The 60,948-nt window shown below is 31.3% G+C and overlaps 1 protein-coding gene across 1 annotated transcript; it reads left to right on the plus strand.

Moving 5' to 3' along the window:
• Positions 1-16,342: 16,342 nt before the first annotated feature.
• LOC136978326 (ionotropic receptor 21a-like) lies at positions 16,343-41,216 on the plus strand. Its single transcript, XM_067274034.1, has 7 exons — positions 16,343-16,467; positions 37,731-37,758; positions 37,828-37,974; positions 38,663-38,807; positions 39,173-39,417; positions 40,289-40,557; positions 40,973-41,216. The coding sequence occupies exons 1-7, from the start codon at positions 16,343-16,345 to the stop codon at positions 41,214-41,216; spliced, it is 1,203 nt and encodes a 400-aa protein (XP_067130135.1).
• Positions 41,217-60,948: the final 19,732 nt, after the last annotated feature.

The raw sequence follows: 60,948 nt of genomic DNA on the forward strand, positions 1-60,948 counted from the left end.
TTCCTCTTTCTCCCGTGTCCCGAACTCCTCTCACTGTCCCTCTTCCTGCCTTTTTTCTCCCTTCTTTTTATGGTTCTTTGTCTATATTTATTATTCCTTTCTACAACTTTTTATTACCGCGTATAAGTGCATTGCACTCTTTTCGACAAAACCACAAGTGAGGAAGGACGATCAGGTCTGATATTCACTACACATATTATGTGAAACCTTACTCAGTTTTAAATGTTTGTTACCGAGAAAATTAAGGAATATGCTGGTAAAGTTTTCAATTTTGCATTTTCGGGTTTTCTACTGATATAAAATACTTTTGAATTGAAAAAAATACGTTTTTATTTTATTTGAATATGATTTAATCTGATAACACAAATGAATAAACTAATGACATTAATTGCTGAAAAATATCTCAAGTAAGAAAGATTGACATTTCGCGTGTTTAAGTTTAGGAGAAACGGGTGTTGTTTGTTTAAAAGTTACGTAAATATGTAGAATAGTTCTTATTTCATTAATGTTTGACACAATATAATTAGTAGCAGATCACTCATTTTCAGACAGTGACAAAGATTACTAAACAATTTCATAATACAAATAATAAAAAATTAATATTATAAATGCAAAGTAATCTGACACATAGAACATATCAAAGTGCTTTTTGTTGACAGTTTAGTTTCAAAAAAATTTAAATATTGTGTAGCTTTTTATTGAAAACATTTCTACTTCAGCCAGATATAATCCGATTTAGAAAAATTTTTTACTTGTGTAATCCATCCAAAGCAATTTTTAGATATTAGTATTTTCAGAAAAATGTTTCTTACAAAGGAAGAGAAAGAACTATTAAACATTTAAAGTAAAATTTAAACTATAAACCTACATACAATAATATTTAAAATTAAATAACAATAATAAGTTGTTTTATAGGAATATATCTGGGACGAGAAGAAGGAAACATTTATTCGGAGATATTTTGACTTATTAGCAGATGGTCTTCATATCAAGTATGATTTTTTCATACAATATATGTAAATCATATTATTCTTGTTAAATATATCTTCCTTGTTTCATTATAGGTTTGATATCAACTGAGCGACACATTCATGGTAATAAATCTATACTCAGCAGTTATACTGTCTTAATATGTATTTCAATAATTTAATTTTATTCATTAGGCACCCATCGCCATCCTAGAAGAAAACAACTATCAGAAAAACTTACTTGTCTTATTCTCCTTCCATAAGTCATAATCCAACTACATTTGCAATACGAGCTGCAAGACCTGTAGATAAAGCAGTTTCTTTGGTAAAACCTTTCGATGTAATGGTAATGTTTCAAAAAATATTATTTTCTCTATATATTATAAAACATATTTTTTACTATACGAATCGAAATTTAAACGAAGATATAAATGTTTAATAAATACAAAACACCTTTTCTGTTGCCGAGAAACTCATTTAATTCAAAAAACAAGATCTTGAGAAATGAGAAGGATAGTATAAAGGGAGAGGAGAAAGCAGGGGTGTATAGAATTCCCTATGAAAACTTGCAATTGGATATTTAAAAAGACCATATCGGCGTCATTACCAGGAGTTTGGGACTAAGGTTCAAGAAACATAAATATAACATTAGAAAGAAGTCTAATGCAACGGTTTTGTCCCAAATGTCGCAGGCACGAGGCTTTGTAGTGAAGTGGGACGAGGCAGCCATTATCAAACCTTAGTCTTCCCCAATATTGTCGATGACCGCAAGGAAGATTGAAATATATAGGAGTAGGCTGGAAAAAGGCTGTTTGAATGCGAAGGATGCCGAAAGTCTACCCTCAGTGTGGAAGTTTATGGTTAAGAAATTTGCTAGGAACTCAAACCAGTGAAAAACTGTAATTTTAGTAAAGGTTTTATGTTATTTTTATCATTTTTTATTTTATCTTAATTTATCTATGTACATATTTGTATATGTTGTTCCGTTGGTTTTTTGTTCACTTTTAAAAATTTTTTGATTTAAATTTTTGTTTTCCATTCATGGAATGTATTCGTTCCAATTTCGTTTTCGACCTGAAGATTGCCTGTAAATTAGGCTGAAAACGTTTGCTTTTTGAATTAAATGTGTTTCTCGGCAACAGAGAAGGTGTTTTGTATCTGCTTATTAGTTTACTGAGTACTTTGTAATACTGAAATGTTAAATATTTGATAACGTATCAGATTCATTGATTTATAGTATAAATCAATGCAACACTTGAGCCATCTGCTAAGGGAAATATCCTTCCGGAAAAGATATTTATAATTAATTTAACATATAAATATGAAAATCTTTTCTATCACCGTGATAGATATCATAAGAAAAGTAGAAAAACCACGCGACCAGAACGTTGGCAAAGCACGAACTCAGATCGAACTATAACAGTACAGTGCCGTCATCCACTTTTTTCAATGCCTGGAACTTCATGTGAAATATATCAAAATAAAACGTATTTTTAATGTAATAAATAAACAAAAATTTCAAATTTTTAACCAGAGCAAAGTTGCCAACAATTTAGCTTTTTATAATTTTAAAACATTATAAAATAATATGCTCTAAAACCTCTTAACAACGGCCACTTAAAGGAACATGGAAATTTTATATAAAATGGTCTTTGTTCGGACGTTATTTTATATACAGGAGAACACTCTTGAAAACAGCTGCAATTTACAGATGATCGCTATTTCATGTTTCGCTGTATTATTAAAACATTAATATTTAAAAAAAACAAAATAATTATAAAAATTTTGTATTTCAGATTTGGATTTGTATTCCTTTTTCTTTATCTATTATTTTGTTAACTTCATATGGAATAATGAAAAAACAAAATGAGTACAGAAACAAAAAGGTGCTAACATTTTCCACCTTATTTTGGATTATATTGAGAATCTTTCTTCGACAAGGTGAGTATTATTATGCTGTTCATGACATCCGTTTCATAAACCAAGTATTTCACGAAAATAATGTGTACAAGTGAAGTAGTGAAATAATTTTTTGTCAGTAATGAATTATAATGTCATAATTTTTAGTATAAGTAATGATAACTAGTTTTTTTACGTATGCTTGCCTCTGTTTGTTTAACAGTTTTAGTTTAGTTTCGTAAATTTTTAGGAAAAATTTACAAAATCGTTGGCTTGGATTTACGAACAAAAAAATTATTTTAGTAAATTTGACATTTATAGAGTATTTCTCACGCAATTGCTTATATATTACAATTAAAAAGTATTGTATACTTATTTAATAAAAATTGATAATTTCTAAGACATTCGTAAGTACTTAACTATTATTTCCGTTTATTATTATTTTTATTTTCCAGACACAGAAATAAATCATTATATTTATATTACGTTTCGTATCATAATTGGCTGTTATATCCTGATTGCATTTGTCCTGACATCAGCATACTTAGGCACTCTGCCATCGTTCATGGTTAATCCTGGAACCGAAAGCATTCCTCAGACATTTGAGGAATTGGCTCAATCAGTAAAGGACGGACGATACAATATCACTTTCTTCAGGGGTAGTCAAGAAAACTTTTATTTTGATTACTTAGATTTCAAAGTACGTATCATTTTACGAAGTACGAAGTACTTATCATTTTATTAACAATAATTTGTTATAAATTTAAAATTCATATCTATTAAAAAAATTGTTTAATATGATATTGGGTGTGATTTTACTATTAAAATTCACGAAAAATAAATGATTGTATAATTACATAAATCACATAACTGTCAACTGTTAATATTGCACAACTTGGAAAATGACAACACTTTTTCTGAAGTTATGGGTAAACATTTGAAATGTTTGTTTTCTTTGGAATTTCGAATGTTTGTTTTCACATTACTATAAGAAAGATTAAAGAAAATGAGATTTATCTTGTTATTCTCTTGATATACAGACTTTATTCCTAGCTGTAAATAAAAAGAATGTGGTCGACTTAGGGCTGTTTCACACTATGACCGACTGGGCCGACCGGTCCGACTCCTAGTCGTATTGCCATGGCAACAGCAGTCGGTCGACCGACTGGTCGTTCCAGTCGGACAGATTTAAAAAGTTAAATATTTGTAGTCGCGTCGGAGCAGTCGGTGAGCTACAGCCAATGAGAGCTTCGAAGCTATAACCAATCAGAGTTTAGATTTATCCGAAGTTAGAAAATGGCGGAAGGTAAAGTTTTCTCGGAAGCTTTAATAAACGAAGTCAGAAAATATCCATGGCTTTATGATATTCGGCGAGCCGATTATAAAGGCGACATTGAAAAAAATAATTGGTTAGAGTAAAGCGAAAGGTATCCAGCTAAAAAATAGTCTTAAACTTCATATTAACGAATAGACGTAGACATATCTAAATGTAATTTGATACGCTGAATCGATTGGTATTAAAAAAATATTACTTACGATCAACCGTTTAAAAGTTACGAACGATTTTTTATTTCCGTCTATTTGCTTCGTTTAAGAACAACTTTATTAAGAAATACGCAGGCACTCATCGATATTAACAAAACGAATTACTTTAATTCACCATAATACATTTCATTTACAAGAGAAAGCAACATTAAAAATGCTAAAATGGTGTCGTTAGCCCGCGAACACGCGTACACACGACAACCTTTCAATGACGGCCATGTTTTCTGTTTAAAATTGAAAAACTTACCACGATTGGCTAGTGTTCTGACCTGTAAGACGCGTTCCGATTGGTCCTTACGAGTCGGCCACCGACATAATCGTATTCAGTGTGAATTCTTTTACTACTAGTCGGTCCGATTATAGGATCGGACCGGTCGGACCAGTCGGTGACAGTGTGAAACAGCCCTTAATCAAAATAATCTAGTTTATAGGCACGTGCCATTACAGTTTATAAAATCAAATGTCAATTAAAAATTTTACAAAAATTATTAATTGGCATTTGATTATAATAAACATTAAAAAAATTTAAGCGGTTAAATAAAGGAAAATTGATCGTGAGTGTTAGTCACATTCAATGTGTATTACTAATGGAACAAATAATTTAGATATTTCTCCATAAACTCATTAAACATCGTAGATAAATAGCCAGGCACATATAAAATTGTATCCCTTAACTCACATCTGAAATGATTATAATATCTTGAAAATAATTATTGTGGGTACCGGGAGGTAGAACGAAGTCGTACCTCTTTTTTATCGGCTACCATGTTGGTGAGACCTGCCTACTGTCTGAGATGGCAGTTTCCGGTCTGGAGTTTAATGGTCAGTCAGGTCAAGTGGAGAAGGAGAATAGGCTTGTCAATAAGACAGAGGCTATATTTGAATAAAAAGGCACCATGTAAATAACAAACAGCGTTTATTAACAAAAGGTTCCACAGTTACAGGTTCCTCATACTAGATCCATGTAGTAGCGCGTGTGTTCCTAAACCGAGAGAGAGTTTACAGAATAAGGGTTGTCATACCTGGAAATGGGTTGTCGATGGGTCCCTGGAAGGGTCGCAGACGTTGTAGTCGATGATAGGATAGCCGGCGGCAATGAGACATCGTTAGGACTCGTAGGCTTTCGAGTTCTGCGGGAGGCTGGAACACCTGTACGACCCCTCTGTTATCACGCCCCCTCTTTTTATTTCATTTTGTCACGTTACTTTTTTTGCCAATTGGAGAATTTTGTCTTTAGTTCCCCTCTGACTTAGATTCGAGTTTCGCAGGCAGAGGAAACAAATGGTTGAAAAAGAAATATAGTCATTTTCCAGTGGAAAAATTTTTGAAATATGTATAGAGAACAAAGAATATAATAAAATAATATGCCATAGTAATAATTTAAATTTATTTTTTTTTTGTCCATTAATTCGGACTTTCACATTATAATTAAATGTTTATGCATAAATTCTAAAGTATATTGAATTTGCTCTTGCAAGTTAAATGCTCTATAAAAATATTAATGTTATGTGTGTATATTAAATTAAATGAATTTCATCTATTCATAGGTATACAAAGGGAAAATACTTAAAAGTAATGTCATCAAAATCTTTCTTGAAAATACCAAAGAAGATAGAATAATTTCTTTCCATTATAAAGACCGGCATGAAAAACCAATTGAAAAAGTACTTAATGGAACTCATGTATTGCTAGCATCAAGACAGCAAATTCAGTTGAGCATGACCGAACGACAAAAAGAAAAGGTCTTCATTTCAGACGATATACTATTTACGCGATTCCACTACATACAAGTAAATTTAGTCAAAGTAAATTATGGTGTTGAAATTGCTAACATGTAAGTATGAAGAATGTGTTTCTAGCACTTACATCCTCATCCTAGTGGATAATGCCGCTGAACATTAGTAGTTATGGTCTTTCAGTGAAAATAATCGACTACAAATTAACGTTAGACGATACGTGATTTTAGCTAATCCAATTAGTATAATTGTTTATAACGTTAGCGCTTTACTTTAACGTAAAATTTATTTTATTTTTTCTTAACTGTTTTCTTAACTGTAAGTTGACAGGACAGTCAACTAGTAAGTTGACAATACAAATTTTCCGTTGCGTTAATTGTTTATAGAGTGCAATAACTGCAGATATTTATAAATTTAACAATAACTACAGCAAACTCCGTGATATTGCAAAATCAAAACGTAAAGCTACGATAACACTTTTTCAAAAAACAGTGACATGTCTAACAAATGAGAAAGAAACCACAAGAACCTTGCCACAACGAAGCGACTAATATCTGATATGCATTAATTAATATATACAAGTTGTATTTCTAATTCGTGTATAAATTATGAGATATTTATATCAATAATCTAAATGAACTGCTTCTGCCTGGGTATATGCCAGGGGTTGATACCAGAACGTTCCACATATGCTAAACTCCGCAGATATTCAAATCTCATATATAATGACGTACATAAAAATTTTATAATATATATATAAATTTATAAAATATTTGAAACAAAAAATTATAAAGTTTTACGTTTTTGAAATTTCAAGGTTTTTAATATAAAATTTATTTTTTAACTTTTAGCTTGCAGAAGTTTCGTTTACTGTCTATAACTTACCCTACAATGTCATATTTAAAAATAATTATTGATATTTTACATTGTATGTCTATGATCAAGAGAAAACACAATTTCTCATTTATTAGTTAACATCATAACGTCTTTTCGTATAAAATAATAAACTAAAAAGCAGTTTTTATTTTTATACTAAGATAAATTTATACTATGATAAATAAATATAATCATGAGATTATAATATGGTAATGAAACCAACAAAATTTGTAACTTATATTTGATTTCCCCACTTTTTATTAGCTATTGTTTAGGTGTCACAAACTACAATCAAGCATGGAAATATACATGTTTGATTGTAGGAGTTTACATGTAAGAATTCCAATGATTGAGTATGAAGGAGCGTTCAACTACTAGTGTTCAGTAGTTTTATATAACTGAAGTAATGTACGCTATATACATACAGCAGTGTAATACAGAAGTCTAGTACTGAAGAGTTATAGTTTTTATGTATATTTAACAGGGTAAATCGTATTCAAGAAAGTGGATTATCTGAAAAAATTGACAGAGACATTGTTGATGAGAAAAGAAGAAACGACTTCTACGATGATAAGACAACTACTACTGATAATAATGATAAACCTCTGAAAATGGATGATATTAAGAGTCTACTCTATTTATTACTTACAGGATATTTGATCGCTTCTGTAGTATTTCTTACAGAAATTCTTGTAACAAGATTAAAAAAAATAGAAGCAGAAAATGCACAGTGAGGCCATTCAATATTGTTTATTAATTTATAATAATATTTGTAAATTAATGTAATAATGCTATAGTCGTTTCTTGTTTTTATTAACTTTTTTATAATATTCTACTGTTGTGAACAACAATACTCAAAATGTGATAAAACAAAGTTTCAACGCAGTGGCATAGCTAACATAACTGGCGCCCGATGCACGACAGTTTATTGGGACTCCCTTCCAGAAACACATATAATTCGTCTTGGATACTATTTGGGAGCCTGTCTGCGAGTGGCTCTCGGTGCACGATACACCCACTTGCACCCCCCCTCGTTACGCCACTGTTCCAACGATTACAGTTAACTTTCTGATTTTTTTGCTTGTAAATTAATGATCAAAAGCCAAAAAAGTTACAGCTGGATGTGTAAGGTTAAACTGTAGATAAGCCTGTAGAAAAATATAGAAATGCACTAAAGTACGTTGTTTCATAGTGAAAATTGAAACACGATGGCAATTAACTTATGTTTTGTGACTGTTGTAATACAACATGTTCAGATTAACGTTGACAATACAGAGATAGACTTGATTACTTTTTTACCCAACAAACATCTGCTTGGAATTGAAATTACTACCATAATTTGAATAACATATTGAAGCTTTCCAAGGGTATGGTTTCTTCAATTCTCATTCGCAATTCGCGCATGTAACATGAAAGAAGCAGAATAAAATCTCTGTCGTTTATGTAATCACATCAGTTTAAATCAGGGATTTCGAGGGCCGCTTTATCAAACCATTTTTGTTGTACTGCTTGCATTTAATACCGAAAACAAATCTAGAATAAAAACCGAATGATTGAATTATATTATTGACGTCAGTTTAGCTAAAATAAGTAAAAAATGAAATATTTTATTATATATTACTGAAAAAACGAGAACGAAGACATGTACAATGCATTGTCTATAATTTGGCTGTTTCTTAAACAGATGAATAACATTTTTCTCAAAATGCTGGATAACTTAAAGTAAATATAGGTCATGTTTACCTAAAGATAATGAGTGACACAACCATTTTTTTATTATGCACGTGAGTTGACCAACTTAAGAAACACGTGTCTAAAGTGGCATGTCATAAGAAATCATATTGCTATTTTGTGATATCGGTTTAGGAACTGTTTTTCAATCCTTTTTATTTATCACCTTATTTTCTTTGGAAATGCTTTTTTTGTATTTACTCTAATACATTTTAATAATGGTTAATATGCAGTAGATGGACTAGGATAATCTTGTCTCGTTGGTAGAATGAGAAAGTTTTGCCAAAGTTCTAGATTTATTTTGGTGTCAAGAGAAAATGAAATAGTACATTGAAATAGAATCTTACATTTTCCATTATTTTTTATTGTAGTGTATAATGTGCAGGAATAAGTGATAACTTTTAAAATTTAATACAAGTTTGCTAATTCGGCATACACTCTATTGTAATGTGATCTATTATGCGTAATCGTTTTCATGAGAATGCTACTCATATCCCCTGGGTTCCCGTTTATTAGGATTTCGTATTTGTGTGTAAAATATACTACAGAAGTAATAATTTATAAGATGATATTCAGTATCTTTTTTGTTGCATTTCCTATGCGTGTAAGATGGTTGTGAATGTGAAAATGTAAAGCCTGTATTGCATCGTTATCAGATTGATTGAAACGCCGTTGAAAACGTACGTTAATTGAACATTTTAATCTGTAGATTTCATAGTAACTTATAATGCATTATTTCAGAAATATTCTTTAACAGATATTAGAATAATTATTAGAATTTTTTTATAAGCACAAATTTTTATTAACAAATGTGTCAAGCTTATGCATTTGTAAGTGTTTTCACTCCAAACAAAAATGTATGTTTCATTTCTTACTTATTAATGGCCACTGACGGCAAAGTACGACATGGCCGACTAGCGGCTCAGCAGTTGTGTTCCTGAACACTAAGGGTACGTCCTACCTGGCAGCGTCCAGCGACCACGAGCGGAAAGAATCTTTTTACACGCGTTCAACTCGCAAGCGACTTCTGTCCAGAGTGGGTGCGTGTTGTTTAAAAATGGCGGCGAGACGACATGGTCGAATGCTTGCTACGGAAAATATGACAAGCATTAAAACGGTAAATTCAACAATTAATTGTTATCGCTAACTAGATACACAACAAATATAAAGAATTTTCAGCGAATAATAAGTTAGAAGAAGTTTTATTTTTAAAACAATACATTTACGAAATCAGAAAGTATTAAATTACGTAAAAGATTATTAATTAACGTTCATACAACGTATATACACAATTTATTTATCATTCTGTTTTCATTCGTTCACAAAATCAGCCATCTTCTTCTTTGGAACCGCGAGCAGTAGAATCTGCGATAAAACTTGCTTGGTAGCTGCTTCCGGCACGCGAGTATAGAATGGTGATCTCGTGGTTGCTACACACTGACTGCGGTTACTCCGGACAGGCACATTTGTTTGAACTAGTTTTTTCGCTACGCTTGGATGCGCGTTCACACTCGCGGTCGCTGGATGCTGCCACATAGAACGTACCCTAAGAGTTCAGTCGTGGGTTCGCTCCTTGTCAGGGGCCGGCTGGCCACGTGGAGTTTTCCGGGTTTTCTCCACGTCTCTAACGCCTGAATAGGGGCCAGTTACTTTTAGAAGTCCTCCCGGAAGGCACCATTTTCTAAGTATAAACAAATTTTTATCGTTATTATGTCACATCGCAAATGCACGTAACAACTTACCAAGAGGTACCATAAACTAGAAGGTTTTGCCCAACATAAAAGGCAAGAAGACGTGCAACGCTGCTGTTCATTAGAGTTAACTCCTTACTTCCAGATTAATTGTTTGCGTTTTTCTTAAAGAAAAGTTTAATGGCTGAAAATCAGAAATGTCCATTATGTAACAGTTCGATTGTATATGTTTTTAACATCGATATTAAAAATATATGTGTTATATTCTTCATATGTAATCTACTCATTAAGCCAATAAAATAATTATATTACTGTTACCTATCTGAAGTCTTAACACTTTCAACTGAAAATATAAAAAATCTAGCAAAGACTTGCTTACTTCTTTCGTTATCATTTGAAACTGATTGTGTAGTGCTATCTGTTTCCATATATTACAGTAGAGGCTCGTTAATCGGAACCCGGGTAATCGGAATCGCCGGTAATTGGAACGATATTCAGTCGGACTGTGTCGTGCTGAATCGAACGTTTTTGATACTAAATTTACTTTTAAAGTATAATTTTCATGTTTTTATATTTTTCAATATATTTATTTTGTTTGTACAAAATGCAGAAATAATTTTTTAACGATACGATAGTCTCGATTATTATTATAAAAATTTTCGTTAGGCTTAAAATCGACGAACATTAAACACGAAGCGACACACAACAGAGAAAAATTCAACACAAAGCAACACGCAACGGAGAAAAATATAAACATCGAACAGGTTAATGTATTTTTTCGTACATAATCGGTAATCAGAACAAATTACTAATCTGAACAACCCCAGTCTCCAATTGATTCCGATTTTCGGTTCTCTACCGTATTTACAAACTTTTTCGATTTTTAACTGCTATAAAATGATAAAACGCTTAATTTTGAGGATGGTGATAAGGTTTATGAAATATTGTAAATGCGAATAAAGCAAAAAACGTTATTAAATCAAACTATATTCCAGATTCAATATACAATTTTTTTTCATTCTCCCACCCAATAAACGTTCAATTTCAAAAATTTAACACTATTAATCTTTCGAATAACCAAACCTTTAACTCTAATTTCAAAAATTTTTGACAAAAAACATAGAAATTATTAAGCCCCAAACAAGGTGAAAAAATTCTTTCCTTGACAGATAGACACTACTATCTATAGAAATAGAAAAAACTTCGATTTTTATTTCTTTGCATTTCCCATAGTTTTAAGATGTTCGGAGTACAAAAGTGTACAAGCCTTTATATAATACTTTATTTTATTGCAGTTCTTATTACGGTAAAGATGCCGTTATTGATTTTTTATTTGATATCGAAAACCAATAAGTTTATAAAATGAAGTTGGAGTAGAGAATTTTTGATATTTATAATTAGAAAATAGTTTTATTTGTTCTTTCAAAGTACATTTATAAGTCACTGAGGCATCATTTACAAATTTTCGTATCCCAGATTCTTCTGACATTAGCCGGTTAATGTTTTTTGTTAATAAATAATGTGAATATATAGTTGTAGGTGCCGGGAGGCAGACGGAGTCTCCTTCCTCCTTTTCTCGGCTAACAGGTCCGTTAGCTCTGCCCACGTCAAGATGGCGGTTCGGATGGGTTTACGCGTTACGCGTTACGCGAGTGGAAGAAGTGGATGGGTTCGACGGTAGAGCAACGGTGATATTCGCATAAAAGACATTACAACGGAGAATAACAACAACAACGATTTATTAAGGCTACCGTTACAATTACAAAAGAGGCGAGCGACTGTCGCCTTAGTTCGGATCTGCGGAGGGAGAGTTTACATGAAAAGGGGTCATACCTCGTGATCCGGGTCGGTCCGTTAAAGGTCAAAGTAGTCTTTCGGTCGGGTTCTCTTCGGACTTCGGCGCACACACACACTGTCTCTCTGACACTGCGTAACTCGCCCCCCCCCTTTCCTCTCTCGTCGCCCTTTTATCGTCCGGTTACGTTTCCAGTTTCACCAACCAGAATTTTTCGCCAGTTGTTCTTTCTGATTCATATTTTTTCCGGGGGAACCAAGCGATAAAATGATTTATTATTACCGGTTTAATTCTGGTGGGTTCGACTTTTCACACCACATTGGGCTTTCTAAAATCGAAGCTGTCCCTGAAGGGCAGGTTCGATTTTTTTTCGGGGGGATGGCTATTTGAAGTGCATCGTCTCTCTTTCCTGAGTGACTTACAGGGCGACGTTAATTTAACATGATTTTCCGGGCGACTTTAACAATTTAAATTTTTCCGTGACATTCAAAGATTATTCAGGCGGGCGTTACAAGAAGTTGTTATGTTAGACCACACACAGTGGGTTTGGTCAACAATAACAACTTTCCCGGAAGTAGAGTGGTTTCTTAGCCGACACGTGGTGCAGACGTAGCTTCTTTTCGTCGCTTGGGCCTGAGAGTAAAGTTCAAGGTCTTGAGTGTTCGATAAGTCCCTTTGTTGTGGTGAGTTCGTTGACTCATGCTACCTTTTTTGCTTGTCTGCTGAAGATAGAACTTGGACAGGAACTTGATGGCGGGAGGATTTCAGTAAGTGATGAATTTGCGTAGTTCAGTATAGGGTAGCAATGTCATCGTGCGTTGAACTTGGGGCGTGATTAACGTTGATTGTTCGTCATCGTCTTAGTCCATTGAGGTTAGGATGTCATCCTATCTGGTACTCACAAAAGTTAGTTATTAACAGTTATTTGCAATGAGAATTTTATTTGGTTCCGATCGAGGTATACATTTTACAAAAATATAATTGGGGTTACGCTCCCTCAGTTCGATAGGATGATAAAATCCTAACTTAAGTCTAGATAAGAAAAGCTAATACATTCTTATAATTCGAAACGTTAAAATGGCTAAATAAAGTTGTATAAATGTAATATGGAATATATATAATATATAAAATGATATATAGTTTTGGATTATAATAAGGTCAGAAACTTTGAGAGAAGTTTAAACAAAGGATCTTAAAATGGCGGCGTTAATAAGTTTGAACAATGGACCGTTGGTGAGGTCGGGTGGAATCGCTCCGGGGTGCTTCCTGTAGGGTGTGTCACTTCCCAAAAGCGAGTTAGCTTCCCTTTCTTGAAGACAGATTTTTTCTGGTAGAGTTTCTTGCGTTTGGTGGCGGCTAGCCGGAGTTTGTCATCTGCGGCGCGTAACCGCTTGGAAAATATAGATGAGGCCAATAAAAATTATAGCAGCACCAAGGCAACTAGCAAGTATAGTGACCGTATGTACGTAGGAGGCTGGTGCGGGTGTTGACGTCATTCGCAACAAGTGGTTGAGATCATACTTGATGTTAGATAAGGATCATTCTGCTACCCGGATGTCGTACTCCGTAGACGATTTTAGTCTCTCGTGCGTTGCTGAATTCTTAAGACGGTTCTGAAGAAGTTGAATCTCCATTTGATTAATAATTTGGTCGATTTGTGGAATTACCAATTGGTGGGCCAACTGGAGTGATATAGTTGACTGGCCTCAGAAATGTGATGCGAAGATAACTGGTAAATAGCCTGTTCACGCCTTTGAGAAATTGATTATCCCAGTATTATTTAATTTGTTGTAGATATGAAAAAGCCTTTTGATGCCTACCTGGGCACTTAATAGTTACGGTGAGGGGCTCGGAAGCGGGATAAATCCATGCTCCTGGTTGATCTCACCGTTTTAAAGATCAGCGTATAGTTACTGATGATCTGCTGATTGCATAGGTCCTCGACCTGTAGTTCATTTTCGCTGAATAACGCATATTCACAGCTTGATTGAGGAATATTCAATAAACAGATTGCAAAAGGGAGAAGATGTATTAGCGGGTCGTGATGAAGTAGATTAACAATAAATTGATTAGATAACCTATCTTCATTCACCTTCTGGGGTACCTTTTTATTGGTGCCCTCATTTGTTTGGCACCCCGGAGCTTAAGGGAAGAGGTCCGACTAGTAGCGGGAGAAATAAACTGATGTATTTGGCTGCACTTACGAGTGGGCGGCAGCATAACCCATGGTTGTTCGGGGACAGGGCCGCGGCTGCGTAGTGCGTACAGAGGCGTACCTACTTGTTCCTCGGTTATTTTGGCTTCCGATTGTTCGTGTTCTGATTTGGCAGCTTCAAGCTCGGATCCTGCTTCCTCGCGTTCCCTTTCTGATTCCGTTTCATTGCTGGGATTAGATTGCTCTTCTGTTAGTGAAGGGAGTATGGTCGTTAATGCGTCTTCGACAAGTGACGCAACAGGTGGCTGGATGATTGTGTCCGCGTTATCCTGTTGTATTCAAGGTCGCTTAGTCTTTCGATGAGCAGCGGTCCTTTTTCTCGCACTCCAGATTTGTAGTTTCCGTCTTTCCTTTCCTTCGGCAGGAGGTATTCGTTCTTCTCGGGGGATGTCTGAAAGGATTTTCTTTCTTTTTTTGCAGTTCTTACGCCTCTTTCTCCCTCTGCGCGGCTATCTAGGTGAGCAAAAATGTATTGTTTTCCCATTTGGTAGGATGACTTGATCATGAGCAAGATCTAAAATTAATTGTGCGGTTTCAATGAGGTCTCACCCCAAGATTCCTTCACACGGGTTTGTAATTGCGGCTCGTACGATGGCACACGGCATGGCATATTTCTTTCCCCGTAATTTAAATGTGGGTGTCGCTGAGCCTATAGCAGTGATCGGCTCCCCTAAGCTGATTCTTAACTTCTGTCGGCAGCCGACTTTTATGGGAGCTTTCCCTTTCAATTTATTCACTAAATCGTTTGATATGAGCCTACGTTCTGCGGTGGTATTAACTTGCATTTTTACTGGAATATTGTTAATATAAACTAATATAATAGGTTCGTGCCTTGAGATAGTTTTAGTTACTCCTATCCTGCCTTTTCACCTCGTCTCGTTTTCATCGGGCGAATCTGTTTGGGGTGGAAAAAGGGTCCTACTCGATTCGGTATAGTGTCGCTTTCGCTTAGATACAGGATAAGGGGATCTAGTAGAGTAATTATATCGAGGTCGCTGATCTTGGATGCTTTGAATAATACCTGTCTATCTGTTTCGATTGTCTTCCCTAGGTTGAGAGCTATCTTGATCATTCTCGCTTTCGCGTCTCCTTAAAGATTCCTGTCGTTGACGCGTAAGAGAAGCGTTACTATTAATATCTCTGCGACCGCAGGGGTTCCGGTTCTTATAGGTTCGATCATTTGGTCGGTCGGGTCTACGGCTAGTGTTAACTGGGTGGTATCCACCTCGCTGGGAAGGCGGGTCATTCTGATTCCTTCGATTATTTCGCCTCACTGGAGGGGTTCTAGCATTTTCAGTCGGTGAGGTTTGCATTAGTCTTTCCACTCTGGCTGTAAGTTCCTGCATAGCTGATATTAGTTGGGCTATCTCGTCCTGTGAGGGGGAATCTGTCTCTCGCTCGCTATCTCTAACTGTTCGCAACATTCCCCGAGGATGGGAGGTGATCTGTTCGATCGTCTCCTCACTGATGGTAACTTTGAGCGCCTCGTCAAAGGTCTCAGCCTCGCGACTCATTACTCTTCTGCGGATCCGTATATCTATCCCGTTAAGAAATTGCGCTTTTAACCGTTCATCTAGCTCCTTTCTTTGAATGCTTTGAATAATAGCAGTTTCCGCGGCATCTGCTCCAGGCTCCAGCGTGATCTCGATTTCAATGGCGAGCGTTTGTAGCCAAGCGGCATACGTTTGTACGCAAGTATAGAATTTACTAAGCCTAAACGAATAAGGTTCCCGCTCGAACCGCGCGATCATTAAGCACTTGAATTCGTCGAAGTCGTCGACCTCTTTGATTCGTCGGTCTTTCCGGATGAATTCCCGAGCTATCCCGGAAAGTTTAAGCTTGGCTACGGCCAGCATTTGGGCTTTGACCATGCCGCGACTTTCGTTATGTCTGCTAAAGAGTCGAAAAAATCTGTAACTCTGATGCCTCCCGTTTCTCCAGAAAATACGGGCAGTAGGGAAATGATTCCGCTTAACCCTCCTGACGTGAGGGGATTTGGATTCGAATTCAGGTGAGCTGGTCCTGTCGTGGGTTGCAGATTGTTCTCCATTTTTCCTAATAAGTTCGATTAAATTGGAACTACCTTCGATACTATTCCTAGTTTTTCTACCTATGATTTAAGACCCTACTTCGACTGGAACTGTCCTTTTTATTCGAATATGGTCCTTTCTGCTCTATCGATATTTCAAAGGAGTCGAACCCCACTCCTGAAAAACCAATTTGTGGGTGCCAGGAGGCAGGACAGAGTCTTGTTCCTTTTTTTCTCGGCTAACATGTTCGTTAGCCCTGCCCACGTCAAGATGGCGGTTTGGATGGGTTTACGCGTTACGCGTTACGCGAATGAAGGAAGTGGATGGGTTCGACAGTAGAGCAACGGTGATATTCGAATAAAAGACATTACAACGGAGAATAACAACAACAACGATTTATTAAGGCTACCGTTACAATTACAAAAGAGGCGAGCGACTGTCGCCTTAGTTCGGATCTGCGGAGGGAGAGTTTACATGAAAAGGGGTCATACCTCGTGATCCGGGTCGGTCCGCTAAAGGTCAAAGTAGTATTTCGGTCGGGTTCTCTTCGGACTTCGGCGCACACACACACTATCTCCCTGACACTATGTAACCGCCCCCTCTCCTCTCTCGTCGCCCTTTTATTCGTCCCGATTACGTTTCCAGTTTCACCAACCAGCATTTTTCACCAGTTGTTCTTTTTGATTCATATTTGTTCCTTCTGATTCATATTTTTTTCCGGGGGAACCAAGCGATAAAATGATTTATTATTACCGGTTTAATTCTGGTGGGTTCGACTTTTCACATAGTAATAAATTAATTTTTTTCAAATTCATATTATGTAAATTGCATAACTTAATTTTTTCTACATCTAAATACATTAATTTTACACAATTCCTTTTTCAGACAATTGGATATTTTTAACATTTAAAAGAAAATTTATTGAATTTGTATTGAAATTGTTTTTTAAAAGATTTTATATAAAAAAACTAAATTTTTGTTTCGAATATTTTGATATATACCAGGAGTTATAAAATAAAAAACCAATTATCATTATTACATTAAATATTTAATTAGCAATGCTTATTAATTAAACTAATAAATAATAGTCTTTTTTGATAAAACTTTTCAAAATGTAACAAACGTTTAAATTTAATAACTGCTATGACCCTGGATCATTGTCTTAGATATAGATGTCAACAATCGGTAGAAATTTATAAATTACAAATGACAATCTCACAAGTTTTAAAAGGAGAAAAGCTAACTTATTAGATAAGCCAGTTTATGTCGGTTTTTGTGTTTTAGGATTGAGCAAATAAAATGATATACATATATATATATATATATATATATATATATATTATATATATAACATTTCATAGAATATTTAAAAGTAAATACGTTAAAATGTAAATTTATCATACACACATACTAATTCACTAACACTACAAATTTATGCATATGCATATGCATAATGTCTGTGATGACTAGATCATTTCTTGATATTTTTGATTTTGGCAGCTATTGAAAGAATTCATAAATTTTACAATGTAACGAACAAAGATAAAATAGGATATATTAAAGATTAAACATTATCAAAACCAACTCAAAAAAATATTTAATTTAAAATTAGTCAACATTTTAAGTTCTATGACAGGTTTATTAATAAAACTAAGATATTTAATTAAAAGTATCAAGATTTTTTTAATTATGACATGACATAATGCTGTAAAAAATGAAAAAAGGACCGTATTCAGATTTATACAAAATCGAACAACTAGTAAACTCCATAACGTAACTTTCCCTCTTCCAAGCTTTTATCACCAGAAGTACAGTTGAAGGAAAAGGGTAATAAAATTTTAAATATCGGCATTACATAGCAATATAAAGTAAAAGCTTATATTTAATTGATATATTTACAAATGCATTCATATGCATGTTCAAACACGTTCTCACAGCGAATATTATGGAAGACGATCAAATTACAAAGAACACACATACACATCAAGATGGAACTTGTAAATTGTTAAATTGCTGATGTATGTACTGTACAGTACATGTCATACATGCATGTTCATACCTGTCGCTATAAACGCAGCGACATAAAGTAATAGGAATAGTTGTATTACATTTTTTATACTGTCGATATTTTCTTAATGTATAAAATTAGTGCAATGTGAATACATAATATTTTAAAAAATTTACATTTATAATTGCAGTCAAAATTCAATTAGTAATAGTAAGGCTTAGTGTTATTATTCCTTTGGGTGGGGTTCGCAAAATATTAATTTTATTTATATTTACTATTTGGCGGTCACAGAGCTAAAAAGGTTGAGAATCGCTGGCCTAGACAAATGCATAACACTTCAAATAAAAACAGGTGTTTTGAAGAAAAGATTTTGCATTTGGAAGGAGATGTGATTGAATCCATGGAAGAGAGCGAGTTCTACATATATTTAAAATTGCGACAGGGCAAAACAAACATAACCTACGCTAATAAAAAAAACGATTAATTAAAGAACACCAAAGTAAGTTAAACGCTATTCTCAGAACACAGTTAAATGCAAAACACACAGTTAAAGCAATAAACAATATGTCGTCTTAGTACTTACATACTCTTTTGAAGTATAATTTCGACTCACACAAATCTTGATCAACTCCAAAGAAAAACAAAAACAACATTTACAACAACATCCTAAATCCCTCGTATAAAGATTAACCCTTTCACGTAGAGATGGCGACATGGCCTGATTGACATAGTTAACCTTCACTTCAAACAAATACAGACACTGCGAGCGTTTTTCTACAAAAAACAAAATACATCACAGTAACATAAAGTAGTAACTCCAGCAGACTCAAATAACACACCATCAAATTTACTTTCACAAAACATGGACACGACACAACATTTAGAAAGCGTAGACACTATTAAACAATCATGGGTTCAAAAGGCACTCCATGGCAGACATCTTTACAACCTGGATCAGGATTGTGCGTCAAACAGCTGGTTAGCACGAAGATGCCTCTTCTGAGCTTGTTTATGTATATTTGAATTTGATTAATGAAATTTTTTTGGAAAATTTTTAATTTTGTTAAATCTGATACATCCGATGTAATTGATACCGTAGCCTAGCCGTCGCTGTGTGCATTTCCTCCTATAAATATGCTGTTATAAAGTAGATAAGTTTTGAAAATTCTAATTTTACTCGAAAGTAGTTAATTTTTTTAAATTTGTTTATTTTATTAATTTAGGCGTATACTGTTTTGAAAATGTAACAAGTTGTAATTCTTTATTATTTCAAAAATAAAGTTATATGTATTACTATATATACTTCATAATTATAACTATACATTATTAAGATTGCGTTAATAACACTCTTGAAATACTACAGTCAACAGTTGTTTATAGTATACATATTTATATTTATTATAACTTGTTTAATTTTCAGATATGAATGTGATTATTTTTAGCCAATTCGATCATTTTTATTTGCCACTGAGATTCATATGGATTTTAATTCAAACAAGAAAATAATTTCGATTGTAATTATATGAATAAAATTACATTCTGGTGGCCGAGATGTTACGGTATCTGCTGACAACTATGGAAAACCAGGTCGAAACACCTGAAGAATTTTTCACGAAGATTTCAAAGTTTTCTTCACTGCTTTCGAAGTGTTAAACAAAGGAAAATCCCTGAAAAGTTTACATTGCAGCTTGTTTGTTACGTGAAAATTCGCGATCGCGTTTTATCCATTCGACTGCCGATTTGCAAAAACTAAATCAGTTGCCAAATATTTATTATAAATGAAAAATAGTATACACTAAGATTTCGAGAAAAATTTTAATAAAAATCTGTAGATTAATTAATTTATTTATAAGTACTGATTTATACAAATACGCTCGTATATTCCACGAAAACAATTAAAGACCTTTAGACCAAAACATGTTAACTCAGTTTCTCTGTTCAATATTTACATATTTAGAGCAGATATGGTTTATGGACTTGGGGTTTACAACATTGCATAGACTGCCTGCCAAGTTCTAATTAATACGATATTGACTTATGCAACGTACCTAAAAAATACAGAACTTTCAGCGATTATCCCACAAACTTTTTAAAATGAGTACATGATTTTACCCTAAGATCGTAAAATTTGACTTATAATTTACTTAAAATTGTAAAAAATTTTAACATAATGCCAATTTTTTCGAATTTATCTGCATAGAATTTATTATCATATCTGAAGAAAGTTTTATTTAATTTAATTTAATCATCAGAATTAGTTACTACTTTCACTTGTATTTTCAAGCAAGCATTATACAGCGCAATCGCACTAAATTGGATTCCTACTCTGATGTTATTTTAGGTAGCAACACGACCCTGGCAACAGTAACTGATATAAACTCGTTTATTGAATATTTCGTGTACGTCATGCCGTCAACATGTTAGTGTCGCCACATACGTCATTCGCGACCAGATTCTTCATTAAAAGTTTTGTATTCATTAATTTATATATTTTAATATATTTCTCAGAATAAATAGTCAATCCTCTTTATAAAAATATCTTTCATAATGAAAAATTATAGTTTGTATCACCACATTCTGTTTTAGACAAATTTTACTGTTATTGTGTTTCATTAATTGAATTTAATTATTTTCAAATGCATGCATAATATACTGTACATAGTAAAAGCTGTGTCATTTTCCAGTATGATCTCTTATTATTATTTTGATAAACAAAATAATAATAATAGATTATACTGAAAAATCACAATCAAGCAATTTATTGAGGGTTTTATACCCTCGATTAATTGCTGATTTACAACTTTAATACATGCAATTTCATAAGTAAACATCCGCCCACAATATATTTTATTATTTCGAATATTGTTGATGTACAGTACCAATATTTGAAAAAATCCTTTTGATAATTTGAAAATGAGAATGTGGAAAAATCTAAATGTACTTACTAACTTAGCATATCACAGACCATATTTATAATTACCCAATGGTGTAACTTTTGGGCTGAAAAACTGACATTAGATATAATTATTCAGATCCCACACGGTATAAACAGACTAAATGGTGAGCTTGCTATACTAAGTCCTTTAAATTTCTTTATGTTTCTAACACCTAAATAGTTTTCTGTATCTTATAGAAAGTCCTATATGAAAGCACGTCTTTGGCAGAGGCCATTGTGTTCTGTTGCTTAATCCTTTTTATCTATTCCGATTGTTTTTATTATACTTATTATACATCCAGCTATGCTAACAACGGAATGAAGTCGGGTGACGACGGATGCATCGCGGTGTATTTGGACACAACTTTTACAATGTATTCCTGAAGTGGCTCACACGAATTCTATTAGAGACCCTCAGATTATCCGGAGCCGATAAAAAATTTTTTAGTTTGCTGCATTAAAACTGAGTCAATTAAAATAGCAACCTAACATTTTAATTGTTTTGGCTACTTAATAAGAATAATTTCATACAAGTTTTTATAGACATATTATATACAAATATAGTCTTGTGATTTTTCCAAAATTTTTTTACGCGTTCTCTCATATCTATAAAAGTAATTTTTTTTTTTTGACTTACTTTAATTTTTTATCCAACTATATTTGTTTCTGTCCATTAGATTGAATAAATTGTACTGAAAAAAACAAACAGATTGCGTGAGATCGTACAGTTTTTGGGTCGTTATATGACACGTTACATCACTACATTTTAACCAGAAAAACTTATAAAATATCGGATACGATTTTTCGGAGATAATTACATTTATTTGTCGTAAGTTAAAAGCTATATTGTCTTACAATAGTCTTGTATAATATTACCACAGAGCCGTGATTGGTAAAACGAACCAAACTTCATCAACCGTTAAAATGTCTTCGTTTTATAATGAATTAATCGAACACTTGTCTTCAGAAGACAGTGTCAGTTCATATGAAATATACACTTATCATAAAAGTATTACTTTAAATATTCGTATGACACTCTATAGTAAATGAACGTAACATTAATGTATGTATATCAACAGGTTTTTTTTAATTTAATATTTGGACAAGTGAAGGACTTCCGGAAATATTTTTACATAATTTATAGCATAAATTATTTATTAGATCGACGTAATTAATTTTTTTTTTCAAAAGTAAAAATTAATATTTGGTCATTGGTAATATGTAGAGATATAATCATGTACTGCATATTTTCCAGTAGTTTAATTGTATATAAGACAGATAAATAGATTTACTTTATACGATTCAAAGTTTTAATTTACGAACATTTTTCCTCAACCAGGACAAACACTACAGGAATTTGCTTCCCAACTAATCTGTTGGTTTATTTTGACGTCACAGAACGTGGCGTCAAAATCGGCCAATAGACATCAAAGTAATAGATTTGAAATTCAGGTTAGATTTTCATAAATAACATTTTTGTAAGAATTATTAATGTTTTGTCATCAATATGTAAAGTTAAAAAAGAATATTTGTGCTTTTACTAATTTTATCTATTTTATTTGTAAATAACACAGAAACCTAAAACACTTTTACAGTTTTTACAGTTTCCATTTATACACTTTGTTTTCTTAAGTGAGGTGAACACCGCAGGATTTGCGGCTGAACGTGGTCTGTTATCTGTTGTTGACGTCAAAAAACGTTTTCACAAAAAAGAAAATCGGCCATTATAGGTTTTCTGAAAGTTTGAAACACGGGAAAGCTTGTTACCACAACAACATTTGTGCTCTCTCCACAAACATGGTGAAGCAATAGTATTTTTCTCATGGTGAGGCTAACTGAATCATAACAACTTTAAAAATATTGGAAAATAATGATAACCTCTTACAATAAAAATACAGTAATTATTTATTATCTGTTTATCAGTATAAGATTAAACTGTATTTATTTATTTCAATTTTATTAATAAAATATTATTGAATGAAATAAATGGATTGCGTGAGACTTTAAAGCTTTCGTGACAATAAGAAAAACCACATATAACTGAATTTTTAATCAGGACAAGGTATGAAATATTGGATACGAATTTTCAGTTTCGTTTTCGTTTATCAACTCCAAGTTTTATAATAATATATACATTTATAATCATTCTTTTATATTATGGAATACAATTATATATATACATGTATATGATTACATTGTTATATTTATTTTTATACTCTAAATTTAATGACATATAGTATATAAATTGTGAACATTGTCTGTATCATTCAGTACCATTTATCATATTATTATTAAGAAGATGCATCTCGTTATTATAAACCATTTCTTAGTTTTTCCATTGCCTCTTCGATTCATGTCGACTGTAATTTATATTTTAAATTTATTTAATTTAAAATACCGTAATTACTCGCATACAAGACGAACAAGTTTTGACTTTGAAGATCAAAATAAAGAAAATTACATTTATTAATACATTTCTAATTTTCTTCGTTTAATCACAAATAAAATATCCAATGCACCACATTGACCCGAGAAAAATACTGGCATTTTAAACTTTAAGAATGAATCTTGTAAAATCGACAACATAATTTGTTTACGTAAAGCTGGACATTAGGGAACTTTTTTTGCCAATTTTTAACAATTAAATTCACTCTCTGTCGTTTACACTTACGAGTTTCTCTAAATTTTAATTTCTGAATAATCATCTGTTTACACGTGGGAAGGATTAAAACTTATATTCTGCTTACGTGTGGTATTTCAATCTTTAATTCAATTTAAACGCTTTTTTTCCTGTTGCTATTCGTCTTTACTTTTGACAATATACAAAAATGATTCGAACGACCCAGATAAAATACATATGTTGTTAAACACAAGAGGGTAAGCATCCGGTAAAAAATGCGAATACACTGTTTACAAAAATCTTTGCTCGCGCGTATAGGACGACCAAAAAATTTCAAGCTATGATAAATAAATAAAAACATCGTTTTATATACGAATAAATATGGTATATGTTCTCAATCTCAAATTCGCAGCGTTTTACCCTTGCATACCATTCATTTTTTAATTAATGACAGAATCATGTTGGCCATTCATCTAACTACTTTCAGAAGAAAAATTCTAATTGGAATAACGTACCATCCAGTACTTACCAAAAGATCATATGTAGTTTATCAGGGCATCCTGTCCCTAATGCTTTTACATGTGTTCAAGGCTTTCGTTTGTCTAACTCTGTTCATGATATTATGGAAGGTTAGGCAGCAACAGTGAAAATTTATAGGTCTACAAATTTTTAAATTGAGAAACAAAAATAGAATGTTTAAAATATGGCAAATTTATAATTCAGTTTCTGCAACTTTTTTGTTATTCTGAACATTAGCGATTTTCTATTAAAGTTTAGAAACCGCAGAAATATTCACGTGATCTTGTACTGTACATGATCACGTGAATTGTTATATTCAGGCTTTTAATTGCAGCAAAATTTAAATTATTTTATTTAAGACGTCATTTGTCATTCAAAAGGTGTGTTTTCAAATTTTAAAATTATGCAAATGTACGAATGTATATGGATGACATTATTTAAAATTTTCATATTATTCAATACTTTTAATTATAAGATTTATGTTATTTATCCCTTAATGTGTTCAATTGGTTTTAAGTGACTACAATAAAATAATTTATAATCTAAGTATTTATTCTCATTTTCATGCTACGTGTTATAAAGAAAAATCTTTCAGTTTCGAAACGCAATGTTATATGAGATGTATTACTGGAGCACACGGGACATTACATGTTCCTTTGCACGCATCATTAAACTATGTAATATTGTATTACTGAACGTTTATTAAAATCATTATCATAACTTATACTAAATTTTACATTAATCTATAAATCTCTGCCTTGTCTATATAATAAAGAATTTTAATGTACGAAAAGAGCATAAGTTAAAATAAGACTCTCAAAATAGCGTCAACATTAATATTCTGTAAATGAATTGTATTTTCTTTTAAATTCTTTACTGTAAGTTGTTTTTGAAAATACTTCCTAAGCAATTTGTTTACGAAAATAATGCATGAAATATAAAAATTAACTTTCAAAGTAAGTTTATTCCAGAAACTTAATAGAATCGTTCTGCTATGTTATAGAGTAACTTTTTATAGTTGTGAAATCGAGTGTTAAATTGTTTGTCAGTCCATGATTGAGAGAAAATGATACAACAGCATCAATGTAAAACAATAAATATTATGGTGTATATGAAATTAATTCGAAGAAGTTGACAGACATTATTTAAGAGAAAATGTAACGAATATTGTTATTGTAAAGCTATAAACATTCTACATTAGTATGTTATCGAAAAGTTCGTATTAAACTACACGTGGTAAATAGTTGCAGCCAAGTAAAAACAAAGTTCACCATCCACAAATTTTACATTTTAACAATTGGGCATAGATTGAGCATTATTCTTTTCATCAGTAAGCATTGTCTGCACAAGTAATAACCATTGTGGAACGAAAGTATCTGACTTTCTTGTGTTTACAGGAGGATACGCGATGTTGTATATTCTTGTAAAGAGCCTAATGGAGATTTTAAAATAACTTTACTTTACAATATTGTTTTTGTACTTTTCGCATTGTCTGTACCTAAAAATTGGCATACACATGCTTATTGGATACAGCTATAATGTATTCCGAAAACTATAAGTAATCTTCTTGATCGCAGTTGGGACAGTTATGTTGTAGGATGCCTTAGGGTAAATTAATTTTTACATTTTGTTCTCACTGTACATCCGATAGAAAATAATACACAGACTAGAATGTTAGTTTGGTCTATAAAGTTATACACTTCTTACTGAATATACATTTAGCGTGTACAGATCATGTATTCATACTATACCTGCCATTACTAACATCCCAATTTTATTCAAACATGGATAATAATAATAATAATAATAAATATTCCAATCAATTTAAGTTGTTTTTGACACGCGAAAACTTACATTGATTAATTTACTACTTGACAAATGAAATAAGTAATTTAAATTACATAAAAATTCAATTTCATCAGCGGACATGTTTTTAATATTCAAAATATTTGTATTGATATTTCTAACGAATGCAATTAAATTTGTTTGTAAACAAAGCAGTTTCCATAGAGAAAAATTTTAATTTAACTTTAGTTAGTCATAAAATATTTAATAAAGTATGATTAATTAATTATTTTTGTGCCACAGCACTAAAATGAGAAAGTAGCTAAAAGAAAAATAATATCCGTAAATTTTCGTCCGATGGAGAATTATTTTTTAATAGAAATAATAACGAATTCATAAAAAGGAATCACCATTTATTTTCTGTTTCAAGACAATACACTTTTCCTCGGCTAATCTTTCTTTCTAGGCTACTTTTCGCCGGAAGTTAATAAAAAAGTTCTTGTAAAAATACGAAGCATTTCCAATTAAATTTATAAATAATTTGTTTAAAAAAAACTGGTGACGTTCAGATGTCTTGCCTGCATTCATTCGTACCTTTCGGGGTTGTTGACTTTTTTTCTACACTTGAATCCTGCGCTGGAAAATGTAGATTTTAAAGACAGCTGCCTCAGCGCTTGTTTCAAGTGGATAAAAAAAGTAAACAACTTCAAAGGTATGGATGGATGCAGGCAAGACATCTGAACGTCACCAGTTCCTTTTTTACAAATTATTCATAATTTTAATTGGAAATGTTTCGTGTTTTTACAAGGACTTTTTAGTAACTCCCGGCGAAAAGTAGCTTAGAAAGAAAGGTCAGCCGCCGAAAAGTGTATTGTCTTGGAACACAGAAAATAAATGGTGATCTCTTTTGGGCAGATTCGTCTTCATTTCTATTAAGAAAAATAATAATTTAAAAAAAACCAGCGTTGTAAAAGAAAAAAGAGTTTTTCATTAGAGCGTTACAAAACATTCGGAATTTACACTGAGTCGAAACGCCTCAATTGCTGAGAGAATTAAACTACTGACAAAATCTTGTCTTCTGCCTAAGTAAGTATAAACAATATAAAATTTAATGTGGTAAATAGATGTAAATAACATCAGAATTTATATCCAATATTTTATAAGATTTATTTATTATATCACACGATGGTGCACATATGCACACGATAACTCTACAAACTAACGCTATCCGTTAAATTTTATTTATTTGCTTAAATAAAAAAAGTAAATAAAAAATTATTTCGTACTGGTCGTTTAGATGGCACAGTAAATAACAATTTCATTTTTTAATGACTTTAAGCAGGAAATAAACTGAAAACGTCTTTTTAAAGATAATGTAGAAAATTCTCAGCTTATTTAATTTAAAAAGGATAATAGTTCAAACGTTATTTCTAATTTTCCGTTAGTTGATTCAAATTTCGATTTTCGTTCATTTTCGTAATGAAAAACATTTATTCATTTCAATTTTAAACAGTAATTACAATTGCACAAATGAAACGAATTGCGTGAGTTTGTAGTGACTGTCTCCACGTTGATTGTTTAATCAGGAGAACTTACAACCTATTGTTTATGAACTCTGAGATTTTTTCTGTTTATTTTCCACATATAATTATATATTTTTATATCCTGTTACAGTACTTCATTTAATAGTATTTATTATTAAAATCAATTTTTATATTAAAACAGAAAGCTCTATATATTACATATTTAGGTATTGTGTACATTATCTTCATTAAAATTTGTATTTTTCATAAAAGTTTAAATACAAAACACTATTTGAATTCGATTGTATTATTTTTTCGGCTGTTATGTATACATAACAAGAGAAAGTGTGAAAATCGTGTCAAATTTGCGAATCGAGTTCTGTGGAAATATCGAAGTTTTGAGACCTTCTGAACGAATAAAAGTGAAGAAAAAAAATGAGTAAAGTATCCTGTGGATATAAACGTAAGTTATGTGTACGTGCAGGTGTCTGTGTGTTGAAATGTCTTTCGCTTAATAGAAAGAAATGAAATTTAAAATGGCAGCTTCTATATTTAACGGGGAGTGATGCTATTAAATTTTAGTTGTGAGATATCAAGCGGATAAAAAGATACAGGGTTTTACTTGTTAGCGTTTACAGTGTTTTTTATAAAACTCATCTAAACTTTCTATTATTATTAAACTATTATTATTATTATATTCTATTATTCTAGTGTACTCTATTCTATTCTATTCTATTCTATTATTATTATTTATTCTATTATATCATATTCTATTATTATAAAATACAGAAAACTAAGTTTTTTGTATTTTATAATAAGTAAATGATAACACATTTTAATAACAAAATCTTATAACAGATAACGCTACATACAATTTTAGTGATTTATTTTAATTAATAATACGAATGTTACTTTTAAAATAAAACTTCATAAAAGCCGGAAGGATACGCAACTCGTTGCTACATTTTATTTAATTGTTTAAACAAAGAAAACCATCAAATTATTAATACTTTTAAAAAATTTTAAAATGAAATATAATAAAATTTGTCAGGAGGATAAAACAATTTCGAAATTTTTCGTTTATTTAAATATAGCTTTATATCGTTCTTGTATAACGATAAGCACTACTTCGGTTGTCATAGAGAAAATCAATTTAGCACTCTGTTAAACAATGCATTTAAATACAGTGTAGTTGCTTGATGTTTCCTACATAGCATGTAAGTATTTTCTGTTATGTTAAATACGATAATTATAATTTTCACATATAAATAGTTTTCATGGAAGATTTAGAATCATAGAATCACATTGATGTATGTTTGTGTAAATGTATGTATCTATAAATTCCTAATATCTATAATTTTATAGAAAAATTCTACAAATTATTACTTTGTGTACCTTTTCTAATTGTACATTTCAAACTGTGCAACAGAATATGGTTTATTTGTAAAAAGGGCTGGCAGAATTACAATTTAATAAAAATATTATATATACAAAGAAATATTATATTTTTAATTGTGTTGAAATTGTCACCTGCGGACATTTTCAACCGTTTCGCATATTTGTGCAGAGGCATAGCCTCTAAAGAAAGGTTGTCTCTGCAATGGAAATAGTTGTTCCTGATGATTGGACATGGCAAGCAGTGAAGATAGGACTAGTATCCATCTAACGTATTTTTACTTTTTATTAAATTAATCATTTTTGCCTTATTCCATTTTACAGTAGAAGGACATCAGGAATAGCACTGTATTGTAAAAAGCCGTTTTTACACTATATCGGTGCTTAGTGTAAATCCCAAAGGAAGTGTCTTCTCAGACAATATTCTGTGAGGAACTGCTTCTCATTAATTGTTACACACGTAGTAAAAACATTCCAAACTCCACTTGGCCAATCTATTAGCTTCGTCCAACACGTGAAAAAGAGGTAATGAGGTCACGAATATGGCAGACTAACGATCTTCTATTGTGCATAATACTTATACACACTTCAGTATACATTTTTTATATTTATTCATTTCTATGAACATTTTTTGTAAATTATTTTTTATTTACTTGTAGTATGACAGAATGAGAATAGTGTAGTCCATTGTTATTTATTTTATACATTACGAAAATGATATGATTGTTCATGATTTTGATTTATTTTGATACAGATGAATATTCGAAATGATACTTCGATTGGAACTAACTTTTGTACTGATTACATATAGTAATTGTCCATTTTTTAAACCTTTCATTGATAGTAAGTAATTTTCTATATATTTTTCTTACTATATAAAATTAGATTTTTCTATTGAATATTATAATTTAAGGAAAGTAAAGCTGACTTTTTGAATGTATGTTAGCGATGTGTCTTTGTCGTATAAAGTAGAAGTTATAAATAACTTCTTAATATGTTATCTATTTATTTCAGCGATTGGAACGGGTTTAAAAAACCGGATAAAAATTTTCGGGATGATCCGTCCGAATATATTAGGAACCGTCCCCGAACACGTTAGAGAGAACAAAGCGAAAAGTTTTTTTAAATTTCGATATAAATAACTATTTTTACGCAAAACAGGATACATTATTCCAGACACAGGGCTTTAAGCAATGTGGAAAAACTACACAATATGCCGGTTAATATTGTCTGTGTTACAAAAATTGTAACCAGTAGATTTTCAGAGAAAACCATTACTAGCAATACACATATTTTTCGTCTGATATATCCGTAATTTTTATCTTTATAATTTAATCGAGTATCACGAGTCTTCATATTTCGCGAAAAGAAAATTTTAATAAGAAGTCGTTACAATTAATGAACAATGAAATAAGAGTTACAGAAATTACGCGTTAAAAAAATTAAAATGTGTTTCCGAATTGCTGTTCGAAAAGTATTTTATAATAACAGATAGTAAAGCAAAATTGTATAATTAATGATTTTTTCTTATTTTTAATTATTAGTATTCATTTTCTTGAACTTGTTTACAAAAAAGCGTGTCGTGTAGGCCACTAGTAAATATTCATTTTGACATATCTTAAGATTGGGATTTTTTACAAAAAAAATTATTTTTTTTTTATATGATAAAGATAACATTTTCGATTATATCTGCAAAAAATTTACCAAGTGCAGTAATCTTATGTACAAGGTGTTATCTCTGTTTATAAGAAAATGATTTAAAACCTATGAAATTAATAATTTTACGAAAATACCGTTTAAAAATATGTCTTTGAATGTTAAAATTTGATTTCAATAGCAAACACAGAAATTATTTTGTACTAGTTCGAAACAGTGTCGTTCTAAGCGTTTGTAAGCACGATAGAGTGCAGTTACACGAACACTAGGCAGTTTTTCCTCCGTATATTTGTTCCTTTTAGTTGGTTAAAAACTGGTCAACTGAAAAGAACAAATAAACAATGAAGGGGTTCTTAGTGTTCGTTTAACTGAACTCTATCCTGCTTACCAAACAAAACATTAATTTGTGTATAGAAATCGAATGAATGTTATAGGCAGTGTATACCTTAGTGTCGATCCAGGCTCTGAGAGATATTTGTACAAACTTTAGTCCTGATTATTTTAACAAAATATATTTATATAAAAGACAAACAAACGATATTTCATTTATATAAGTATAGATATATAATCTATATATTCCAATTAAAGTAATTTTACAAATAACTAAAATTTGTGTAATTTCAGAATCTCTTCAAAGCAAATTCATTCAGAAAGATTACATTTTGCATGTGGTGAATCAAAGTTCATATTATTGTAGAAATGAATTGACTTTCTTTTATGATTCTGTTGATCGGCGTTTTGCATTTACTGAATGGATTAAACAGTATTCTAGAATTAGAAGTAGAAGAAAGAAGTAGAAGAAAATTACATTAAATTTGTAAGTTATTAATGTTATTTATTTATTTATACTGTTTGACCGTTTTATAGCTTAAATATTTACTGCATAGTTTTTAATTGTTTACAGTTTATAATGTCAAAATTGCATATATTTTCGAATTCGCCCTGTTGACTTATTATATTTTTTTTACCAATCTGTGGCCAATGATAAAACTAGACGAACCTCACTTAGTGGCTAGCAACGTGGATATTTCAGAATTTTAATTAGTATCTCACACTAACAATCACAGGCTTTCGTGGAGGCTCCCTTTCTTGCAGATATCTATCTCGAGATGCCTTATCTTATCGAATTAAAAGATAGTTTATTTTATTAAAATATAGTAATAAAGACTTAAATTTTGTTTATAATTTAATATAAAATATTGTAGAAAGTATTTTATAAAAAACTTGAATTTAACAATAATTTTTTCATTTTTTGCTTTTTCACACTGTGGCAACCAAAAGAGCATTTTTCTACTTTTTCAATTTTGGAATTTATCCAGGGCAACGTACGGTGAAAGCAAGGACTAGATCTAAGTAGTACTTTCTACTCATAAACATTTTTTGTGATGGCTTATCAAGATTACGATCTGAGTTCCTGAGGGCGATAAGCTTATATCTTACCTTAATCGCTGTGTAGAATTAACTGAGTTTTCGTAATACGATATGCCAAAGAGATAATCTTTTCAAAGAAACTTTCCATCAGGAACTGCTCTTTAAATACGTGTACGTTTCGTGTACGAATTTTGAAAAACGCCATACAATCAGCCTATTAAAAAAATATAAAACTTGCTTAAATAACTTTGCTTAATGGTTTTATTTATTCGTCTTCGTGGGCTTTTTCCAATTCACCACTGGTAAGTCAAATTCGTATCAGAATGATGAAGTACTAGTATATTTCAATATTTTATTTCGTAATTGTAATTCACGATAGTTATATTTTCCACACTTTAATCTTTCATAGACTATTTTTTATTGGTACGGTCAACTGTCTGAAATCTTAAAAAGTCTCGAAACAAAAACTGTTTAAATGTACAGTGTTTTTGCCACATGCTGAAGTTTTCCACAATAAATATCTATTTATTTTAGCGATTGAATCGTATAACATTTTATAATTATTACACGTTAGAAATTCACTAATCCACGTGATATTGATTAACTATATGATATCACTTCCGAGTTGTGGCAAAGTATTTCCCAATTTGGCTAATTCTGTGAACCTCGAATTGGGTTTCAGGTTTTTCGAATTTGATGACTCTGCTATTTTATCAAATTCCTCTTCTGTTTCTTCACACACTTAAAAATTGTTTCTTTTCATTATGAAAACTTGTGAACTAAAATCATCTTTAGTTTTGTAAATAAATGTTGGAAAATAAATTTTTAGTTATGACTTTTTACGAATAGATAATTTTCGATCTGAAAATTTTAATTCATCTATTTCCAAATTTTTGTATTATAGAGCACGGGTCACCAAACCGTTTACACAGCGGGCCAGATAACTGAGAGAATGACGAGTGAGGGCCGTATAACCATTTTGTTCGGTACAGACACAGTGAATGCACGATAAATAAGAACAATCACCATATTTATTTTCTAATACACAAACACGATCGCTGCAGCAATCTCATATTGGCTTCTTTTATAAACTTCATTGCAGGTACTTACACAAAAAGCTTTCTGATATCAAATGTCGCGAGACGATGCCGAATTTTTTATTTCGCTGATTTATCTAAAAACTTGATTAGTGTTACATGGAAAAGTAAAATTGGACCAATTTTAGCACTTAGTAATTTTATCTACAACCTATATTATATTTCCGTATAAATATTAATACAGTAATTATATTTTAGATCGTTTGTGGCACAGTGCGGGAACGGGTCCCCCTAGTTTTATGATCCCTGCTATAGAAAAGTAGATTCATCTTGCAAATGTTTAGCTCCCGTCATCATAAACTTCAGAACTGCGTGCATAATCAGAGATTAAAATCTCAGAACGATTATAGTGAACTTTTACCACTTCATTAAAGTTAGGCCATTTTTTCAGTTTTCTCAGATTCAATTATGGAATTTTCATACTTGCAGACGATTGCTTTATTTAAAACTAAGTTGTGTTACAAGAAATTCAGCTCACTATTGGCAATAACATGAAGTATAACATTATTACGCTCATTTGTAGTTATTATTAATTTAATAATATATTATTAACATATTTATTTATTTATCAGCTAATTTTGTGATTATTATTAAATGTTTCAGTGCGAAGGTTATAACACGGCTTCCTGTAAAATATACAATAATACAAAAATAACTGAAACCAAATCCTTTATACCAGAGAGAATAAAAGTTGGTTTAGATTTGGTAAGTATAAATATGTGTAACGTCTAATTGTTTCTTTGTTTCACAATTTAAGATAATGTAACACTGCCTTGTATGATGTTGTAGTTGAAATTCAATATGAATATGTTTATAATTCAGTGTAATTCAGTTTCTAAATATCTGAATCTTTATTTACTGTACACGATATTTTAAATCATATTGCACGCATCCTCGACCTTCGGTGAGCAGCGAAATAGTAAGATTGAAGCAAAGTTGAGAGAAGTCGCGTATGAAAAATTCTTCTGTTTTCTGATTGACTTTTATCTGATTCCTCAAAGCTCTATTATGATGCATGATCAATCTTCGGCTATTTGGTCTTATTGTTTTTTGGTTCTTTCACTGTATAGTGTACAGCGTAACGGTTAAACAAATGACGTAAATGAATTTTGTAACTTCTGATAACTTTAGCAATATTCTAAAAATTAGGTGAATTTTTGTCGTTTTAGTATGTAATAAAGACAGAGAAATGTAAATTTATAGTTTAAATATTTACACAATAAATATATAAGTCAAAAATGCTTTTTAACACCTGCTATCGAATACATAAATTTTACTGCATAAAATTGCATTAGCGTGTAGAGTTCTGTGTATTTGACAGGTTAGATACCGTGGAAAATGTTTAACTGTTTGCTACTGTATTATTCAAAATTACCAGCTTCTTCCTGAAAATAAAAAAGTATCACGTGTTCTCTTCAGATTAAGGTCAATTACATGAGAATTGCTCGATGAATCTGATGTTCTAAAAGAACTGTGATGTCATTTCATTGAAAAGTGGACAACTGAGTGTATTTAGGGCACAATGCAAAATAATAGAAAAACTAGGCATAGGATAGAAAAATTATATTCCTCGATGATGATATGAACACAAGTGAATCTGGTAAAAAAAAAACGTTATTGCTTTCAGCAGAGATCACGTGTAATCACGAAACTTGTATTTTAGTACAGCATCCTTATTGTCAAATTTCAACGAAAATAAATGAGACTAGAGCAATTATAAGTTATATATAGGATTTTTTTTCGTTTTGTCTCCTACTTTTGTAACTTTACTCGTGCTTAGTCAAATTAAGTCACTTAATTGCTTACAAGAGCGACGCCAGCCAATGGGCCGGGTGGTGGGTAATATAATGTAAATTGACAGAGAATTGTATTTAGGTAAAATAAAAACGATTCATAAAGTGTTAATCATTTACTATGTACCGGAAAAGAAATATCTTAATTAAAACATTTTTAACATACAAGAAGGCTAAGAAGATTATTTGAATTAAAACTTAGCATTTAAAAAATTTTTTCGAATTTCTAGGGGAGGGCAGCTGCCCCCTCCTGCTCCCATGGCGACGCCCTTGATTGCTTGCTAAACTAGCATTTAATTGTGGCACTAAACATTACAATTAACGCGAGAAACATTGAGCATTAAGTTTAAATCGCTTCGTCTTAAAAAGACGAAAAACTCCTGTCTAGACTTGTCTTCCGTCTCTTCCCGCCTTCTCTTTTAACCGTCGTCTGGCTACTCACCTACTCGTCTCATGATGTTCTGCTTTCCACATATATGAATTCTTTTATTTTCTTAAAATGAAATGTTGGTATTTTTACTGTTAGGTAAGGGCTTACAGCCTCTAAAAACCAGAATTCCAAATTCTTTGCGCTAAATATATAAATTTTTTACATACAATGCGCATAATGACCTTTCGAGAGAGTCGAAAATTGTTTTCTGTTGACAGTATGTTTCTATTTTTTACTCGTTAACCTCTCTTTTTATTCACCTCCCAAAATATGGAGGTGAATGCAAAAAGTGAGGCAATTTTGAAAAGAATAAAAAATGCTGATGGAAAAATTGTCAATTGATTTATTATCTTCTGGATAAGATTTTCAAAAAATGTGCCATATAAATTGTCTTACAAAACATCAATGGAAAAAGATTTCCAGTAATTTAAACTTTCGATTCATTACCAAAACGGAGTACACCAAGTGTTTCGGTAAAATAGTATTATAATTTTAAATGCGAAAACTAGGCTTATTAATAAAGAAAAATTTAAAGATATGTTGGATTTTTTACTCATTCATCACGAATACTTTAAAAATCATGTAAACTAACAAATATAATTATACTAGCAGGTAGGCCCGGCATTGCTCGAACAAAAGTAACGATAGCGAAGATTAAGATTATGTCATGGTCAACCTTACCCGTATTCACAGAATGCAAGAATTGGATTACCTGTTTCCGGACTAATTAGAGAATTTTTAGATGGGTCTAAAATATGTTCGATTTCCCGCAAAAACGAAAAAACTGCATCTGCGTGCTGCACGTCGCATTTTCTTAACAGTTCCATTGTTACGTAACACTTCCATTGTTGATGGAAGTGTTAAGCCTTAATCCTGTCCCTCTCACCCGTGGGAAGGAATTTCGAAAAATCTCTTCTTGGTGTGCGTTTTCGTGACGTACCCTAACTGTGTACCAAATTTCAACTTTCAACTTTTAACCGTTTGGGCTCTGCGCTGAGTATTATTATTATTATTATTATTATTATCATCATCATTATCAACTCGTCTCGATTATATATATCGATGTGTGCGACTTATTACTGAATATTTTTTTATGTTATACACTTTTTCATATAAGATTAAATTTATTATCTGTTATATTATAGCTTCTCGAAAGAAGTATAAAATGCTGAAATAAACTAAATAAGTAAACAAATAAAATATTGACATTTTGTCAATATAATAACATTCAATTGAAATAACAAACGTTTCTAACCAATTCTTGCTTTAAAAAGTGAGGCCAGTCCAGTCGCGCTGACCAAAAGAATAATTTTTTTCATTTTACACGGATAACCGTTATTGCATGTTTAGCTTACATTAAATAAGACCACAAAAATATAAAATAAGTCTATTACTGCTTACGAATATATTTAAATCCATTCGAATGCAAACCATTAAATATCTATCAATAACATAAAATAGACTTTCCCATTTTTGGAAATCAACGGCTCATAAAAACGGTTTTTTCATAATATACCAAAACAGATGAAACCATACTAGAGTTTCAAATATAGTTGCGGGTAAAATTAAGCAATTAGCTGTTTGTAATGTGATATAAATTCTTTTTATTTCATGAATGCTTGTCACATTAAAATTACTTGCGTATACCTAATTTTTCCACAGTAACAAACTCTATTAAACAGTTCATTTACACACAGAATGAAAAATTAATATTAATTATGCAAAGTAATCTAACACATGTTAAATTACAAAGAACCTTCTATAGACAGTTTGGTATTAAGAAATTTTAAATATTGGAGTGGCCTTCGGTTGAAAACATTTGTATTTCAGCCAGCTTTATTTCCTTTAACTCTGCACCTAATTTGAACTTTTTCTCTTCGTTGAACAGTTAAATATTTATAGTAATTTTTAAAGTATAGATATACAAAAAATATTATTTGAAATTATATAATGATAATATCTCTTCTCAGGAAGATAAGAAGAGAAAGAAATCATTTATTCGAAGATACCTTAATCTATTAATAGATGTTTTTCATTTTAAGTATGTATTTTTATACGCGATACGTATATCATATTAAATGTGTCCACTTTATTTTACTTGTTTCGTTTTAGGTTGGATTTCACACTAGTCGCAGAAGAGGTAGTAAATGTATAACCCACGTTTGTATAGTTTTATTCGGTATTTCAATAATTTTATTATATTTATTAGGCAGACATCGCCATTCACGGTGGAAATATCAGAAAAATTTACAGGTCCTATACTTCTTCCGTAACTCACATTTCAACTACATTTGCAATACCTGCTGCAAGATCTTTAGATAAAGCGGTTTCCTTGGTAAAACCCTTCGATTTAATGGTAATGTTTCGAAAATCATTACTCTTCTCTTTATTAAAAAACATATATTTCCTTTACGAATCGAAATTTGAAACAGGAAAAAATTATTAAATATTTTATAACATAACAGATAGAATAATCGTTAGTACAAGGCAATGCAACACGAGAGACAACTGTAAATATATATGCTATTGGTGAAAACATTTATGATTTTTTAAACAGATAAATATTTTTTATTAACGTATCAGAAATTAAAAGAAAACCAGGAAAACCACGCGGCCAGAAGGTATACGAAGCACAAAATCGAACCCACGTGCAGTACAAGAGTTCAATGATATGATCTAGTGAGACACTGCTGGTCTAAATTACATGTATGTTAAATATTTCGAAACGAAACGTATTTTTAATGTGTAATAGAGAAATAAGAAATTTCAATTTTTAACCACTGCAGAGATGCAACGATTATCACTTCATAATTTGAAAACTTTTTAAAACAATACACTGTAAAAACTCTAAACAACTGTCATCTAAAGAACAGAGAAACATTGTATGATGTCGTCCTGATTTTGAAATTATTTTATATACAAAAAAAACACTCCTGAACAAAAGGCTGCAATTTCCAGATTGTTGTTAATGCATGATTTACTGTATTATAAAAACATTTATATTTTAAAATATACAAAATAATAATGAAAATTTTTTATTGCAGATTTGGATTTGTATTCCTGTTTCTTTCTGTATCATGTTGTTAACTTTGTATAGAATAATGAAGAAAGAGACTGAGTACAGCAGCAAAGAAATTCCAAATTTCTCCACTTTATTTTGGACGATATTCAGAACCTTTCTTCGACAAGGTGGGTATTATTATACTCTGTATGACGTCTATTTTCGCCGACCGAATATTTCACGAATGTAGTGTTTACGAGTAGAGTAGTGAAAGTATTTCTGTGAGTAATAAATTATGACGATATGATTTAGGAAAAATTTACAAAATCGTTGGCTTGTATTTACGAACGAAAATATTATTTAAGTAGATTTGACAATTCACATTTTTTCAGGTCTTACTGAGCAGTTTCTTCGCCTTCTTACATATAACACGTACAAAAATACTGTATTCTTACTAAATGATAAATCGATAATTGCCCACACTAAAACATTTTTCTTCGTTTCAAAAGTACTTAACTATTAATTTCAATTTCCTTTTATTTTTATCTTCCAGATACAGATGTAGATCGCTATTTTCTCATGACGTTTCGTATTTTAATTGGCTGTTGGCTCCTCATTACATTTGTCCTGACATCAGCATACTTGGGCACTTTGCCATCGTTTATGGTTAATCCTGGATCCGAAGTCATTCCTCAGACATTTATAGAATTGGCTCGCTCGGTGAAAGCGGGACGATATAACATCACTTTCTTCAGGCACAGCCATGAATGTCTTTATTTTGATCGATGTTTTAACAATGTACGTATAATTTTATTCAAAATAGTTAGTTCCGAACTTAAAATACAAAATCATTCAAAACTTAATATTTAAAAAGCGTATTTATTATTAAATTGAGCGAGTGTAACAAGAAAAATTATTTTTTAACTACGTTATTATAACCGTTAAATATGGCAGAGTTTGAAACATGAAATTACTACCTGAAGTTATGAAAAACTTTTGAAATGTTTGTTTTATTCGGAATTGTTATTCACATCGTAGTAATAATGCGAAATTTAAAAACAGATATTATACTTATATTCGCACGGTAAACAATCTTCATTTCTCACTGTAAACGAAAACAATGTCTTCATAATCAGAGTAATTCTTACTTTATTAGCACGTGCGAGATGTTACCGTTTACAAAAACAAATGCCAATTAATAATTTATCAGATTCTTTAATGTATTCAGAAAGGATTTCGCCAATTAAACGAAGAAAAGTCAATCGTGTTTGTAAAAATTATGTCGTGTGCATCAACGTAGAAAATTTATTCAGATATTTCTACATTGTGTCAGTAAACATCGTAGATGAATGGCCATCCATAATAAAGCCCGTATCCTTTAAATTAGTTTTAAGCACAATTATTGGTCTTAGTTTTGTATTTATCAAAATATTGTCATAAATATACTAGCTACATCTAGAAAAACTTCGTTGCTTTGAATACGTGATATAGTTATTTTACAACTCAAATGGTTATATTAATAAGTTAACAATTATTATAGTTAAATATGTTACTACATAATTTTTAAAGCTATCTGAAGTTGCAACAATAAGTTACATTCTTTATAAGAATACTAAAGCTCTGTGTGTATTTTCTATTACATTAGTTGTATTTATTTATATATTTGCAGAGGATATTAAAGAAGACTATAATTCAAAATGATGTGATCGAAATCTTTGATGAAAATGTTCAAAAGTATAATGAGCCGGGTAAGGAACCAATTGAAAAACTACTAAATGGAAATTACGCTTTGCTAGCATCAAGACAGCAAATTGAATTGAGCATGACCGAAGAGGAAAAACAAAACGTTTTCGTTTCAGAAGACATACTTTTTACGAAATTCAAGTTCATACAAATCAATTTAGTCAAAGTGAATTATGCTGTCGAACTCGCTAATACGTGAGTATTAAGAATATGTTTTATATCACACAATTTATTAAGGGGATAATGCCACTGAACATTGGAATTTACGCTCTGAGAGTGGAAGGAATCGACAAGCGATCAATTTTTAAACGTGACATTATCTGAGATAAACCTTTTATATGATATTAGCGCGTTAGCTAAAATTATCCTTTTTAGACACTGATAATTGGTAGAACTTCATAAAACAGGACAAGCTGCAAGATATGAAGTTTACATTTTTTCAATTTCACATGAAATTTATTTAATTTATGAGATAAATATTTTAGCTGTCGGCGTATTTTCTTGACGACAAATGTTTTAACTAAAATATATACAATATATTATATTATATAAGTCAAGTAATTTACTCAAGATATACAGAAGTTTAACATTATATATTTATATATAATAGGGTAAATCGCATTGCACAAAGTGGATTAACTGAGAAAATTCAAAGAGACATGCGTAATACAAGACAAAGAAGAGACCTCTTCTACAACGATAACACAATTCATACCGATGAAGATAAACCTCTGGAAATAGATGACATTACGGGTATACTCTATTTATTAGTTACCGGATATTTGATCTCTTCGGTAGCATTTCTTGCAGAAATTCTAGTAAACAAGATTAAAGTGTTTACAAGACAGAAGTGAGGCCATTTAATACTGTAAATTAATATGAAATCATATTTGAAAATTTACGAAATAGTGCTGTATTTGTTAAAGTATTTTCATATTTTCGTTAAATTTTTTATCATATTCCAGCGTTCTGAACAACGATACGCAGAAAACGTGATGAAACTGAGTTACAATTTTTAGTAATGTCTTTGATTTGTTTGCATGTAAATTTTAATTCAAAAGCTATTAAAGCTACAGCCAGATGCTAAACGTTAACTTCTTGAAAACACCTGTAAAAATAAACAAATTGTTTTATTAAACATTCAAAAAGAATTGTAATTAACTGATGGTACATGATTATCGTGATGTACAAGGAGTTCAGGTTTTTATCAGAAGTGGAAACTTAGGGCACACTTCTCTACAACGGTATGTCGAATAAAAACATAGGATGTCATGTTCCATGCGATTTCGGTTTATCTACTCTTATAAACAAAGACGTTTGTAATAGAAATAATGCATTGTTTCGTCTTTAGACTGATTTAAATGTCAACTTAAATATACGGAAAATGTACATTACCTTGTCAACTTTCATAGTAGTATTCACAGTAGCTCATTATGCATCACTTTAAAACTAGTCTTTAACAAATATTCCTATAAGTATTGAAGATTATATGTACTATTTTTTCACAAGTATATGAAGCATTTCAAATTCCGAATGTTGTAACTCTAAACAGAAATGTATGTTTCATTTGTTATTTATTGATGTGTACCTAATATACTACATATTTAATTGAAAGTACAGTCAAACCTTTAAATACTGGCTATTGAGATATGGCCCACCAGTGACCAATCAGTTCTCTTCGTGACTCCTGGAAGTTCTGTCATGGGTTCGGGTCTCGCTGCGGTATGCTGGCCACGCGGAGTTTTCCGGGTTTTCTCTACGTCTGTAACGCCTGAATAGGGGCCAGTTACCCTTAAAAGACCTCCCGAAGGCATTATTTTCCTCGAATTTACAAATATATATAATACTAGCTATGTCACATTGCATGTCACAACTCACCATGGAGTATCACTGGCACTTGCCCAAATAAAAAAAAAACGTATAACATGAATGTTCTTTGCAATTAACTTGTTACTTACAGTTTAATTGTATGTGTTTTTATTTTCTTTTTCTTGAAGAAAATAGTTTAATGGTCGCTAGTCACAGATGTCCTTTATTCAGAGGTTTGATTGCAAATGCTTCAAATACCGATATTAAAAATTTACATGATAAATTTCTCGCATGTACTCTACTAAGTTAATAAAATAATTATATTACTGTTACGTTTTTAGAGTTTTAGTACTTCAAACTGAAAAATAAAAAAAATTACAACAATCTGGTTACTTTTTCTGGTATCGTTAGAAAGAGTGTGTACTGCTATCTGTTATGATATTTTATTTTAAAAAGTTTTATATTTTCAATTACTATAAAATGACATCGAACTTAATTTCGAGAGTAAGAATAGGGTTTACGAAAAATTTTGAATGCGAATTACGCGAAAACTCATCATTAAGTCTGACCATGCTGGAGATTTGTCATAGGATTCTCTTTATCTTCCTACTCCGTTGATCTTTATCCACCAAAATTTAATATTGTCAATCCTTTTAATGACCAAACTTCGTTGCTAAATTTCTGAAATTTTCGTCAAAACGCACAGAGTTATTGAGCTTTAAACAGGCTGAACAAATCTTGTCTTCACACATAAACTAACATCCAGAAATATGAGGAATACCCCTGAATTTTTGCATTCTTCGATTTCTCGACGTTTGAAGTTGTTTTGAGTAAAAAAATATTAAAATTTGAATCGAGTCATTTATATCGGTTCGTCTTACTTTTGTGAGGTCGAGGGAAGTAGGAGGAAGTCGTATCTCTCCTTTCTGGCAACAGGTCGTTGACCTTTCACTTGTCAAGATGGCTAAGTTTACGATTTCGGTCCGGAGCGTCGGGACTCTTCTTGTCAGGCGAGTGGATGGGAAGTGAGAATGGAATCGACGATAAGGCGAAAGCGGTATTCGAGTCAAAAAGGAAACCATTTAACCATTAAAACAAAATTTATTGGAATTGAACAAAGGACACAATTACAAAAGTTGACTAATTTCCCTAATTCGCGTAGGGTTCCAGAGAGAGCTTACAGGTTCGGTTCATACCTCATAATACGTTTCTTACCGATTTAGCACTTTGATATCCAAGAAGTGTATATCGGAATTCGGAAATGGCACAGTATTATAAAGTCATAACTAAGCGCGGTGACGCTGGAACTGTAGGTCCAGTACGGTGACGACCTGCGATGGCGTTGATCTGGCAGATAATAATAGACTCTCCGGAAGGGGGGAAAAAGTGGCTTTTATAGCTTTAAGCTGGGGAAATTGGTCACGTGATCGATGGTTGATGGCGATTCGGGTCATAGGTGTTCCCGGGACCAAAAATATATGACGAATTCGGACGTTAACTATAAACTTACGTTGCAAGATGATCTGTATACAGCGTCAGAACAATGAATAGTTGACAGTTATACGGCTAGGGACGCATATTTTCTCGGCTAGGCAATTGTTTTATCGATGTTGTTTATATTAGGGAAAAATTACAATTTTGAGTCTAATGGAATTCCAGATCTCACACTTTTTTTCCGTTATACCAGCCGGAAAAGTATGAATATTTGGATATCTTTGAGAGTACTAATTATACCTCAGGTCTAGCAGAACAAAAAAAAGTATCTTAATCCCTACGACAATTAATCTGGGATTCCAATAATTTGGAATGATATTCTTATTTAAAATTTAAGTAACTTGAGGACGAAGACACAGTTGTAGCCAGCATGTAGAAATTTTCGAAACTTCGTTGCAAAGAATGGAATTTAAATGAGAGATGTTTCTTTTTCTAAGTTGTTAGCTTTGTGATTTTGAGAGACGTTCCTTAAAAAATAAATGCCAACGAAAAGTACACAATTGTCCGTTGAAATTACGTAAGTATACTAATCAGTAAACAGCTATGGTTGTGATCGGAAAATCGGCATCGTTCTTCACCTCTAACCGAACTGGGTTTAACAGATAACAGAACCTTGAAACAGATAGGAGATAAGTCAAAAGCTGATGAAAAAACACCAATTTTAAGCTGTATGTACATATAGTTTCTTATAAAAATAAAGATGTTCATAAAGTTCGATACCAATGTGAGATGGTCGATCGTGAGACATAAATCGTTTATAAATTCGTTCTGACATTGGTCTTTTACATAATTATCTTCTAACGTAAAACAGAGATGTGACAACGGCTCTCTGAATGTCATCTGTAATAGTTACACAGTTGTCACATCTTTTAGCATTCTGGTACAGTCTATTCTTTATAAAATCCATAATGTTTATTTCTCCCAAGTTTTTACGCAAGTTCAATTTACGGTTATAATAGCAATGTAATGCACTTTCTACCAGTACTTTCATAATTTACAGAATTTTACCATACTTCTCACTATAGTATATACATTTGTTACGATTATAACAATAATAAAATGCTTCACAAAAGTATCGAACTTTTATGCAAATTTACTATATGAAGGTTAAAAATTACGAATAAAATGTTGTTATTTTTCATCTAGTAATAGCCTCTTTAATCCGAAAAATTGACGGTAGACTGCCTCACAACTTAACGGGTCCAAACTCCTTTATTGCTTTTTTACGAATGCTTTTCGGATCAGTATTATTTTTTCTGACGCCTCTTCAGTGCTATAAAACAAAATTTGTATAAGTAACGAAACTAACACGAGAAGAAAAAGCAAGAAACACTTTAAACAATTGTTTTTTCAATACCTTAAGTTCTTCATACACTCCTTTTACACCTATACAGTACTTTCGGTTCTGTTCACATTGCCTTAAAAATTACGGTTTTTTCATTGCAACAGTGCACTACAGCAATACTACACAAATAATTACAAAAGTATAACATCTAATAATGTCCTAGCCTATTTTTAATATAAATTTCAAAAGTTTTTAAAAACAATCGATTATACATACTCACAGTACGCTAATATCAGATTTTTCGAAATTCCCTCCCGCGGAAAGAGGTTGTTATTACTTTCCCCCTCGGAAGAAGTATTAACAATGGAAGTGTTATGAGAAAGTGACATGTAAGATTTACAGGTGCAGATGCGGTTTTTCTGCGTTTAGCGAGAAATCAAACATATTTTTAGCACCATCTAAAAATTTTCTAATTAGTCAGGAATACAAGTGGACAGATATGCCCAAAGGCATCTTGCCAAATATTTTCATAAAATCATTTATCTGAATGAAAATGCAAAGTTCAGAAATTAATGATTATTTTTATTTAGAGTAATTTACCGTTGGCATTCAGTAGTTTTTTTATCGGGAACCGCTTTAGACACGAAAATGAAACTACAGTAGAGCATCGATTATCCGACTTAATTGGGGACTGGGTTAGTCGGATTACTGAAAAGTCGGATAACCGAAAAGTATGAGAAAATACATTATTAGTATAGTGTATTAGGCCTGGTTTAAATACTACCCTCCCTTTCATGGTCGAGCCAGTGCTGTTAGCTATAACATGCAAAAATTTAACAAAAATAATATTAAAGTAGCCAAGACATAACCAAATATTGTAGCGCCACATCACTAGCGGACATTTAAATTTGCCGACTAGAACGCGGTCGGTTAGTCGATAAGTCGGTTAATCGGGGGTTGGATAAACGATGGTCTACTGTAATAATCAAGCTTTATAGAGCAGACAGAATGAAAATTTCTTGTCTCATTCAAATCTCAATTTTATAAATTATCTCAAAAGTCGCTGCTTTTCAGGATAAATCAAGCATTGACAAAAATCGTCTTCCTGTCTTTTCTATAACATTTGTATCAGTCCTATTTGCTTTTTTCCAACGATATTTGAGTGAAAAACTAATGAATTCTACCAGTGAAGCACCATGTATATAATTGTTTGTTTACTTTTCAAGACAAAGACAATTATTTGTTGTTTACTTGTCAAATCTTTATTTTTCATGAAAATATTCGTATTTATAATCATAAATAGTACATTTAGTTTAAATGTTATTAGCCTAACTACTTCGTTGCAATGTTAAAGATTCTATATAGATATTATACAGTACCTTCATTGTTATTAAAATGAGATCTTAAAAATTAATAATTTTTTGAACTTTCTACTTAGTTTTAGTTGCCATAGTCAATATTCTGTTTTTCCTACCAGTGGCCAAGTACTAAAACCACTGAAAACATGAATTTGTGCCTTACCAACGTAAAGTTTGCCCAGTTTTCTTCACTAAAACAGGTGCGAGACTCTAACAAAAAGTCTTTCTAAGAGGCATCTCTATCTGATTATCACCCGTATCGCGTTACTGTCAACAAATAAACAAACCTAATCATGAGATTTCCCGTCGTCAAATGTCGAAATGAACTTAAAATCATAACAAAAGCAACAGTATCTAACCATATGAATTTGCTCTTAAATTCAATGCAGTTTGTAAAGGCGACAAATTGCGATACACACTTTACCAAACATATAAGTGTATTTCAATCTATAGAGAAAACAAAATGTAAGTTTTTAAATGCGCTTCGATTACTGCAAAACAAAACAACAGGGTTTCGAACTTCTCGTGAGACGTCGAGATGTGGTGAAGACATTTTCCTTTCAATGCTCAATCAATCAATCAATCAATCTTTATTTGATATAACGGGTGTTATTACAAAGGGGTTAAGGAACATTATTATTTTAAGTTTGATACATGAACAAAGAAATTATATAAATTACACACAGTTAGCATGGCAAAACTATCACCGAATAATATTTGGTAACAAAAATCAGACGGCAGTGTAGCAACTCGAACATCTAAAAACATGTTGCAACAATCAAGGAGGTGTTTTCTCACATCAAACGCAGTTGATGCACAAAAACGAATATTCAGGGTCACCTAAAACATTAATTATTTTATCATTTAGGTTTATCGAAAGCCGATTTAATCTAAATTGTGTGGCAAATGACTTTATTTTATAACTCAAATTAGACAATAAATAACGCTCTGGACTCCACATTCCGATAAGAAAAATTTTACTGTTTCAACCTCTTTCACTCAAATAATGAACATCTTTTAGCCAATATAAGTCTCTTAGTCGTTGATCGCAGTCTGAAAATAACAAACTTTCACTTGAATACATATAACTAGAGGACAATCCAATATTATTTAGTAATATTTCTGCAATAGCAGGCCATGGCTTCAAAAAAGAATTAACATTTATCTTTGGAAGACTCGTATATATAAATTTTCGATAGTCATCTTCTGGTAGGTCAATGAGTTCTCACCAAAATCTAAACAATTTTATCGGCAATCTAATGGCAAGAGGAGGCTTTCCCAATTCCGTCCTCACAGCAGGTCCTGAAACACATCTATTAATATGGATCACCTGCTTAAAGTAGAATAACTGTATTGGTGCAAATTTGTCTACTCAAACCGCAAAAGCAGAAAACATACTTTGTCCAATCAAGGAACTAAATAATTTAAAATAATTATTTAATGAAGATGCTTTAGTTTTAATAAGTAATTTGATGAGATTGGAAATTTTTGATTTTGCAGCAAATAATCCTTTATTTAAATGATAGGAGAATGTGCCGTGTGGAGAAAAATAAATACCTCAATATTTAAAATTTGAAACAATTTCCAGTTTATGATTTTTACAACTGAAATTGTCTGTTTCTTATTTAAGTTTTTCATCCATACGAAAAACCATAAGCTTCATTTTTTCCGAATTAATTGTCAATCGATTATCTTCACAATATCTCCAAGTAAGATTAAGTCTTTCCCTAAGCGAAGAAGATGAATTAGCCAAGAGAAGGATATCATCGGCATAGAGAAAACAGTTAATTTCGACATGAGAAGACAATGCTATCATACAACTTTGACTTCTCAGAAGGTTAGGAAGATCGTTCAAAAACAAAACAAAAAGGATAGGACTCAGTGGTTCTGCTTGACGCAGCCCTCTATTGGACTCAACATAATCAGTACAAAATGAAAAATTTCTATAAGATATCTAGTATTAGAAAACAGACTTTTAAGTAAATTGACAAAAAACGCAAAAAGACCAATTCTCCTAAGCTTATACCACAACAAGTCATGATCGACTGTATCGAAAGCTCTCTTAAGATCAATAAAAGCAGTGCATAGTTTCCTTCGTATCCTCAAAAGTGATATTTGAATATTTTGTCTAGATTTGTCAAAAAACGCTGATTTTTTGCTCAAATATCTCTCGTTATAGAAAACATCGATAGGACTAGAATATAATAGACAGTTGTGACGGTCTCGCTCTTCAGAATAGCCCGGTAAGAAAAAGGAGGGAAGGGAAAGGAGGGGAGAAGAGGGGAGGGAAAGAAACGAAAGAAGGAAGGTAGGAAGGAAAAAAGAAAAGTGGTCGGGGGATCACATGGAGCTGATGGGATCATTTACATAAACACAAACAACATACATAATCAGTGCTGCTAAGCAGCTGACTAGCGATACAGCAAATAAGTATATGCAAAATATTCAGGAACGCATGACAATTTACAGTACCGTATTAATGGCTTAATACACTTGGAGTTAAGCCCTTACAAAACGTGTAATGAGAAGAACGGTATACAACAGATTTATCCCGACAATACACGAACCCTACCTTAATTGATGCCACAGAGACCGCTGAACAAAGTTAAGTGTTATCGATAATCTTATATAATACCATTTTCGTTTTTAATGGATGTAAAACAGTTTATTTGTATTGAAATTCTTGTTTTCTAATTTTATAAAGTTGTTTTTTATATACAGTTTTTTTCAATAGAAATAAATTATTTTTTGTTGTTTCCTAAAAACTTTACCGATTTAAGTTTATTATACGTAAATTACATTTATTTACCAAATGCAAATATTTTGAACTGCTTGAATTTTTGGGAGTAAATTTAAACAACGAATTTTAAAATTGAAAGATATATAAAAAAATTTTCTTTTATTTACAATGGTTACGTCACTTCTACAGAACGTAAAACACCACACGACCTTCACCCATCTGCCGCCAGGCGTCTTAGTTGTAAACAAAACAACTGTTACGTCATTTACCGTGGTGGATTGGCGTCTTTAACTGTCAGTTACATTTCCTTGAATTTTTCGATTAATTTTCAGCAATCAAATTGCTGTCTTAAATAAAAATTTTTAGTTAAAAAATTCTTAAACTCAATTATATAAAAATACATTTTCTATAAAATATTATATATATAAAACTCTAATAATTAAATATAACAAAAGTGAAAACTTATGTAAATATATAATTGTGTTTTATACATAATCTGCAAATTTTACTCAAAAATATTAAATAAAAAGCAAAATATCAGTATGCATGTACAGTACACCGAGTATATAAAGAAATTGCGTCAGCCACTGCAATGTACAGTCCCGTAAAATGGTGTTCTTTTATCTGAAAATAACGACTATTCCACAGTCATCAAGTTATTTGAATAACCTATTCTTTATCTAATTAAAACGAGGTAATATCAGCAAATGTCATCAACGTGTTAATTGCATGAATAAATAAACTAAATAAATATTTTATTTTTTATATATTTTATACCAAAAATTATATTCCAAAGTTTCCTTTATACTTCCATAAAAAATCAACTTGAATTTCTTAATAAGACATTTTGTTAACATAACTTTAATAAATACAACTCATAATACATACTTTTAAATATCACATGTTTCTAAAATAGTTTGGATCAATTTACAAAAAATAAATCAAACTGCTGATAGAAACTGCAGCTTAATTTATAATGTCTTTTCAATTTAATAAATCATTCAATATTTCTCAAGCTGCATGGCCATATCAACCTGATTCATAATGCCCTATTAATAAACCACTTGGCTTATAATATATATATTATGTTCAATACTCTTCCCGTAGTTGTATGTCAATCAATAATTCATATAATCGACAATTATATTATTGACTTTTATTTTAAAATTATAAATTAAAATCGAATCAACTATAGCGACAAAAATAGTTTCTACAAAATTGAATTATTTTCGATTCGTGAATGAAGAACATTTACACAATTAAAACATTACTGTACATCCTATCGATCTCTTTCTATTTTAGCACTGTTCGATAAATATTGATAGAGCAGTGAGTGCTCCTTCGTCCACAGTGATAATCGATACAAAACACAGTAGGAAATAGATAACTAGAACTCGTTGCATTACGCAATTTGTACGAAGAGATCAGGAGCAGAGTGAACGTACAGCAAGTCTTTTTGTATAATTTAAACATGAATTATTTCGATGGACAATACAGATGTGTGAGTGTCATATTGGATCCAGTTTTGAATTCAGCAAAAGTATTTGGACTCGATCTCGTAATTCCATGTCATTGTGTACGGCAGAAAAAACAGGACATAGAAATAAAAACGAATAAACTATTCAAAGTATATACTGATTTAATTGAAATATTATTATGGATAATTGTTATTGTTTACATTTATTGGATATTTAATATAAACTGTTATTGTTTACGCATTATTCATTATTTAAAAGAGTATGCTTGGGAAGGAGCAATCGTAAATACAATAATAATCACGTATGCAGCTGCACAGTTCAGTATTTTAAAAAGAAGAAAAGTATCCCTCCACTGTATTCAAAGTTGTTACAAAGAAGAATATAAAGTGATTCGTAGAACGGAAACTTATCAGCTATATTCACTTATTGTATTATTTGCTGTACTTTTAGTTGCTTCCATTTTCTGTGAGTTGGTTATGTATTCCGAAATAAAACGACAAAATGGATCAGATACAGAAGCACTAGTTTGCAGCGTCAGCATTGCAATCATATATACTTATTCGTTTGCGCAAATCTTGTCAGTTATCTTTACTCTATTTTCTATATACGTTATCATATTATATAGATTAATAAAACTTTCTGAAGAGCTAAGAGATATGAATACAGAAAGTAACAACTTGAGAAAAAAATTAGATATATTTATCGACAAACAGATAGAAATATGGAATTTGATAAGCGCGGGGAATGACAAATGGAAAATGCTAATACCTTTAATCTATTCACTTGCCATGAACGTAACCGGCGTATTGATATTTGCTACTATATTCGCAAATTTCGACTTGGAGTTAAAATTGACGATTATGATTTGTTCAATGGGATTCGTAACAGGTTGCCTTGTAATAGGCCGATTGTTGTCAAATTTTGTTTCAGTGGTAAGTATTATATTTCTTCAATAATTGAAAAAAAAATTTCTGAACATATGTTTCAATGTTGCTCTTTATTTACAAATGCAAAAATACAGTAAACTCCCGATTATCCGGGCTATCAGTAAGGAGCGATGGCACGGATAATTCGAACTATAATTATTCATTTCTAAAATACAACATATTGTACATTTCTAAGACAGACAATAATTTTAACATGTTTAATGCTCATTATTAAGGAAATTTGTGATTTTGGTTTGTTTGCAGAGATCTTTTAATAATTTTTTTTTAATATCAGTTCAAATTTTTCTAAGAGCTATTACGTTATTATACTTGAATCCCCATTGGTCGATGTATTCCAACAAAGTGTCAACAGAATTCGGGGCTGTGTTGTGACTAATGCGATTGATAATTTTTTTTTTTCTACTTTCTTCTGGTTGAATGAGATTGGAAATAATATTCGCGTTACTCATTATTTGAAAACCTCTATCATATGAATCATGTTCTAATCACTCTTGAAGATTTTGTCTACTAACATTTTCAAAGCCATGTAAATTTGCACTTAGCTCACTTATTTCAGATACTGTTTCACTTGTCTCGGGCTCGATAGAATTCAAAAAATCACCTTCTACATTTGGTAGAATTTTCCTCCACGATCGAACGAGTGTTATTGGGTGTATTTAGTTCTAAGATTGAGTTACACCATGTAGCGCATCCAGTATTGTCATTATTTTCAAAATTTAATCATATCATTACCTTCATTACATTTATTTAATTAAATTTATGCACGGATAATTCGCAAACCGTGTAATTCACACATGGATAATCGGGAGTTTACTGTATACGAATTATTTCTGCAATGATTTTTTTATTTAAAATTTATTATGATAATGGGATTGTATTTGTCGTGATATTCATTCTTATTTTGAATAAACTTAATATTATTGTGTCTTGTATTGTTATTGAGTTTGTTATTGTACTGTACTTCTTGTAATAATACTTAACGAATTTTAATCTTTAAATGTATGACGCATTATATAATACAAAATGTTGTAAAATAAGACAAATTTATGCAAATATTATTTGTATTACAGTTATATGATGATTTTGTGTCAATTTACAAACTTTCTCCGGCAGATCTACCTTTAGAATTTAAACTGAAGGTAAGTATTATCTGCGATTTTAAAATTCTTGTTTTTATTTAATACATTGTCTATTGTACAGTACAGTAAATATAGTCAAAAAAACCATTATGTCATAGAATAACTCAATTATTACTGATATACATGGCTACCCACTCGATTAGAGACATACATTCTTGCGGTAATATTGTAAACTATTGTTTTCGATGTGAATATGATACAGTGCCGAATCAAATTCTACTTTTACCTGCAGACTGAAATCTTTAACACCATTAGTTGTCAGTTAAAACATTTTTGAAAATGAAAACCTCTTATTTGTTTACACACAATTATAGATAATCTTTTAAATTGGTTTATTCAAAATATATTTTTACAGTACAAGGTTTTACGCAGTTCTTCTCCATTAAATCATGCTTCAAATTTCTCTTTTTAAAGCACAAAACGAAAAGAATTCTGTTAATGATGTTCCATAAATAGAAATGCCAGTTGATTTTTTATATTACAATGGTAAGTAATGACAAATCAAACTTAAATTGATGTCGAAAACAAATATCATACTTTTAGTGCTTTTTTATTTTTTAAATTATCGTAGAGTTAGGCCATCACTATTTTAATAGAAGTCCAAAATATAAACGTTCATCCAAACACTATTGTTACAATTGTTATAAATTTTATTATTAGGGAAGTATTTAAAATGTTAATTGCATGAAAAGTGTTTTGAGTGTTATATATTGTTCACCATTATTCTATGATTCTGATAGTGGCGAGTCAAACGATATCAACGTACTTGAAATTTTGTGTTCGCGTAATGTTTTATTTTCTCATTGAGCAATAATCCTAAAATTTTGTTTAACCAGTTATTGTTTGTAGAAAAATGTGCTAGATTAGCGAGATAGCAAAATTAGAAAGAAGGAATTAATATGAATCTGGCCTGAAATCTCTAAAATATAACATAAAATATGGGCTTGAAAGTTTTTCAGCACTGAAATAAAAAATGAGTTGACCACATATCGACGTTTTACGAGAAAACCTGTTCTTTTGTTTCGCAGCAATCGTACTGCATTTAAAAACTTATATTTCGTTTTTTCTATAGGTTAAAAGATTAGTGATGAGGGGTGTATCACAACTTATCGGCTTATAAACTGTTTGACTTTAAAAGTAAATTCATATAGTTAGATACAATTGTTTTACTTATGATTTTAGGGTCATTTCATCATCAGTTGGTTCATTTGTTTCATTTGTTTCATTTGTTTACAGTAACGCGCTACGAAGGTGATGATGAGATGGGGATGCCTCTTATAAAAAATTTGTGTTAGAATCTCGCACCTATTTAGGTGTTACGAGAGTGAAAGAAAGTGGGAAAACGTTACGTGGCCAGCCCGTTCGTAAGGCAGAAATCAATAATTTTAGTCGTTTTAGTACATGGTCACTGGTAGAATAAGTTCTTAAGATTTTACTTTAATAATAATAAAGATACAATATATATTATCTATATAAAATCTTCAATTTTTAAATGGAGTAGTTAGGCTAATAAAATTAAAACTAAATTTATATTGTATGATTATAAATACGAATACTTTCATTCAAAATAAACATTTGAATAGTAAACAACAAATAATTATGTTGTGGTTTTATATATAGACGGTGATATACTAGTGGCATTCATTAGTTTTTTATTCGAATATTGTTGAAGAAAAGAACATAAAACTGACACAAATGCTATAGAGAAAACAGGAGGACGATTTATGCCAATCCTGGTTTATGCTAAAAAGTAGCGGCTTTTGAAATGCTTTATAATACTTGGATTTTTTAGTGCTGTTAGAAAAAGCTTTAGAGACTTTCTATGTATATTACGCAAAAATTAAAATCTTCTTTAATGGATCACATTTCCTTGTACTTTGCAGTGGAAGAAAATGATTTTTCTTTTTATTCTAAAAATTTCTATTCTAAGAAAAATTTTAATCAGTTAACGACATATCGTATATTGATTTAAAATCGATAATTGATTTGTTTTGTGCCAATTAATGCTTTGCTCGCATGCCGGAATCACTTCCTTTTTCAAGTTGTTAGTAGAAATAAATATAATAAGTAGTGTATTTTTGGTTTTATGATATCCTTATCACAAAACATTGACTGATCTCATCACCATGTACATTTTTAGTCTTGATATTGACAGATTTGCTGCAACTTAATTTTGTATCAAACTTTTACTAGAATATTGACAGGATCTCTACCCATTTGAATACTTGTTACTTATTTTGCTAATCTTCAAACAACATACTGCGAATAGATTGCTATTGTTTTAGACATCGACTAGCGTAAAAAGTCTCAGCTTGTGAATCACATTGGAGAGAAGCACCTGAGGACATCAGCATACCATTTAAACTCATTTTCGTAAGGAGAGGAAACAATTGAATACACATATTGCAAAGAAACTTCATTAAAGATAATTCTTTACGCCTTTGATAAGGTAACAATTTAACGTATTCATTGAAAGTTTTATTTTTGTTTAACTGATACAATAAGATAGAAAACGAAAGCTGAGAAACTTTAAACCCAGCAAAGAAATTTTTAGCGAAAAAAAAAAATCAAAAATTTAGAAAAAACGGGCCAAACTCTGGAACAGTGTTAGGTTTAAGAAAATGTGATCTATTTTAAAAGTCGACATTTGTTTGCGTAGTATCAACATAATAGATCAAGAGTGTTCCTTATAATTTTAAAAAACTACATTTTATTCTTTAACTGAAAAACCTCTGGTTTTGAATGTACTCGAATGGCACGATAAATTTTTTATTTTCATTCAAAAATTTTTTTTAAAGCTTGATTATTAGTTTTGTTTTCCTGCCTACAGCGGTTTCTGAGAAAAAACTACTGAATGTCAGCGGTAAATCACCCTGTTCATAAAATAAACATTAATTTCTGAACTGTTGAATTCTGGTTTAGATGGATGATTTTATGAAAAGATTTGGTAAAATTCCTTTGGGCATCTCTATCGGTGGTTGCTTCTACGTAAAGCAGAACTTTTTTATCAAGGTACAAATTACCCTTACTTACTAATTTGTTTGGTAATTACACTGATAAATTTTTTAACATTTGCAGGTAGTCAGCGCTTTGTACTCTGGTTTTTCCACTGTACTTGATTTATACGGAGCGACGAAAAATGAAATAAAATGCGTACAACTTCACAGTAAAATGTTACGTCAAAGCCGGAATTCTACTGATTAAAATCAAAACCAATCGGTTATTTTCAGAAAACTGAAAAACTGTCATAAGAAAATGCTACAAGAAAAGGCACTTAAAACAATCTGCATTTCAACCTAACACTTGAGTAAATATATACAAGTACGCATTTCATCAAAGTATTACTACAGAAATTAATATGTAAAAAGTAATCCTTTTTGAACATATGTGCAAATATCAAGAATAAAAGAGAGAGCAAGATGATCTAACTGACTCTCGAGCTTACCTGTGTCATGTCGGTTCCGTTCCCTAAACATTGAGAATTTGGTCGTGTGTTCGCGACTCGCCCGGACAGGCTGGCAACATGGAGTTTTCTCGGTTTTTTTTACGTCTGTATCGCCTAAATAGTGGCCAGTTGTTCTTAAAAGACCTCCTGGACGGCATTATTTTCCTCGTAACGACCATCATAAACGCATACAACTACTATAACATAACAATTACGTCACACTTTACCATGGGGCGATATAGCCTAGAATCACATGCTGAATTTGCCGTTTCCCAAAATTGAAAATGTAATCACTAGTAGTGTGTTTCACTTTGTTGTCATAATCATCTTAACAGAGTTAATAGCATCGTAATTGAACTGCAAGTTGAAAAACATTTTAGACTTATAATTTCCACTATTGTCTGTTTCTTTCCATCTTTCTGTCGTTCCTTAATCTCGTTAACAGAGTTAGATAGATGGCAGAGGCCACCACACACGAAAATTTTAAGAGCAGCAGGGCAAGGTTAACCACATATGAACATCTGATAGAAACCAGAAGTCACGTTATTTCAATTCAAATATTTTCTAATGAAATCTGTAAGATAGATGACTGGCACAACTTTGACATTCCTGTCGCATTGAAAAAAAAGTACAGCGATGATTGTGTGTTGTACTATTGTTAAGATAGTTGTACTATTGTTTCATTATAATGAATATTTATATTATTAATTAGTATAAAATGGCAAAACTATAATTTTGAAAATAATGTTGAGTTATATAAATAAATTGTAAATACTAATGATGATCTATTTTCTAGATATAACGTGAACTTCACATGTTATATTACACATCGACCTTTAAGTTCCGGAAACAAACTAATATGCTTATACACCAAATTTTTTCTTTAATCTTCACTCTTTCCTTATATTTTAAATAAATTATACACCAATATATACACAAATACACATAAATATATAAAGACATATATACAAAATCTTTTGTTTTTTCTGCATTTTTGTGTTTCCGATGGTCTCAAAACGTCGAGATTTGAGTATAGAATTTGACAATAATACAATACTTTCCCTTGTTTTATATACATAATAGCCAGAAAAAAGTTTGTTAATATATTTTACTATAAATATTGCACAGTATTATTTATTGATTCGATCCCTGTTCATTATCTTAAATACTCACTGCAATTATATGATAAGTTGTGTTTACGTTATACCATTGTATTAATTATTGAGAATAAAATAAGTTTAACAATTTATATAATTGTGTGAGAATCAAATCCATGTTTAAAAATAAATTCGCTAATGATTTAGCTGCATCATTTTTTTAAATTCATCGCTTCATGAATAAACTGAATCCCATGAAAACTAAAACTCCCTGTTTTATTACGTTTTATAGCAGATTATTCTTTCTGTCTGTGCCTTTTGTTATCTGTTTTTTCACGAGTACTACTGTAGAAGTAGCAGTTAAATAATGGACATTTTCTTATAGAAAGTTTATCTAGAAGCCATCCCTTTTTCCAGATTGTTGATTAACTATATTGAAAAGCAATGCAATTCCTTTCTTACTAATTTAGACAGAAGAAACCTGTATACATCTTATAAAAGTTTACTTCGAAATAAATTTATATACTAATTATTAAGTATAATTTTTATATATGTGAGAATTGCAGTATAAATTTTAAGCACAATTCCTGCAACACGCTGATACATTTTAATATTTACTACGAATACACAAAGCTTAAAAGTACAATGTTCTTGTAATTCATGCAAATTTTACACAAAGTGGTTGTTTGCTTGGAATGAATAAAATGCCAGCCTTTTTTTCGACAAAACTTTGGTTTTCAATAGATGTTTATCAATCGCATATTTTGTATTTTATAACGTTAGAAAAGTGTTGTATGTTTTAGGGTTTTTGTAATGTTAAAAAATATGTTACCACTTCAATTTTAATAATATAACCAAGTAAACATAGTGTCATTTTTGTACTTTTAGGTAATACGGTGCTGCTTAAGGAATGATGTTGAACCGAGTGTAAATTATAAGTGATTGTATCAAACTACCTTTGAAAAATATTTTAAACAATTTATTAATGATTAATAATTAATTATTGATCATTTATATTTTCTGTAACATCACATCATTTGGTCAGGTGTTTGACTTTCTCTGTTTCCTTCTGATAAACTATATTCAATTTCTTTCATGGTCCTGTTAATTCTACTGTTATTTTCAGTATGTTTCCTTATCTGCTGTATCCATCTACTACATAAAAGTGACTTAGTTACTTGTCAGTGATTTATAAATCAAATATCTTTCCGGATATTCAGTACCTTATTTTAAAATGTCAAATATATTTCATTTACTACTAAACTATTTTTATCTTGTGTTTATCACATATAAGCACATTAGGTGCACATATGATTAATTTTTATGTTATATTATTATTACTTCGGCAAATCTATCACGTTCATCTTTCGTTTTAATAAATAATCTTTATGAATATCTCCTCATAGATTTCTGGTGCAAAACAAAATATTACTACCGATATGCTCGAAATATTTCGTAAAAATGTCGCAAACAATCCTGATGCATACAGGTCTGGAATTGATAAAATTCTCAAAGAAACTCATGCGTTGCTTGCATCGAGAAACCAAATTGCCACAAGCATAAGTAGATGGGGAAAGCAGAACTTTTTTATATCAAGAGATACACTCTTTACGAAATACCGTTACGTTAAAATTAATTTAGTGAAAGTTAATTATGCTGATCATATAATTAAAATGTAAGTATAAAATATATCTACTTGTTTTTTAACTTTTATTATATAATCCGCACTTTAATATTGAAGTATGTCTTCTACAGGGTGTTTTTTTATCTTAAGACAATGAAATAACTTACTTGGATCTCATTATTTTGAGAAAAAGGTATCTAGAAAAGTTGTAGGGTTTCGAAAGCCCAATTAATTGGTGACCTTGGATGTGACCTTGACCTTGACGTTCAAGGTCGTTTGAGGGTCAACTCTGTTTTTTCAATGAGAACACATATTTTTGACCCTGGCAGTGAAAAGAGCAAGAAATTTCACAACCAGATATACCTTTGAACTTATGGTCTAGGTCAATGGTCACGATTATTTTAAGGGTTAAATTATAAGCTTTTCCTAATGGGAAACCATACTTTTTATTACTGGAATGGGCAGAAAGATAAAAGTTACATTTTTTCATGACCTTATTACTTTGACCTTTAAGAGCATTTACTACTTTTAGCACTATCCAGGAGTAACAATGTGGTAGTAGTAGTTTTCTGCTTTCTTTGAGGTGCTTATTTTCAGTGAGTCCCTTTGCCTTTCACTATTGTGGTGCTTGTTTTTTGTGAGTCACCATACTTCTTGCCATTGCTTGAGATGTCTTTTTCGGAAAAATTTTATAACAAATGCACAAAATAATGCCCTTCCACTTTGATGCATTTGTTGAGCCGTGCTTAAAATTATCACGCTTGAGATGATCTTCAGAGGTCAAATTTGGGGTACTCAAGGTCATGACTGATTGTGAAATTTCTTGCTCTTTCCATGTAAATGTAACTTTTACCTCCCTGCCCATTCCAGTAATAAAAAGTATGATTTCCCATTAGAAAAAGCTTATCATTTAAACCTTAAAATAATCGTAACCTTTGACCTAAACCTTAAGGTCATAGGTATATCTGGTTTTGAAATTCCCCCTCTTTCCACTGCCAGGGTCAAAAATATGTGTTTCATTGAAAAAACAGACTTGACCCTCAAATGACCTTCAAGGTCAAGGTCAAGGTCACATCCAAGGTCACGAATTGATTGGGCTTCCAGAACCCTACAACTTTTCTAATTATTTTTTTCTCAAAATAATGAGATCCATGTAAGTTATTTTATTGTCTGAAGATAAAAAAAACACCTTGTATATTGATCTTACTAAAGTGTAGTATTTGATCATGGATTTGCACCTGATAGAAAAACAATTTTAACTACAAAGAGAGTTCCAAGGTTTCTTTGGGTCTCGATGCGAAAAGATGGATCAGCTACCCAAAAAAGTAAGCATCCTTCCTGGCAGCATTAATTTTGTCGCATGCAATTTCCATTATTTTTCGCATCCAGTTTTCATAATGAAATGAAAAACAATCGAAACATTTACAGATGACTATCTTCAATATAAATTCTGTATACCATAGTGATAATCTTCGTAGTATGTTCTGTAACAGTTTTGCAATCTATACTATGTTACTTCTTTGAGTGACTTGTTTCAGCACTTGTTTATTTTTTGTTAATTCACAAACAAATTAGAAGCACTAGTTGTACAATAAAAATTAAGTTAATTTTTCAACTTGCTATTACACTAAACAAAAATAGCTTTTGCGATAATGACTATATAAAATATTACAATCATAAGGCCAAATGCTGTTATTCCTTACTTAGAAGAAATTCCTTCAGGTGAGTGACAAATTGCAAAAATACACTTTTTTGCAAAAAAAAAAAAAAAAAACATATTTCTGCTTATGTGAAACGTTTTCGCTGATGCTATGAATGCTCCTGAATTAGAATGTGGCAACAATACTGGCCTAACACCACCTCTTCTTTTAAAAATTAGATTACTAAACGAAACTATCAATGTTATTAAACTACCAGCCAACCAATGCTGTATGTTATTGGGTAGAAAATGGCTATATTAATTGGACTACTAATGTAGCCGTTTACTAGCCCGATAACATACGCTCTTGATTTGCTTGTACTTTATAATGTATCGGGTTTCAATGTTGTTGTTTGTTTGTCTTTTATATTCTTTCTATTTCATAATTCCACACATTTATATCTCATTCAGACTGCTGCTGTACAACTTCTTTCTTTGAAATTCTCATTTTCTGTAACAAGTCACCTGATC

This window comes from Centruroides vittatus, unplaced genomic scaffold (genome assembly GCF_030686945.1).
Source record: "Centruroides vittatus isolate TY-2023 unplaced genomic scaffold, ASM3068694v2 contig_505, whole genome shotgun sequence".
Classification (NCBI taxonomy): Eukaryota; Metazoa; Arthropoda; class Arachnida; order Scorpiones; family Buthidae; genus Centruroides; species Centruroides vittatus.

Coding starts and splice junctions, on each gene's coding strand:
- LOC136978326 (XM_067274034.1), top strand. CDS start 16,343: ATGTCTGCTAAAGAGTCGAAAAAATCTGTAACTCTGATGCCTCCCGTT. Junction 38,808..39,172: donor CAGAACCTTTCTTCGACAAG/GTGGGTATTATT, acceptor TTTATCTTCCAG/ATACAGATGTAGATCGCTAT. Junction 40,558..40,972: donor GCTGTCGAACTCGCTAATAC/GTGAGTATTAAG, acceptor TATATATAATAG/GGTAAATCGCATTGCACAAA.